The sequence below is a fragment of the Eublepharis macularius genome, chromosome 2 (genome assembly GCF_028583425.1).
Source record: "Eublepharis macularius isolate TG4126 chromosome 2, MPM_Emac_v1.0, whole genome shotgun sequence".
Taxonomy (NCBI): Eukaryota; Metazoa; Chordata; class Lepidosauria; order Squamata; family Eublepharidae; genus Eublepharis; species Eublepharis macularius.
Genome location: NC_072791.1, coordinates 79,210,170 through 79,277,992, shown reverse-complemented (window position 1 = coordinate 79,277,992; position 67,823 = coordinate 79,210,170). Strand labels below are relative to the sequence as shown.

At 44.0% G+C, this 67,823-nt stretch overlaps 1 protein-coding gene and 1 long non-coding RNA gene across 4 annotated transcripts; one reads left to right on the top strand and one right to left on the bottom strand.

Annotated features, from left to right (window-relative positions):
• Positions 1 to 7,400: 7,400 nt before the first annotated feature.
• On the bottom strand, positions 7,401 to 50,490 carry ARHGAP1 (Rho GTPase activating protein 1). Of its 3 annotated transcripts, none has more exons than XM_054970478.1 (13): positions 50,408 to 50,490; positions 39,546 to 39,704; positions 38,795 to 38,887; positions 20,413 to 20,500; positions 19,962 to 20,093; positions 19,684 to 19,770; positions 16,023 to 16,121; positions 15,079 to 15,186; positions 14,677 to 14,753; positions 14,172 to 14,249; positions 13,545 to 13,673; positions 13,224 to 13,327; positions 7,401 to 10,937 (listed from the first exon to the last, which is right to left on the bottom strand). In XM_054970478.1, exons 2-13 carry the CDS (start codon positions 39,676 to 39,678, stop codon positions 10,758 to 10,760), a joined length of 1,308 nt encoding a protein of 435 aa, XP_054826453.1. In that variant the 5' UTR covers positions 39,679 to 39,704; positions 50,408 to 50,490; the 3' UTR covers positions 7,401 to 10,757. The 3 variants fall into 3 exon arrangements, with proteins under 3 accessions (XP_054826453.1, XP_054826452.1, XP_054826454.1); XM_054970477.1 differs by having other exon boundaries at positions 50,306 to 50,454; XM_054970479.1 differs by lacking the exon at positions 50,408 to 50,490 and adding an exon at positions 50,255 to 50,280.
• Positions 50,463 to 56,233, top strand: LOC129323785 (uncharacterized). Its single transcript, XR_008596485.1, has 4 exons — positions 50,463 to 50,552; positions 50,697 to 50,872; positions 51,079 to 51,284; positions 55,152 to 56,233. It is a non-coding gene; the product is annotated as an uncharacterized LOC129323785 (long non-coding RNA).
• Positions 56,234 to 67,823: the final 11,590 nt, after the last annotated feature.

Genomic DNA, 67,823 nt, shown 5'->3' with positions numbered 1-67,823 from the left:
AGACACGGACAGATTAATCTCCCTGTCGGGCCCGTCATCACTCGAGTTCATCGATGAGGTTGCACCGGAACCGACATGCTGCGCAAGAGAGAGTCCCGTCGGAACCAAGGCAAGCTGTGTCGACTCAGCATCATCATGCCTGCTGTGCTTTGACTCCTCACTACCAATGGCGAGATGACTATATGGAGCCGAGAACCTTGGGTGCGGAGGATCTTAGGTGGCTTCCCCTTCCATTTCTGGAAGCATCTTCGGTGTCAGAAGAGGGAGAGATAGAGGTGGATCATTCCGATGTCAGTTCTGAGTCTCTGTTGGAGACTTCTCCCAACGAGAATGTAGGGACTGGAACTGGTTCTGCTTTCAAAGACCTTCGGCTGTATGCGGAGCAGATGACTCAAATGGCAAAGGCCTTAGACATCGATGTCATCAGCTACGCTGAGGATGAAAGATAAGCTACTGTGTCGTATATATGGTGATGCTCCTGCTGTTGTTGGCTTCCCTATGTTGGAAGGACTGGAGGAAATGTTACACAAGGTGTGGAAGGCTCCTGCTGAGTTACCTGCAACATCAAAGAGAGTAGAACAGATGTATAAGATTAAGCAGGATACGTGGCAAGCACTAATAAAGCATCCACCACCATCCTCCTTGGTTGCAGAGATCCCACACCGTAAAGCAGGTTCTCACTCAGTCCCACCTGATAAGGAGGGAAAGAAGTTAGACACTCTGGGGAGAAGGCACTACGTAGTGTCAGCCTTGAATATGTGGATTGCCAATTATCAGACAATAATGGCTGGGTACCAGCTTTAGCTATGGGAGAAGCTACCGTTATATATCGTTGACCTCCCAGAAGACAAGGCGCTGGTATTATTGATTCAGACAGAAGCAGTGCATCTTTCAAAACAACAAATGAACGCAGGCAGTCATGCTGTGGATACTTTGGCGAGAGGTATGGCAAGCGCAATCCTCCTATGGAGACATGCCTGGCTCCGCTCCATAGCCCTTCCTGTGGAGACAAGGGAAAAAATTAAAAGTTTACCATTTGAAGGCGACCAACTCTTCTCTTCTGTGACTGACGAGTCTCTTAAAAAGGAGAATAGGCAGACAGCCAGATCTTTGGGGTTGACTTCAACGGAAAAGACACCCTACAAGCAAAGGTATTTCCCCAGGCATACTTCATATTGGTATTATGGGAAGTCTTACCAGCGTCCATATTCCCAGTACCAACCACAGAGACAGTATACTATGTCTCAGCAGTTGAGGAGACATAGACCTTATAAGCCCCGTCCATCTCAAGGACCAGCGCATCAGAAAGATCCTCAAGGCGCTTCCAAGCAGTTCTGACTGGAACAAATGAACTCTAGTCCTACTTTTGGAGACTGCTTAGCACCCTTTTTGGCTGAGTGAGAGTCAATAACGACTGGTTTCTGGGTCTTGACCATTGTGAGAATGGGTTATGGGCTAGAGTTTACTGAGTTACCAAAGTGTGTTTGGCCAGCAATGGTAGTTAATAATACGTATCTGAGATGGAAGGTGAAATTCAAAATCTCTTGTCCAAGGGGGCAATTGAAGTAAAAGTTGATGATGCACAACCTGGTTTCTTCTCATGCTTCTTTTTGGTACCAAAGAAGGATAGGGGTTTGCGCCCTATCTTAGATTTAAGGGGCCTTAATGTTTTCCTCAGGGTGTCTAAGTTCAAGATGGTTACCCTGTCAGTTGTGCTATCATTACTAAAATATGGGGACTGGTTCGCGGTCCTTGACCTTAAGAACACGTATTTTCACATTGCTGTAAGAAAAGAGCATAGAAAATACCTTCATTTCCTGTACAATAACAGGATTTTTCAGTATAGGGTGCTCCCATTTGGTCTTTCTACAGCACCTAGGGTTTTCTCTAAATGTATGGCACCTGTGGTGGCCTTTTTGAGGGAACAAGGTTGTACTGTTTTTCCCTGTTTAGATGATTGGTTGGTAGTGTCCCCTACAAGGGATGGGTTGGTGCACGATGTCAGTAAAGTGGTGCACACGTGTAAGAGACTGGGTCTTCTAATAAATGTCGACAAGTCCAAGTTAGAACCTAGCCAACAGGTGTCATATCTTGAAGGGGTGTTGGACTCCTCTGTTTCAAGGGCGTTCTTGCCACAGGGGAGAGTTCAATCAATCAAGTCTCTGGTCTCATCACTAGGAATTGTTTTCAGCCGGTGCGAACCATACAGCACCTGTTAGGGTACATGGCATCTACTACATCAGTCGTGCCCTTTGTGAGATTGCATATGCCATCTTTGCAGAACTGGTTTGTAAGGAAGTACAACCCCTTTTTACATGCACCTTCAGTGAGGTTTTCAATACCAAGAGAGATAGTCTGTTCTCTGGACTGGTGGGTTGATGATCATAAACTTTTAAAGGGTATGGCCTTTGGGTACGCCCATCATGACCTGGTGGTGACAACGGATGCCTCACTGGCTGGCTGGGGTGCACACTGTAATGGGATGTTTGCCCAGGGGGGTTGGTCGAAAAGTGAGTTACGGTTACACATCAATCTGTTGGAGTTAAGAGCAATACAATTTGCACTTTTCGTTTGCAGGCTTCCTATGAAATCGGAATGTGTTGGTACAAACAGACAACACCACGGCGATGTACTATGTAAACCATCAAGGTGGTACTGCATCCCTAAGGCTCTGCAAGGAAGCTGTGACTCTGTGCAATAGCAAACAGTGTATTTATTCAGGCAATCCACATTGTGGATACAGACAATACAACAGCAGATGTACTCAGCAGAGTCATTGTATCAAATCATGAATGGGTTTTGAACGACAAATATCTTACCCCTGTATTCAACTGGTGGGGAATACCAGATACAGATGTGTTTGCAACAAAAAACAATGCAAAGGCCAGGGTATTTTGCTCCAGGGCAGGGAGCAATCCGTTGTCCATTGGGGATGCATTCCAGGTCACCTGGACAGGGAGATTCCATTACGTTTCCCCCAATCCCTCTCCTAGCAAGGGTACTGTGCAAGATAGAGAGGGACAGCACCGATTGTGTACTTATAGCACCATTTTGGCCAAGGCAAGTGTGGTTGCCAAAACTTCTACAGCTGTCCAGAGAGACGTATGTCAAATTACCTGTGCAGCCAGATTTGCTACATAGTGGAGCATTTTTTCACCACGACTGGGGCAGTTTGCACTTGATGGCGTGGCAAATTTGGCCACACAGTCAGAATGCTCTTCCCAAGTACAGGAGGTCCTTCTGAATGCAAGAAGGCCTGTGGCTAGAAGGTCTTATGCAGCCAAGGGGACTAGATTTCTGGCCTGGGTAGAAGCTAGAGGCGTTTTAACTATAGCATGTCCACTGAATCTCATATTTGAGTATCTGTGTCAGCTGAAGGCAGATGGGTTAGGTGTGTCCTCATTGAAAGTGCACTTGGCTGCTATTTCCTCAGTTCACTTACCGGTGGATGGATGAACAGTGTTTTCCCATTTAAGATCCTGCCAGTTTATGAAGGGAAAGTTTAACCTGTATCCACCTGTTTCATTACCAGTTCCCCAATGGTCATTGTCCCTGGTGTTGGCACACCTGATGTTGCCACCCTTTGAACCTCTGGTGACCTGTCCCTTGGATGTTTTATCTTACAAGGTGGCATTTTTAGTTGCAATTACCTCTGCTAGAAGGGTGAGCAAGTTGGTAGCACTTAGGGTGAACCCTCCATTTCTGAAGTTTCACCCTAATAAGGTGGTGTTAAAACCCTGTTTACAGTTCCTGCCTAAGGTAATAACTGCCTTCCATTTAGCACAAGAGATTTCTCTACTGTTGTTTCCCCCAAAACCAGTGTCAAAAGGAGAGAGAGCCTTACACACATTAGACTTAAAAAGAGCATTAGCTTTTTATTTGGACAGAACAAAGCCCTTTCGGGATACCATGAGGTTGTTTGTTTGCTTTGGTGGAATGAATAAGGGTAAGCAGGCGTCTTCTCAGACAGTCTCACGATGGACTGTCCTTGCCATTGAGAAGGCTTACAACATGGCTGGATTGCAATGTTCCTTGAGGGTAAATGCTCATTTGACAAGGTCGCAAACAGCGTCTTCTGCTCTTATCAAGGGTGTCCCTTTGGTGCAGATTTGTAAGGCAGCAACATGGGGTTCTGCTGATACATTTGTTAAACATTATGCAGTTGATGTAAATGCAAACCAGGATGTGGCAGTTGCAAGGTCCATTTTGCACTCTCTTTGCCTAAAAAAAAAAGGATTAATGAGTTGTTACTAAGGAACTTTGGGTTCTTTGGTTCCAAAGATGTGTTAACCTTGCTCTACATTTTCGTGTGTTATCCTGTTTTATGGTCACATTGTCTAATAAAATTGAGTTGGATTTCACACCCGCCTCCTTATGATGTATAGCTTGGTACTCTCCCATGTGGGGCTGCACAGAAGAACGAAGAAAACAGGGTTGCACTCACCTGTAACTTCTGTTTGAGTTCTGTGCAGACACACATGCCCTCCCTCCTACCCTGCTGTGAACTCCCTGGGTGCTCCCACTGGGAGTGGCGGTGGCTGTGGAGGAACTGAGGGAAGTGGCCATTGCTCGCTGTTGAGTCACATGATCGTTCGAGCGGGAACAGTTACTGTGTCACGTGAGCAATGGCCCCTTTGGAGCTCTAGAAAGCATTGAAGAATTCTCCATTGGCTGGCCTGCGCACGTGCAGTCCTGATGTGTGTGTGCACAGAAGAACTCGATGAACAGAAGTTACAGTTGAGTGCAACCCTGTTTTCTCCTAAAGACTTAATGTAGAGCTTGAATAACATAGAGGAGAGGATCGTTCCCCATGCTGGAGATAGCTGATCTCCAATGGCAACCCTTTGAGTCCATTCTTTGAGAAATGATTTAAACCAGTCCAAGGCACATCCTTCGATGTCCACTTCTGTCTCTAGATACCTCAACAGGATGGCATAGTCTACTGTGTCAAAGGCTACAGATAGATCCAGGAGGAGCAATAAGGAGGCATAGTCTTTGTCTATGTTCAGAAGAAGATCATCCAGTAATGCAACAAGTGCTGTCTCTGTCCCATGACCTAGTCTGAATCCAGATTGGGAAGGATCCAGAGCACTAGATTTATCCAAGAAGATCTGGAATTGGTCAGCTACTGATCTCTCAATCACTTTGACCAGAAAGGGCAGATTAGAGACTGGGTGATAATTGGTCATATCATTTTTGTCTTGGGATTTTTTTTTTAATTAGGTGGATAACAATTTATTTGAGTCGCCGGGGAAGGTGCCCTCAGTTAATGACTGATTTACAATAGACCTCAGTGGTTCACTTATGTGGTCCTTGATGTTAACAGCCAAGATGGGCAAGGATCCAGCGCACAAGTAGTGACTTTCATAGATGTTAGGATCCTGTTAAGATCTGTCATTGTAATTGGTGCGAGGCAGTCCAGATGTAAACCAGATGGTGTATTAAGTATTTCATCTCGTCTGCATTGTAGCTAGCATCTAGATCAGAGCATATCCATGCTATTTATTTAAAACTTCAAAGAAAAGAAAGAGGCTGCTCCTGTTCAAAACTGTATATAAAGAGAGAAAAGACTCACAGGAGCCACTATTCAAAACCCATTTGAATATATAATCACAATCAAATATATTAATGCATTTACTATTCAATGTTATTGATCACAGTCAAAAATATTAATGCATTTACTACTCAATATTATAAAGCATATATGAGCTATTCAATAAAGTTAGTCCAGGGTTTCCATCGTGTATATATGTGTGTTCTTTGGCCACGAGGAACAGCAGAATCTTCACAAAGTCTTCTTAAACGAAAAATTACCAGGTGGAACAGGTTCCAAAGCAAATTAGAAATTAGCCACGCCCAATCTGGGGCCGGCTAAACTCAGATTTCGTCCCCTTCTTCAGGGGCGTGGTTCATAACTGTTCCATTCACTATTATTCAATTTCAATTGGCAAAGACGCTTGTTTTTCCCCCAGCACCTGGACGGCAGCAGTTGTATCTTCTCCTGCGCCAGGAGAAGATACAACTGCTGCCGTCCAGGTGCTGGGGGAAAAACAAGCGTCTTTGCCAATTGAAATTGAATAATAGTGAATGGAACAGTTATGAACCACGCCCCTGAAGAAGGGGACGAAATCTGAGTTTAGCCGGCCCCAGATTGGGCGTGGCTAATTTCTAATTTGCTTTGGAACCTGTTCCACCTGGTAATTTTTCGTTTAAGAAGACTTTGTGAAGATTCTGCTGTTCCTCGTGGCCAAAGAACACACATATATACACGATGGAAACCCTGGACTAACTTTATTGAATAGCTCATATATGCTTTATAATATTGAGTAGTAAATGCATTAATATTTTTGACTGTGATCAATAACATTGAATAGTAAATGCATTAATATATTTGATTGTGATTATATATTCAAATGGGTTTTGAATAGTGGCTCCTGTGAGTCTTTTCTCTCTTTATATACATTTATTTAAAACTTAGCAAAGGCCTCACAGTAATTGTCTGTTCTTGGGACTGTAAAGGTTCAGATTTAGGGGTTAGAAAATGTCTGGATATCTTAAACAATTGGGATGGTCATGAACTAGTCAAAACAATGGTTGCCAAGAAATGTTTCTTTGCTGCTTTCATTTCTGCTTCATAGGCCCTCCAGCGGGTTCTGTAGCATGCTCTATCAGCTTCCATGCGAGTATTTCACCAACATCTTTCTAGATGTCTTCTAATCTTTTTTAGCTCAGCAAGCTCCATGGTGAACCATGGAGCTGGCTTCCATCCCAAGGGCTGGAGGGGTCAACAAAGAGGAATGGTGTCAATAGTTTCAAAGAGCTTTGCATTCCACACTCCTACAGCAGTTTCCATGGAGCATGTGAATTCTAAAATCCAACAAGGCATTTTGGAATCTTGAAGGGTTCATGAGCCTTTGTGGAAAATCATTTTAACTGGACACCCACCCCCCATTTTGCGAGGTGTTGGGGCCATATTCACTTTTGCCTTCAGCAGATGATGGTCTGACCACAGTTCAGGCCGAATATCTAACATTGAAACAAGACTTTTCTTCAAAGGTTCAGTGCAAAATAGTAAGTCCAAGGTGTGGCTATTGACACCATTACAGTCCCAAGAACAGACAATTAGCTGTGAGGCCTGTTATCTGGGACATAGGCATGGCAACTATAGTCTTCTACAGCACAGAAGGACACTGAAGGGGCATCTCATGTCACATTGAATTTCTCCCATCATGTGAGGAAGACAGTCTTTAGGTTAGAAAAGACCTTCCCCAGGCTCAACACCCCAAATAACTTGGTTTAACGTCCCCTTGAAGAGGATTAGCTTCAGAATCTCTTCCTGCTTGCAGTAACCAGTACCTTTGATTGGTTACAAAACAACACATTAGACAAATACACCAAGATCTAGTATTGACTTTGGGTTTTTATTGAAGTACAAAAAGTGCAAACTGTGAAATACAAGATTGGTACAATTTAGAAGGAAATAAACATGGTTGTGAATTAATGTCACAGTAAAAACCTCAGCTCGGCACCCAATAAACATCAGCGATGAGAATGAAGAATGCAGAGGATAACATCAACAAAAAGCAAAACTGTAAACTGCACATAGGGGCCCCAGTGCTGGAGCACGCATCCAGGGGGCATTTGGCCATTAATTCCTCTACTGAGTCAGCAAAGAGATTGTTACCATAAGGCATCCCATTGGCCTTGACTTCGGTTGTATCACTCAAAAACTGTTCCCAGTACAGACGCGGGAATGACTGGGAGAGCTGAGAGCACAGAATGTGTTCCTAGGGGAACCAACACACAAAGGCTTTAGCAGTCAAGCAAAAAACGAGAATGTTCCACCCACAGAAGCATTGTGGCCAATATCAAACATGGAAACCAAGCAGCAAAGGGATGCAAGGCAGATGTGCAGTCACAGAAGGACAGAGGATGCTGCACGTAGCCATGGCTACCTAATCAGCTACCAGACTTTTACTACAAAAGTAAGGGAAAGGAGCACGACTGGCCCCATGAGATGCTGATCCTCCAGCAATTCCTGTAGCCTGCTTGGATGCCTAACACCTTGATCCAAATAGCATACATAGAAACATTCAAAACAGTTTAGAGGCAAGGGTGCATCCAGGCTTAGCACACAGCACCGCAGCACTGTCACAGTGGAAACAGATTTGGAAGAGGCAGAAATGAGAAATGGATTAGGCAAAGACACCACTGCTACTATGTGTAGGTTTCCAGGCAACTTTAGTTCAGTACAGAAAGAAACGGAGCTATTTATACAGGCTTGCTTCCAGGGTTTTGTGAATGTACAGCATCCAATGATACAGAAATCTGCAATACGACGGTAGGAGAAAAATCATGCTTAGGAACTTGAAGTCTGCCAAAGTATCACCAGACTCCAGTGGCAATGCCTACCCAAAGCAGTCTGCATACCTCGTGCTTGAATTATGGTTGTTTTCAAGCTGCACCAGGTTTGGTATGCATCCCAGGAGTTAGGGGTAGAGAGCAGTGACTTGTACCTCGAACCCCTTAGCCTTCAAGTCCCTGAACTGCACATTTCCATGAGAACCAGCATCTTTTTCTTTCCACCTGGTAACTCTGTAGTAAGGCAAGCAACCCAGCAGCCCTGAATCTTGGAACAGGACCAGAAGTCCACTCCTAAACTCAACAATCAATGCCGCAGAAGGCAGATCAGCCAGCAACTGAGAGCAGGGCAGCCCAACAGACTGATAAGTAACTAAAAAGCAAAGCCACGAGCCTGGAGTTCATAGTTTCATCAAACAAGTCATTCTCTATTTAGCCATGCTCAACTGTATTCTTCATAAGAAATAATTCCTCTTGATAATCCTGTGTCATTTAGCATTCTTGGCAAAAGTGCCTCGACTTATTTAAACAGAAAATCAGCATTCCTACCAAGACTGGAATGCACTGTTCTAGGCTTGAAACTAAAGCATTACTCTTTTCTTTGCTCAGGTTGATTCTGTGTATTGTGCAGGATGAACCAGCACTACATGCTCATCAGCCCCTCATGAGTGTTTCAGACGTGTTAACTTGTTATTCCTGGTAAATTCATCATAGCTGAAATCTTTTAAAAACATTCTGCCAAAGCAACAGAAGCAGCCAGTGGCTAAGCTATGTGATGTTGCAATCTTAGTGCCCTCAACAGTGCTCACTGGTAAATTTGTCACAAAATATCTTCTTGCTCCCTTAACCATTCTGAGACAGGAGCACACTAGGTTTGTATGCAGTGAGGTTTAACATTTTTCCACAATCCTGTGAATTCCAAATCTGCTATTTTACAGAGTCAGTTTACTTGCTGGAGGCAGACAAAACAGCCATAACACAGTTGAAAGCAAGACACCATGAAAATGTACCTTTTCAGTCTTAGTAAAAAGCAGAGGTCTGAGTAGGAAATAGCTAGTTCATAAAAACAAAAATGGCTTAGAACATCTGTGGCTAGTCTAAACTTCCTGATCTAAAGAGAAGAGTTCTTATGAGCAAAGAACTGTCTAACTATACAGTGGGAATATATCACTTCTTGCAGGTTGGAGAAAGGCACAGTAATGCTTCTCCAAATACCAAAGAAACAAATGGTGCATCAGATCCACTCAGGCAATATTCGAGAATCAAGGCTGACAACTTTACTTGAATAGGAAAGCTCACCTCCCCCCAGCTTTGGCACAAGAGAACCTAGCATATAGGGCAAGAAGGTTCCGGCATGAGATTTGGCTACAATTATCAGCCTTTTGCTGGCCAACATTCTGATCCCAGTGGGGAGACTGTCAGTAAATAGGGTGCCTGTGCTTCACAGGAATGGCAATGTTTAATTTGGGCCATGGCAGTTTAGGGAGCCAATACCACCAGGGTACATATTCCCTGCATGATTCCTACTGGTTCACTGATCAGGAAAAAATAAATACTTCCCAATTAAAAAAAGAAAATGCTTGCTGGCAAAGTTTGGAAAGAAATTTTGGTGGCAGCAACAGCCTCTGCTGAACGGCACAGCAAAACAGAAAAAAGAACTCCACAATACTGGAAGGAAGCAACTGTATTGTGGCAGGGAAACTTTTTAATAGCACCTACAGTGAGTGCTAGTGTTCCGTGAACAGGGCAAACTGCTGAATGACTAGGTACTCCCAGCTCAATGCAATCTTCTCTAGCAAGATACCACAGCCAAAGTACACACTAGGACTAGGATTCAGTTCTGCCAAAGGATGATGCACACTGCTCAGCAGCCTTTCAAAATAAGAGGATGCTCAGAAATGCAAGACTGGCCTAATTTGGGTAACATGAAGAATCAACTCTGGTCCAAGAACAGGAACTGATATGAATTCTTCCCTTCCAGGCCCATTGCAGAAACACGAATTAGTTCCATCAACCATACAAGCACTGGGGAAAGGGTTCTGCTGGGGTCCACTGAAAGCTATTCGAGGAGAATAACTCATGAAAGGAAGGAAAGGAAGAGATAGAAAACAGCATTTAAGAGCATCCTCGTTGCTGATATCCCCGATACAACCATAGCAGGGCTCCTTTTCCACAGATGGGAAGACCAGCTTCCCACCCCACTTGATCACCTCTCTCACACATACGTATTTCCTTGGCTGTACCATCTCCACAGCCCTCTTACACACTGCTCATCATCTGGAGCTTCCACAGATTTGGCCACGGCTCCAAGACAAGGTAGAATAGAAAAGTCGGAGGGACAAAGAAGAAAGTGGTCACAGTGGACACATGGTGTGCTAGCACAGGTAAGTTCTGGGTCAAGCTTCCATGTTTTGGAAAAGCTCCGTCTGGTTATCCAGTAGAAATTTGGTGAAGGTGTTGATAGGGTTGATGGCTTTGAGAGTTATAGCAGCATCTTTGGCCCAGAGCAGGTTTGGACCAAAAACCACTGCCAGGTTAGCATTGGTCATCTTGTTGATGTCACTGTAAGCAGAGACCTGCAAGGATGGGAGGGAGGGAGGGAGGGAGGAAGGAAGGGAAGAAGAAACAAGAAAAAATACACTTTTGATTCTGTTGTTCCCAATTTGATTCCTCATGACTTCTACTAATAAGGAACTCATCACATCACATCTCAAAAGGATACCTTAAGCAAACTTCACATAAAAACCAGCCTTGTGGATGAGAAATTGGAATATGGCAACAAGAATTCTTGTATTTTCACAGGACAGAGAACTTGGTATACAAATTATCCTCTTCCTCTAATTAATGAAAATTAACTACCAATTGTTTATCTTGTATTTAGATTTAAAGCAATGCAGGTTATTGGCAGTCATGGTGTTCTGCATGTCATGCTCACTCTTCCTCAGCGCAGGAGGGCATCCAGAAGCACAATAAGTAAAAAAGAAGTCTCCAACCTCACAAAAAACGTCAAGCCCTGCCTTGAGAAAAGGAGGCAGTTCTTTCATTTTTTCCTCACTCATACTCATGCGAAGAGATAATGATCCTGTCTACTACCTTTATTCACTTCTATACTGTCTACTCCTGAATTTATCCTACTTTCATTTTTACTTTGCACATTAATGTAGTGAGGCTGTGTCTTTGAATTGGTGGGACTCCTGGATTCATTCATTTGAAATATTTATATCCTGCTCGAGGCAGTCTACAACAAAAAGAATCAATAAAACTGCAATAAAAACATCAAACAGTAAAACAAAAACCACCCCAAAACCACAACAGATTTTAAAATCCACTAACAGCTCATGCAAACAATGCTGCCTTACATTTCTTTCTGAACATTTGTAGAGTCACTGCCCCAGACAGTCCATGACACACAGTAATGCAACCAAAGAAAAAGCACAGGTTCTAGTGCAGGGCACAAAGCCATAGGTGAAGGGTCAGTAAGGAGTTTCTTCCTTAAGGAGCATATGTGGAGCATGTGGTTACATAGGAAGAGATTGTCTTTCACTCATGACTAGGGGTGTACGCTTCGGGTTCCCAGTTCGGAAAAAAAAAACGAACCGGGCCCAATTTGTAAAGATTCGGTATTTCTGAATCAGGGCCAGTATGATGGCCCCAATTCGGAAATACCAAATCAGAGCTTCCCAAAGCGATTCGGGTCGCTTCAGGAAGCTTTGGGGCCTTTTAAAAGGGCTCTCTCCTACCACCACCCCACTTACCAGGGACATTCTGGTGGCAGCAGAAGCAGCGGTGTGGGCGGTGGAGGCGCCAGCTGCGGCCTTCCCTGCTACCCTGTTGGCCGCAGCGGGAGTGGAGGCACCTGTTCCATCCTTCCGTGCTGCCCAGCTGGTCGCTGCAGAGGTGGAAGCCGCGGCTCAGGTAGCAGAGGCACCGGCTGCAGGTTTCCTCGTCACCCAGCAGGCTGCTGCAGAGGTGGAAGCACCGGCACCAGCGGCAGAAGCACCAGTTCCGGCCTTCCCTGCCGCCCGCTGCAGTGGCGGAGGTGCCTGTTCTGGCCTTCCCCGCCACCCAGCTTGCCGCTACAGAGGCAGAGGAAGTGGCACGTGCGGCGGAGGAGTGGGAAAGTTAAGTGGGGTTAGAGTTGGGGGAAGGGGGGCTCAGGGGGGAGGTGGGGGTCTCATTTCAGTAGGCTCCGAATCATCACAAAGCATACCGAAGCAATTCTAATAACCCGAATCTATTTTGGGTTATTCCAAATCTTTTTCCCACTTTGATAAACCCAAAGCAGGAAAACCGAATATTTCCCCGGTGCACACCCCTCCTCATGACCACAAAGGACTTTAAAGGCAAGAGCCAGCACCTTCAATTGAATGAGACTAACTAGCACTTTTGGTCACAAATCCAATCTAGTTCTCAAGACAGCTGAGTCCATAAGCACTCCTAGGATCTTTACCCAATTTTCCAAAGCCAGCTTCATACTGCTCAAAATAGACAAATCCCTATCCAATGTCCAGAATCGTCTCTCTCATTCTTTAAAAAGCGAGACTGGGAGGATACCTGGAAATGATAATGTGCAACTAACAGAATCTTTACATTGGCTGTTGTTCTACCTTCTAGGTTACTGTGATCAGTCAACCCAGGGGATATCATTTACCTGACACTTGAAAAGCCTACATAATATCCTTGCTTCTTCCTCCAAGGCATACTGCTGCTGAACATGGCATACTGCTGCCACTGACATACCTCACACATGAACTCATCTAGCCCTTTTTAAAGCTATCTAAGCTAATAGTCATATCTTGTGACAATTATATATATATCACGTCTTGTGCATGAATTATAAAGAGATGACTGAAAGAATTCACCTGCCCAAGGAAGGTCATCAGTGAACACAGGACTTGGTAGTTTTCCTCTGGGAGAGACTGCAGTGTTTTGCGAACAATATCCACACGCTTCTCTTCCTCCACATCTGAATGGGAAACAAACAGAGTATATATATGCACCAGCCAACAAGATTGACTTGGATAGAGAAAATGGCTTGCTGGAAAAAACCCTCCAAAAGGAGTACAACCCACCAGGCAGCAGGAACTCCACCACATAACATTGGGGGGAAAGTAGTAAACATGAATGGAGCAAAATTGAAAGAGATTCCTGCTGCAGAGTCAGGAGTCTCGGCAGCCACTCACTGTAGAAATTGACAACATCACTGTAGAGACCAAAGGTAAGGAGTGGTTCAGGCAAGTCCCGCAAGAACGTCTTGAGAATCACAGCTGGGAGGTGCACATCCTCATACTGTAAGAAGTCCACAGGCAGTCCTAAGAGAGCACAGACATGTTCAGGACTACCATCTGAGCACAAACCCACTGTGGAAGGGCTGGACTTCCTCTACCACATCAAGCAGGGACAGAACACACACAAGTTATGACAAAGGTAGCGAAGGTTCTGCCACCAGTCTCAAAATAGTGGCACTTCCACCATCTTTTAAACCAGTAATGATGACTTACATAAACAATGCTGGGAAATGGGGAAGTTTTCTAGCAAATGGAAAGGCAGATGCATGTTTTTACTATGCAAGCGTGTCCAAATTCCTGTGGCCTACGCCAGTTCCTTCACCCTGTGGTGATCTGTATGGGAACTGGTTCATGTCAAAAGGGAATAAACTGGTTAGATTTCTCCAGCCAAGTTTCAAAGACATATTCAAAGATGAGATAGTACGTGATATGCAGATATTTTATGTATAAAGGGGAGATTTAACAATCTGGATTGTAAAAAAAAGAAAGAGCAAGACAAAGAGGAAAAAAACAAGCACTCACCCATGTTGTATTTTTGCTGAACTTCTCTGACAGTCTGTGTGTTTGCTGATCGCCGGAAAATCCCCTCTGTGGTAAGTGCTGGAGACACAGAGAGAGCAGAACCATCATCACTGGAAAATAATCAGCCCCTTCCAAATACAGCAAAGCCCTTCAAGGAACAACATCTCGGGGCAGTGAAGGAGGAAGAATGGCAACTTTTACTACTAATCAAGAAAGCTACATGCAAAGATACTTATATGAACAGCTATGGCATTTTTGGGATGCAAGCATCATGCCTATGAACAGCTTGTCTCCCTGTTGTTAAACTGGCATTTTGTTTTAGCTTTTAAAGAATCCAATTCAATTTGGAATGGAGAGAGATTAAAATATCACAACAAAGAACAAGTTTAAGAAGGACAGAGCTATTATTTTTAAAGGAGGGTGAGCTCATGCAACATGAAAGGTTCCTTTATGGGCCTAGATGTAGAACAGGAGAGGTCAAAACAGGGATTTCCTACATACTCACCATGCTCCTGTAGATGCCCAATGGTCTCCCTTACCACCAGTGGGATGGGGTTTTGGTTTGAGCTCTTCTCCCTTAAACTTTTGGAAAAAGGAGGAACTTAGACCCTTCTGTTCTATCTTTCCAGCTCATTCAACTTAAATTGTGTACACAGAAGAGGCTCAGACAATGGGTAGCAGGGCTCTGAAAACTAAAAGAACTTTTGCATTTGAGAAACGAAAAAGAATACTAAAGGCATTGTTTTGAGCATTACAAGCATACCTATGAATTGAATCTTGGCAACTCAGACTGAAAGAAGAAAGTCAGTCACAATGACAAATTCAAGATATTCACACCATTCCCAGAACTACATATGTACAGGTGATGGACACACTGAGCCCACCAACCAGTGATAGGGATACTCACTGCTGGAGAGAGACTCCAAACTGCTGGTTTGGCAGGGGAGGGCGAGGCGGGGTTGTCTTCTGAGACACTTGGGAGGGCTTCTGCAGTGATCTCAGATACTCATCATATCTACAGTGGAAAAAGTCATAGATGCATATGGCATCAGCCTGCCAGACACCAAGTGTGCCAAGCTGGAGTCATGCAACTGTTCAGCTGCCATGGGAACAGAAGCCCTCAAACTCCTGACAAGTCCTTATACATTCCTCAAACTCCCCACAATAATTCATTGATATATCTACAGAGGAAACTAATCAGCATCTGTGGAGTGATAATGCAAGAAGGCATGTACGCTCTCTGATAACAGCAGAGACAGAATAACAATAACAACAAGATTCGATTTATATACCACCCTTCAGGACGACTTAACTCCTGCTCAGAGCGGTTTACAAAGTATGTCATTATTATCCCCACAACAGCAAACACCCTGTGAGGTGGGTGGGGCTGAGAGAGCTCCAAGAAGCTGTGACTGACCCAAGGTCACCCACCTGGCTTCAAGTGGAGGAGTGGGGAATCAAACCCAGTTCTCCAGATTACAGTCCCATGCTCTTAACCACTACACCAAACTGGCTTTCAGAAAGTAGGATAAGGAAGTAAGCAGTGTAAGTAAGCAAGACAAGTCAAATAGGATGACATTATAAATAGGGCCAGGCTATTCTAGAGAGCCTTTATTCCCTCATTCAACAACTTCAAAATTAATAAGAGAAAAGACACAGGCAGATAAAATATGCTAAAATGTTAGATGCTGGGAAGACAGCACCTAACATAAAGGCAATAAACAAGTGCAAAATATGAAGATCATAAGAGCAAATCAGACTCCTAGGGCCATTGCCTGTCCCCATCACCTCTCCCCCACTTAGCTCCCTTCTTTGATGAAGTCTCCTCTCAGGAAGCAGCAAGGCTCTCACTTTAGCACCTGGCTTGGGATCCCCAGCTGCTCCAGTTTCACATGCTCCTCCAGATCACTCAAGTAGTTTGCATAGAAAATCTTTCGCCCAAACTTAAAGCTGCAAGACAGAGATGACAAAATGGTACATGAGAATCAATATTGGAAAGGGCATCACTAAACACTGAGCTGATCTAGGGCTGCAACAGCCCATATGAAGCAAAGAGGCAACAATGGTGCTGAAAAGTGTAAGGAAGTGCACAGACAGTAGCAGCAATGCATGTCCTGCTGATGGTCACCTTAGGCATGGCAATCGGCTGAGGCACTTCTCCATAAACTTAGCACAGTAACTCTAACCATTCCTAATAGTTTTCTGATCTTTATTCCCTCCCCAAAATTTTCTGACAGGCAAGATCTGTAGCAAGGCTGGACTATCAGCCAACTAAAGATGGACATTTTTATTCCTTGATGAGCTATTCAATAGAAGACTGAGCAGAAACTGAGAAGTTGCAATTACTACTCCCCACAGTGGGAACAGTTGTTTAATATGAACCAAACCCCAACATTCAAACAGCCAAATTCTGTTGACTAGTGTAGAATAAATTAATACAGTGACCAATTATAGTAACTGATAGGCTAATGCCAGCACAAGTTACTACCTGGAGGAGGTCATAGATCCAGAGGAGTTAGCCGTGTTAGTCTGTAGTAGCAAAATCAAAAAGAGTCCAGTAGCACCTTTAAGACTAACCAATTTTATTGTAGCATAAGCTTTCGAGAATCAAGTTCTCTTCGTCAGATGCATGATCCGAACTGGTCAAATACAGAAGAGGAGGGGAGAGAGGGGAGAAAGAAGGGGACATATATCACAAGGGGACAGAATGCAATTAGCGTGGAGGCAATCAAAACATTCCTTTGCTTGGAAATGTAAAATCTCCTTTTGGTGTGCAGTCAGTTTGCCGTATTAGTTTGTAGCAGTGAAAGTATCCAATTCCTATGTAGTATAAGCCTTCGATAACCACAACTCTCCCTGCCAGCTGCATCTGACAAAGAGAACTGTGGTCCCCGAAAGCCCACACCAGGCGTCACTGGGCTCCCCCAGACCACGCCTCTGTAAAGGGAATCTGTTACCTGTGATAATGTGATAACCATTCATAGTCTCTATTCAGTCCTAGCTTGACAGAGTCAAATTTGCATATGAATTCCAATTCAGCAGCCTCCCGTTGGACTTTGTTTTTGAAAGGTTTCTGTTGAACCACAGCGACCTTTAAGTCTTTGGTGGAATGTCCTGGTAGATTGAAGTGTTCTCCCACTGGTTTTTGGACGTTTCCATTTCTAATGTCAGATTTGTGTCCATTTATTCTTTTGCGTAGAGGTTGGCTGGTTTGTCCAATGTACAGAGCAGAAGGACATTGTTGGCACATGAGGGCATATATCAGATTGGAGGATGAGCAGCTGTAAGAGCCAGAGACAGTGTAGTTGATGCCATTGGGTCCTGTAATTGTATTCCCTGGGTAGATATAGGGGCAGAGCTGGCATCTGGGTCTGTTGCAGGGCCTGGTACCTGTGCTGGTGACTTTGCTGGCCGATTCATGATTGTAAGTGAGAAGTCATTTCAGGTTGGGGGGCTGTCTGTAGACAAGGAGATGTCTTCTACCCAGGGCTTCCGAGAGAGAGGTATCATTTTCCAGGATGGGTTGTAGCTCACTGATGATACGTTGGATGGGTTTGAGCTGGGAGCTATAGGTGACAACCAGTCGTGTTCTGTTGTTAGTTCCTTTAGGTTTGTCCTGTAGCAGACTGTTTCTGGGTACTAGTCTGGCCCTGTTGATTTGTTTCTTCACTTCATTTGGTGGGTACTGTAGTCTCAAAAATGCTTGTTGTAAATCTCTTAAGTGTGAGTCTCGGTCTGTTGGTTTCCGGTATAAGGTGGTATTTATTCGTCCATTATGTAGTTGTACAGTGGTGTACACTTCCTGGTTATGATCAAGGAATCAAGGAAGCAGACAAAGGTGGAGCGGTGGTCATCATGGACAAACAGAATTATATACAGGAAGCGGAAAGACAACTCTCCAACACAACATTCTATAAAATACTACCTGCTGATCCTACGGAGCAATATAAAAGAGAACTCAATAAAATATTGAAGACTCTTCCCGTGGACATACAAGAATGCATCCATACGGACACACCCCAGGAACCACGGCCAGGAAAATTCTACCTACTACCCAAAATCCATAAGCCGGGTAACCCAGGACGCCCCATCGTCTCAGGAAGAGACACTATCACGGTAGGAGTCTCAGGATACATGGACTCTATTCTCAGGCCCTATGCCACCAGCACACCCAGCTATTTACGGGACACCACTTACTTCCTCAGGAAAATACAGTCCATTGACAACCTACCTGATGACACCATCCTAGCAACTATGGATGTGGAGGCTTTATACACCAATATCCCACATGCGGATGGACTGCAAGCCATACGGAATATTATTGTTGCCATTGTTGGACATGTGCCAACAATGTCCTTCTGCTCTGTACATTGGACAAACCAGCCAACCTCTACGCAAAAGAATAAATGGACACAAATCTGACATTAGAAATGGAAACGTCCAAAAACCAGTGGGAGAACACTTCAATCTACCAGGACATTCCACCAAAGACTTAAAGGTCGCTGTGGTTCAACAGAAACCTTTCAAAAACAAAATCCAACGGGAGGCTGCTGAATTGGAATTCATATGCAAATTTGACTCTGTCAAGCTGGGACTGAATAGAGACTATGAATGGTTATCACATTATCACAGGTAACAGATTCCCTTTACAGAGGCGTGGTCTGGGGGAGCCCAGTGACGCCTGGTGTGGGCTTTCGGGGACCACAGTTCTCTTTGTCAGATGCAGCTGGCAGGGAGAGCTGTGGTTATCGAAGGCTTATACTACATAGGAATTGGATACTTTCACTGCTACAAACTAATACGGCAAACTGACTGCACACCAAAAGGAGATTTTACATTTCCAAGCAAAGGAATGTTTTGATTGCCTCCACGCTAATTGCATTCTGTCCCCTTGTGATATATGTCCCCTTCTTTCTCCCCTCTCTCCCCTCCTCTTCTGTATTTGACCAGTTCGGATCATGCATCTGACGAAGAGAACTTGATTCTCGAAAGCTTATGCTACAATAAAATTGGTTAGTCTTAAAGGTGCTACTGGACTCTTTTTGATTTTACCTGGAGGAGGTAGATGCAAGAACATGGCACCCTCTTCCCTGGTGCTTCCAAAAACTCCATAAAGCTAGCCAAAGAACATGTCAAAAGCAAAAATTCTGAATGGACCATGGAGAGAATCTTGCAAACAATGACAGGGAATAAGGGACATCAGTGTGCAATACTGTATAAAAAGTGGACTCAAATGTATGAAGTGGGTCAGATATGCAGTCTTGCAGACAAAATCTCGCAATATTAGGTGCCTAGTTCTTGCTTCTAAAGTGTTCATAAACATTAATATTTTCTACAACCATAATTGCTAGAGGACTCCTTTTAACACAAAAGATAAAATTGTCATGATTCTGATAGCCACAACAAAGTTCACAACAAAAGTCAGTGATTTCTTGGCTCCTAAGAAAGTATGTCCTCCTCACACCCCAGCATGTGCTTCCTATGAGAGAGAGGTGCCTCCATCCCCTCTTACCTGATCAAGGGCTTGAAGAGAATCAGTAGTGTCTTGATGAACATAGTTGGATGTACAATGTACAATGCTTTAATGTTCTTTTTGTATCTATAAATGAAGGAAAGCAAGAAGAAATTTGGTATGCTGTAATGAAGATGAAAAGCAAACTTAAGACCTCACTGAAGAAGGCTACCACATTACGATGTCCTTTGCACATCCTGTGTTATATTGCTAGTTGCACATTATTTCTCTTCCTAAGCATCTTTGCCCTTTTGACATACTCATTCACATCCACTTACTTGCGGTCAAATTCTCGATAGGCATCCCTCAGCCAGCTCAATGATGGTTTGTTCTCACTGGTCAGACCATGATGCAGATACACTAAAGTATAGTCACTCTCCACATACTGGTCCAACGTGTACTTCAGGTAGCTGAAGGAAAATAGACATTCCTAAGCACTTGGTTTTCATGCAGCAGCACTACTCTCCTGCAGGTCTCAGTAAAAATAAGGAAAGTCTAGCTACTGCTGCCACAGAGATAGTGGATAAAATTCTGGAAGGGTACACAGAGATAGATGAGAGGCAATCCTGATCAATGAAAATGAGCTTAAGGGATTTTCACTTATGCACAGGTCTGGAGTTAATATGTGCCCAACTCTATGTTGTAAAACAAAAGTTGCTTCCTGTAGACTTGGATTCTTAGGTAAAACTTGCATCAATATAGGATTGCAGTACTACATGCAATACTCACCCCAGCAACTTCACATGATCCAACTGATGGCTGGGAGGCATCCGGCAGGCACTGAACACAATTACTTTCCGCCCATACTTGTCATCGCCTGAGGATAAGAATGCCTAGTGTCACAGCAATGTGGAGAACAAAGCACGCTTACCTCCATAGTAGGTAAGCAAAGGAGGAAATTTTGTGGAGAGCTTAAATGAGAGCAGTCTGGTGAATGGCCAGTTCAAAAGGCCTGGCTTGCCACAAAAGAATCAGCATTGCTATATTTATCTTCACTTGCACAGAGCCTCAGTGGAATAGTTTTGGGAAAGGCTGTGATTTGAGGGGACTCAAGGCTGGAAGAGAGTAAGGAATGGAGAGTGGGGGAAGATGGGGGATCAAGGTAGCTCTGGGCATGAAGGAATTCAAAATGGCTCTGAGGTAGTAAAAAATACATCCAGGGAATCTTTTAAAAACCAGAAGAATAGAACACTATACTGCTATGGCTAAGAGCATCACTGAGCTTTGCTATCTGAGGGCAGGAAAATGCTCTCCTCCCACCTCTTAGAGTTGAGGAGAAGTTGTCACTGATTCATTTTCAGTGCAGTGGTCTTGTCTATATAGCCTTCTTCCTACTATTCAATTCCATGCCATATCTCTCCCCCATGAAATTTGCAGGAGATCAAAAGTCCACACTAAAAAATCCTCTCTGCACAAAGGTGAATTGGCATCTAGTATTACAGACCAGAAGAAACTAGCTGGGAAAACTGACCATACTAAGCCACAAGTAACCTGCGCAGTCCCATTTGCACAATCATCCTCCACCCCTATGCTCTGCAAAATAATCTCCATTTCCTAGGCAGAAGCTAGGAGGGTGACCTAACAAGTATGCTGCATCACTACACAAACTTGGACTGTAACAAAACTGCACCTCTTGAAAATGAAGAGCCAAATAACTAGAGTAGAGCCTGCCCACAGGCTTTCTTCTAATTATTTCTTGGCCACAGGATTTCATCTGCTAAGACACTTATCAGACCTGGCCAGTGGCTACCAGCCAAAAAAAAAAAAAAAGGCTTGGCAGTAAAATCCTCCTACCCAGAACCTGAACCTGAACTTCTGCCTTCTTATTCAATTTATGGGAAGCTAAAATTTAAAAGTCAATGAGCAAGTAAAATAAAATGGTTAACAATGCACTCCTCACTGGAATTATTTCATTGTAAGGCAGTTTCATTTGAGAAAGTGAATTCTACTCCCAAAATAGTTATGTCACTATAAATTCAGATATTTGCCAGCCCCTCCCTTGTATTTTTCTCCTTGCACAATACAAGTATCCTTGCACATGCAAATCTGTGCACATGAGACAGGATTCTTACATCAATAATCTCTTCCCACATTTATACAGAGTGGGACATTTCATTATCTGTGGATCACGTATTTTATTAGTCTTAAGGTGTAATGTTTTCATTATCATGAAAGTATATTAACTTTAAGGGGGGGTACAACAAGTTCCCTGACACAAAAACAGTTCATAAACAGAGAACCTCCATTAGAACAACACTGTACCCCCTTGACAGCAAAAAAAACACCACCAGCCCTTCCCTTCAATTACTCTATGCTCAGAAAAGTTTGTTCTATTCTGAATGAGAATTTTAAGATTTTGTTATCCTCCATATTCTTACTCATGACTGATGAAGACAAGTTTAAGCAGAATGTAATGGAGGACAGTAACAATCTAGATGGCATAATGAAACTCTTCCACAAGTATTTTAGTAACTAAAAGCAGTGGATATATCTATTAATGTTTTACACGAGTATGCTTCCTAGAGTTATTCACAGGCAAAGGTCCTCAGGAACCCCAAATGCCCTCACAAGCATACACATTTTTATGTCCTCCAACAATCCATTAATTATTAGGCTCAGCATCAGAAAGAATTAAAAGTAAGATCATAGGAAAACAGGTGATCTCTAGGGGAGAAAAAAAGCTAAGTCCATAAAATTAAATCTCTTTTTTTCATATGGCTGATACAAAAAGCAGTTATATACCTACATAACAGTAGAGGAACTTCACATTACACATCACAAAATAGTCCATTAGGTCCCCAGTAAGCAGCTCTCTCCCTTCCAAAATCCAAACTGTGAGAACACATTTATCTCCTCTCTTCATATATATAAATAATATATTTATAGAATTAATCTACAAGGTAGTGCTTTTGCCAGAACAAATTAGCTGCAGTATAAAAGTCAAAGTCATGCTTAAGGTAGAAGGAGCAACACCAGAAAAAAATGCCATGGGTTTGCAAGGGTGATTTACCATTACACAAACACATCTGAAGCATGCGAAGATATAAGGTACTGCGGGACAACATGGCACCCACCAGAGACATACAATCAGGAGAGCAATGCAGAGGTCATCTAGAACCATTGTACACAACTACAGCCAGGGTACAAGACCAACATCCAGGGCTTTTTTTCAGGGGGAATGCGGGGGAATGGAGTTCCGGAACCTCTTGAAAATGGTCACATGGCTGGTGGCCCCGCCCCCTGATCTCCAGACAGAGGGGAGTTAAGATTGCCCTCCGCGCCACTCAGCGGCGCGGAGGGCAATCTAAACTCCCCTCTGTCTGCAGATCAGGGGGCGGGGCCACCAGCCATGTGACCATTTTCTCCAAGGGCGACCCACTGAGTTCCACCACCTCTTTTCCCAGAAAAAAAGCCCTGCCAACATCTAACAGTTTATCCCATGGTTGCCCAAAGACATAATAAATAAATGCCTAACAAAGACAACTTCCAGACAGTTTCCCTTAAATTCAATGGCCATATACAATGATATGCATATGCAGTGGAGTAGATTGCAGATGCCCTTAAGCACCAAGTTGGAAATGTCATAATCTTGTGGCAACATAATTAAGTTCCTGTGCAATCTTGGGCAGACTTGCAAACCTTTCTATAAAGGTAGAAATGTTACTCAGCTTCACAAGGTAGTACTAGAGTATATCTATTCCTTGAAGTTCTTCAAAATTGTAACCAAGAAGGCTCTTCTCAAAGAGTTGCCAGAAAAAACTACACATTCCTTCACATATTTGACCAACCACTGTATGGTAGCACATTGACTCTGAAAACCGTAGATGCCTATTAAGGGTATGAACACTGTCAGGAAATATTCCTGAGATGCAAAATGGGAAAATAAGCTTGATATGTCCATATTAATACCTCTGATGTATAGAATTACAGCACTCTTCTGCAAAGATACAACATTCTATAACAGTATATTCAACTGCATAATTTTTGAGAGATTTTCAAAATGTCATACAAATCATGCAAGATCAAACTGTGAACATGTGCTGTTAGAGCAGTACTTTCCAAATGGTGGATCAGGAAATATCAGGCTGATGGGTTCTTTTCAATGGATCATTTGCCGGTGGTGGGTATTAATAGGCAATGCAGCTCATATGACTATGGTATTCTTTTTAAAGTACTATGTTAGAAATGATAAATGGATGCCAAAGACAAAATTGTATTCATCAATCCTCTTGGCAGTGGCATAACTTGGGTATTCAGATAGCAATGTTTGTCAATTAATGGAATGATCGCTCTCTACTCGCCACCTATTCATCCAGCAGGATTCTCAGCTTCAGGGCAAACCCAAGCATTTAAAAAGATCTTGGCACAATTAATATGCCAATATAGGATTACAGCTGCCTGCACAATTTCCCCAGTTAGTCAAAGAATGCGTTCCGCACATCCTCTCCAATTCAGTGAAGTAGTCGTCCTTAACGTCTTTTGATTCCTATGAGTCCATCTATGGATTGTGCAATTTGATTTCCTAACACGAACATTATTTCTGTACTGCCCTGGTTTGGGGAATTTCAGCTATAGCTAAAATAGTATGACCCCCTCATTAAATTCAAAGAGCAGCCCTAAGATAAATTGACATTCCCGCATATAGATATAGATATAGATATATTCCCATTCAAGGACGGGGGACGACGATGACGGGGACATATGCTCTAACAGCAATGAAGGCAGCTACTTAAACTTGCAATAAAGCACTTCTAGCTGTACAACAATATAACTATTACCAATCCCACAGTGAATTAATAAAACAAGACTCTGTTGTCAAATGAAATGTCTGCATGTTCACCTTCAAATAAACTTTTCAGATGTTTATCTGGAAAATATCCAGGCAATCTGAATTTTGAGCAGTGACTAAAGTCTGCTGTATTATGAAATACTTGATAATATCTGGCAGACTTTGAAACAATTGGACAGGACTCCAATTTCTATGAAAATCTGAAGTGAAAACACCATTCTTCTACTACAGAACAGATGTTAGAAAATACAACATGAAGGGCTATTTTAAATGTTAGTTTTTCCCTACACTTCTCTTCATACATGAAAAAACATGCATATATCTCATCCTTTGAAGTGTAGAACAAGTCTTTATTCCCCTCTGAGATCAATCTGATTAAGAGGCACTCCCCACAACAGAGATTCTCAGTTTGGGGGGGGGGACCTAGCATTTGAAGTGAAAATAAGTAAGTAAAGGATGTATTATTATAATTATAATAATTATTATTTATTACATTTCTAACTCGCCCTTCCCACAAGCAGGCTCAGGGCAAGGTACAGCAGTTATAAAAATATAATACAAATATTAAAACAATTCATAAAACAACAGTTCATCATAAAATCAACAACAGAGACTAACTGTCCCAAGATGTAGGAGATTGTTTTAAAGCCAGATCTCAGAAAATAAGACTGCTTGATCAATAAGGAGGGCTGCACATTGGGAATTATGCAATGGGTCACCTCTCTGCATTAGATGGAGGAAGTTGTTTCTGCTCCTTTTAATGCACCATCAAGCTGATGAAGTAGCCCTAGAAGTGGGCAGTTCAATGCCTTGAGATGTAACAGTTCAGCAGACTGGGCACTGCAAGCAACAATAAGCAGCAAGAGGTATTATCATTAAGACATCATTGGGCTGCCTCTCTTCCTAGGCAGTTACAGTTTCTGAAGGTGGAAACAGCATAATTTGGTTGTGAATATAATCTAGACTTCACAAACAGGGCAAAGGACTTCAATTTCTGTGCAAATCTGATGCAAATTCATGATGACTGGCAGCTCAAGTACGCAGTCATGAAAGACTTTGTTCTCTCTATTACTGTCCAAATAACAAGAAGCATAAACTGAGGTGCCTGATGGGCTAAGTGATGATTTAGAATACATTTAAAAAATGGTCACACCAAAGTACTTGTAAGTTGTATTTAATTTACAAGTTGCATCTAAACAGTAAGGGCCAGGATATATACATGCACCACAAGTAAAGCAAATTAGTTACTATTCTCAAGAAAAGATGTCAAAGAAAGGAGACCTATTGAATAAATGGCTTTGAGGCAGATGGGGAAGACAAAGACAACCATCAGCATTTCACAGACTTCTGCACAAGCCTGAGGATAAAGAACTGCAAGTTCCCCAAAGACAGCTACGTCTTCTTAGATAAACTGAGCAACATCGTAATGGAAATAAAAGACAGATACACCTTGCTTAGTTTCAAATGAAGATTAAAAAGCATATTATCAATGTGTAATATAGTGCATGCACTTTTAACTGTACAACTGCACTGAAAAAAAAAGATTTTGGGGTACAAAACTTAACAGTAAGGACTGCATGGCAAACAATTCCCAATGGCTATTACAGTACAGGGAATTATTCCCAATGAGTATATGAAGTATAGCCCACATTAAGGGAACAGTGGAGGCAAGGAATATGGCCACAACATCCATCATTATCCAAGAAAAATAAGAGGAAGGCAAAGCCATCAAACCAGGGATATTCAAAGTGATGCCTGCAAGCTGAAATCTGCCAAGAACTGTGTCAAGGAACTTCAAACAATACATTCAATATGGAGAGGTTTGGAAGACAGTAGGTACAGTTCTCTGCACCATCAGTTTAAGGGGAGGAGAAGCATGGCTGCAATCTACTTTGCATAATGCACATCAAGTATGACCTTGAAGTACTGGTATGCATCCCTCAGCTTTGCAGAATTTGGGCTTCCTCGAGATAACCCAGCCACAGTCATGCCAAAGAATGCCATGATCTCAAGTGCCAATGATAAGAGTACCAGGTACTCCACCTACCTGGCTGAGCCCCATCAAGTGTACCCTGTCCTAGAGGAACAGAAAAAGTTATATTATACCATAACAACTGAAGCAAATACCTAGACAGGAACAGTCCTAAAGGCCAACTGAAGAAAATACAAGTACACACAAAGAAAAATACAACTGGATTACATTCACTCACTGCAGTCATTGGCCTCAATCCAGAAAACCACAAACAGAACTTTGCCTGCAGAACAGATATTTGCATCTTTCTTGCTGAAGCCTCATACATCACCTCAAAAGTTTTCCCTTGAGGATGAAGAATGTGGCATGGACAGGCTTCAGTGAGAAGAGGCAGAAATTGCTTCCCCCGCCCACTCAACACTTCCACAATCAAAAGTATTCTTCTGCGCACATACAGAGGACAAGTCCATGGATCCAACATTCTGTCTTCAAAAAAGTAACATTAGTTAGCAACTGGGGTGTGCAGACTACACTACAGACTAGATTCACTTCTCTTTTTTTTACTGCACGCCTGAGCAAAACAGCCTCTTTCTGCCAAACAGGTATAGTATGACTTTTTCACTCTAGTAGAAGCTTTTAAATAAAAAGATCCTACAGAAATCTGCCAGAGTTGCCTTTTTAATAATGCAACATCAGATTTAACTCACAAAGCAAAAGACAGAAATGAGAGTTTAGACTCTGGTGTTCCCATGCCTATTTCATGGTCTTTAGTATCCGCCAACACAGAGATGATAAGATGTTCTTTTAACTCAAAAGAATCCACCACCATGTTAATTATAATACATTTGAAAGCCTGAAATCACCAAAGTAAAACACCAGAGGATCCTATAGTCTCAGAAAGGTGTAACAGTGCTTAAGATTGGACTGTTAGTTTCCTTTTTCCTAAATCTATCACTAGAATGTAGCACTGTAATTATTCAGCAGCCAATGAAATACAAAAATCTAAATTGTTTGTACAGATGTCTAAGATTTTCACATTCCTTACATCAGCCCAGAGCCTCAGAGTTTGCCTGAGTGCTAGAAACTTGCCCAGTTCTGCTGAAAAAAACCTGTCCCTGGTACCCAATGTAGTAACAGTTTACTTTTTAAAACATGCATGTCAACAGCCCACCTGTAGTACCAAGTGGGTTTGTAGATGGCCAGTCAGTTCAGGAGACAGCAGGTATGAGCAGTGACATGCAAACTCAATATGGAAACATATGAAGCACCATAAAAAGGAACAATAAATGAATTTCATCATGAGTAATTGGAGTAGAAAATAAGAGTGCTAAGAATTAAAAAGTCATCATGAAAACCTGAAAAGAGAAGGAAAGTAATGACATCAAAGCTGACAGCACATTCCAGTACAACACAAGACTCTTATTCACTAGCACGCATCTGTAGGAAAGAATAATGTACTTCTGAGACTTCTGTAGCTGACATTTCAAAGGAAAAAAATATTAGCCAAAAGCTCACATTGTTGTTCTAATTTTATGATGTAACTTTGCTCTTAAATGCAAAAATGCAAGGAAATACTGTTACCACACTCCTGCAAACAGGGGGACATGCGTGTTCAGACTGGCAAGGGGAATTAGCTTGTTGATACAGGGAGTGGAACGAGGGATCTTACCGAAAGAGAAGGCTGTATGAGTGATTAAGCACAGGTTTGGGAGCCTTAACTCTGCTCTGTGATACAAGGTGGTAAAAGGAACAAGACTTTACAAAATGTAGTATCAAATCATATGAAATATGAAAATATAAGGTAGAGATACATAACTGAGTTATGACAACAGAATATTTTGCTAGGCAAATTTTGAAACAAAAAACCTATACTGATAAGACAAGATTGCAGTCAACTAATTAGGAGCCTTAAACTAAGTGTCCCTATCACCAATGACTTATTATAGAACTTCTGGTAGCAATTTATTACTGAAGACACAGCTACTACTATAGTCATGGAAGATATTTTATTCCTGACTATTTAGTGTTCAACAGTACAGTTCTATGCAGAGTTACTCCAGTATAAGCTCATTAAAACAAAAGGGCCAAGACTGAATTAACTCTACATAGGACTGTAGAAAATTGTCTTTTCCTTACTTCATATGTTGTGCCACTGCACAGAAAATACACCCAACTCTGAGTTCTAGTTCTTTTTCATGTATCTGCCATCACACTGGTGTAGTACAGAAACAATTTAATACAATTGTGCCCAAAGGGATTTGCAAACTATGGCAGCTCTGGAGGGGGGAGGCCCAAGGTCACCCAACAAGCTTCCAAGGCAGAGCAGGGATTCAAACCTGGTTCTCCCAGATTCGAGTCTAATACTCAAATAACTACACCACAGTGGCCCACTGAAAAAGCAACAGCCCTAGTGAAAAGGATCATACATACCTATGCCACAGGATTCTCTCTCATTTTTCAGAAGAGAATCACTGACAAGAAACCATGAAGAAGGCTCTGCTACACTTTCAACAACTGGGAGAATGTGCGACTGAAGCTCATCATGTGACAACCTATTTATCAATCATACTAAAAGCAATAAAAAAGGACAGCTCCTTTACCCTTTTGGTTAACACTAAAAACATCCTGCAGTCACAAGCAAGAAATACATCATTTCATGGTAAACAACTCTATGGCATTCTATTCTTCCATAAATTGTAAATCAGTTATGTTGATTATGCCAAAAACAAGACTTCAAGAGAATGCATGACCTTTACACAACTCAAACTGGAGACTTCCATCTTTGTCCTTTTCTTAACAGAAGCTTGAACAATAATGAATTCTGAACAACAGCTTGTTTTACATTCTGACTCCAAAATATGATCCTATTCAAACTAGATTGGCTCTATTTTGTCCTATTAGAACTTCAGAGACTTTTAAAAAAAGACTCTACCTAGCAAGATAATCAACCTTTCATTTCTTTTGTCCTGCTTCTAACTTCATGCCTTCAGGTCTAAATCCACTTGTTAACTCCACAAATTTGTCTCTAAAGGTGAAATTACTTTAAAAACTAAACAATGTAAAAACTCATCTGATGAAGAGAGCTTATGCTACAATAAAGTTGGTTAGTCTTAAAGGTGCTACTGGACTCTTTACTGTTTTGCTACTACAGACAAACACGGCTAACTCCTCTGGATTTAAAAACTAGAACAGCATCCAAAACATTTCTAGACAAATTTAATCCACAAAGAAATGGTGGCACTTAAAGATCTGACCAATTACTCCAACATCATGCTTAAGTAAGGAAGCATTGTTCTAAACAGTCAGGAACACTAACTTCATAGCTACAAATTTTATGTCCGTACATCTTTAATCCAGTTAGGTTTATCCAATATGGTTTTAGAGCTCTCTTAAAAGAGGAATTTATTAGTGTGCACCTAGTTTTGGACTACTATAATTGCCCAAATGTAATTACATATGGAATTTTGGAACACCATATGGGAAATCATATCTAGGACACTAAATTTTACTAAAGAGAGCCTAACATAATAAAAGCCAATCACATGTATCTTCCATACTACATAGTCCACAGGAACAATAACAATAATAACATTTGAGTTATATACCGCCCTTCAGGACAACTTAATGCCCACCTAGAGCAGTTTACAAAGTATGTTGTTATTATTTCCACAACAATCACCCTGTGGAAGAGCTATGACAGAACCAAGGTCACCCAGCTGGCTTCAAGTGGAGGAGTGGGGAATCAAACCCAGTTCTCCAGATTAGAGCCCCACACTATTAACCACTACACAAAACTGGCTACACCAAATATTTCAAAACCCATACTGAGAAAAAGAAACTTAGTGATAGGTTGTACTGAGTAAAGATATTTATTTCAGTTCATCAGGGAATTCTTCATTTCCTGCAGAATAAGCATGCAATGGTTTTAAATCCCATGTTTCAATAATGCTTATACATGTGCTCTGTTAGGTTCCTAGGATGTCAGCAATAAAGCTATTATACATTTGCACAAAAAGATACTACAGGATTTTCTTTGTTTGGAGTCATCTAGTTACTTAACATGGAAGCACTTGCTTTGATGAAATCCAGTTTAAAGTCCATTCATCCTAGAGATTGAAAAGACATCTCTGCCACTTTGGTAGGTGGTGGCAGAGAAACTTCTCATCATGGGGACTCTTCTGTTCATACTACAAATCAAAACCACATTAAAAAGCAGTTCAGAAGTAGAGTATGAATCATCCCCTGCAGTGTCCAGTATGGAGAGCATCTAAAAAATGCAATAGTTTTAAAGCCCAAATCAAATACTGATATTAAGGAGGAAAAAGTTGAACTCCAGTCGTAGGTAGGTAAAAGGTAAATACAAGATAACAGCACAGCAACTGTTGCTTCATCCAAATATGTATCATCTTCATTTCCTCTATTATCAATCACATACTTGTCAGAAATGCCCCAGCCTTCACTGATCACAGACAAGAGATCCAGAAGAGACAAGAAACAACATAGCCAAAATAAAGTTCATTGCTGCAATATCTGACATTAGCCAGTGGCAGGCAGTGTAGAATATTCTGAATACTTTGCTCCTCTCTGCTCTTGGTTTATTACTCCATGTGTTATGCTATTACTTTATTGTAAACGTTGTCTTTATAGTTGTCAAGTGTCTAGGAAACAGCTTTCAGAGAGCAATAGTGTGAGATACATACATATACAAGCGCAAACCACATTCCCATGATTCATTCACACCAACTACCTCGACACAGCACTCTCATAATTATTAACTTAGTAACTAGTGAGATTACAGATCACAAACAATTAAGGGGCAACAAAGGTGAAGAAACCAGGTGGGACAAGCCAGAAACGTCTGCTCTGGTGCCTAGTTACCAAGAGGCTTAACTCTGTCCTCATAAATCTGCATGCCTAGCATTTGCTGGCAAAATATGACTTCCTTACTTCAAAATGTCCTGCAGGAGACTACTTCTGAAGCCTGGGCAGTAGAGATGGGCACGGAACAGAAAAAAAAGAACAACTTGGTTAGTGTATTGTCGAAGGCTTTCACGGCTGGAGAATGATGGTTGTTGTGGATTTTCCGGGCTGTACAGCTGTGGTCTTGGCACTGTAGTTCCTGACGTTTCGCCAGCAGCTGTGACTGGCATCTTCAGAGGTGTAGCACCAAAAGACAGAGATCTCTCAGCTTGGTTAGCGGTTCGTTCATTTTCACGGAACACAAACCATGAACTTAACGAACTCAACCAATTTCTGAACCGGTTTGAGGTTCGGTGTTCATCTGAGCCAGGACGGCCCCCTTCATGCTCAGAGAGCCCAAACTCGCAGGGAGTTTTCAGCAGGCTCTCCTCCAGCCACCCTCCAAGTTTCGTGAAGATTGCAATATGGATCTCTGAGTTATAGAGCCCCAACGCTGGTGCCCCCAGGAAAGTCCCATTCAACAGAATTGGAACCATCAATGGCAATTGCCTTATGCCTCCATTTGAAGTGAGTGACCCCCAGACATGGGACATGTCGGTGGGCTCAGGGAGGTGTCCGGCCACCTCCCAACTAAGGGCAGGGGTCTGGCTGCCACCCAGCAGCACCCCCCGTGCCCGCCCGCACGGCCCTACGGGTGACCGCATGGCTGGCATGTGGGTCATGTTGGTGGCCGCCCCCTCCTCCCCGTGGTTGGGGAGGTGACAGTTGTCCAAGGTCTGAGTCCCAGCCCCCAGACTTGCCAGGAGGGAACAGTGGGAGGCAACCAGGAGGCAGTGGCCCTGCCACCCCAGCCAGCAACCAGGTCCAGAACCTGCCTATCCAGGGGGAAGGGGCGAAAGGCCAAAGCCTCAGAGGGTTGGAGGGAGCAGGGAGAGACCAGCTAGTCCCACCCTCCAGGGGGAGGAGAGGGGGCTAAGCAGGCCAGAGGAAAAGGGCCAAGGCAGGGGGAATAGGGACCCAGCAGCAGCCCAAACAGAGCCCTTACCAGCCAAGGAGGAGAAGCAGCCACTACAGCCCAGAGCCACACCCCGGCTAGAGGACAGTAGCCTGGCTCAGGAGTTGCTAGGAGCCAAGCCCCTCCAGGTGGAGCTGCCACAGGCATTCTGGGGGAGGAGATGGGTAGCCCTGCCCAGCATCAATAAGCAAGCAGCCCAGAAGCTGGCCAGGGCAATTCCTCGCAAGGCCAGGGAAGCTCAGCAGCACAGAAGCCGGCTGGGGCAGCTCCTCGCGAGTAAGGCCAGGCAAGCTCAGCAGCTCAAAGACCTACTGGGGCAGCTCCTCCTGAGCAAGACCAAGGAGACCTCAGCTGGGGATGGCTCGCATTCAACCCCACCCTGCCAGCAAGGCAAGGAAGCCTAGAAGGGGTTAGTGATAGGAGGGAAACACTTGAGGGAAGGCACAGCTGGGCCAAGTCAGGAGAGGGAACAAGCCTGGGTGGGGCAGAGAAAGGAAACCCTATAAAGGGTGGCTACAAAGAGCTCTGAGGTGGTGGGTGTGAGTAAGGAGTGATGGCATGGAGTGAGAGCAGAGCAGTGTGAGAGTGGAGGCTTGGAGGAGAGTTCTGGGAGGAGGAGATGATGGAGGAAGCAGGGGGTAAGCAGGCCAGGTTGAGCAGGCCAGCGAGTGGACTGAGAGGGAGTCTGGGTGATATATACCACCCCTCCTTCCACAGAACAGGGTCCTGCAGCATCCCTGGCACCCCTCTGACATCAGGGCCGGCCCAGCCGGCACCCTGCCCAGTGGCGGCAGCGACAAGCCCTGACAACAGTTACTTCCCCAAAAGGCGCCCAAGTCCTATGGATGGTGTGCAGGGCACCCTTCCTGGATGGGAAACAGATTGGTTGACACCCATCTCTCATGTCAAAAGCGGTGAGTGACTGGCCGCCGACAAAATTCACCTCCTGGACGTGGCATACTGACAGAGACTCCCCCCCCTATCCTTGAGATGAGGCTATTCTAAGTCCCGCTAGCAGGGTTTGGGGGGTCCTATTATTATCCCACAGCGTGAGGCCCCTCTTTCCAAGAAGATGTGGCTGCTGACTAAACCAACCCAAGTCTGCATCACACGTTCAAATAATTTGTTGAATATTTGCACATTATCACAGAATTTGATATCACATTGCTGCATATTCTCACCTAATTACACATTAGAACACTTTCTGAGTACGAGAATTAGATTCTAAGATACCTCTGAGACAAGGCGTCAGTTAGAATGCCTTGAGGCCATTCTAAGTCCCTGGGATAGGATGTGGCAGCTACAGACTTCACCCACCGGCCAGCCATGGTGGCAACAACGGGACCCCTTCCTCCCATCAAGGAGTGAGAGCAGACAGGACAGGTGCTCAAAACAATTTCCCCAGGCAAGGTCTGCCCAGGAGAGCAGCATGCAGCTAAACAATGGCATGGAGAAGTGGCGGGCTGTTGCCAGCATGATCCACCTGCCAGGTGTGGCGGGTCCCGGTCAGGGAGGGGGACACCTGGCCCTCCCCCAGGTGGCCCAAAATAAGTGGCTCAGAAACGGCCGGCCCAGGAACAACAGCGTATGGCGTCACACCAGCGTGGAAAAGTTGGGGAAGTCACCAGCATGACCCACCTGCTGGCTGTGGTAGCAAGTCCCTGACCCACCCGCCAGATGTAGCGGGTCACGGTCAGGGTGTGAGGAGACCATGTCCCACCCGCCGGCCATGGTGGAAAGTCCCTGACCCACCCGCCAGAAGTAGCAGGTCGTAGTCAGGGTGTGAGGAGACCATGTCCCACGGGCCAGCTGTGGTGGCAAGTCCCTGACCCACCTGCCAGATGTGGCGTGTCACGATCAGGGTGGGGAGACACCTGGCCCTCCCCCAGGTGGCACAAAATAAGTGGCTCAGAAATGGCTGACCCAGGAACAACAGCGTATGGCATCATGCCGGCGTGGAAGAGTTGGGGCAGTCACCTGCATGACCTACCCGCCGGCCATGGTGGCAAGTCCCTGACCTACCTGCCAGACGTGGCAGGTCACGGTCAGAGTGGGGGGAGACCTGGCCCTCCCCCCGCAGGAGAGCAGAGTGACACAGCAACACCGTGCGCTCCCCTCCCTTGCATGAAGGGGCTACAGGCGGTGGAACATGATGCAGAAAATAAGCGGCTCAGACATGGCTGGCTGAGGAAGGCGGCATGTGGCATACAGCCGGCGTGGAAAAGTGGAATTGTGGAATCGGTCGGTCACCGGCATGACCCACCTGCCGGCCAGCTGTGGAGAAATGGAGTGGAGAATGGCGGAGTCAAGAGGTGGAGGCTTGTTGGTCTTTAAAGTGCTACTGGATTCAAATTCTGCTGTTCTACTGCAAACCAACACAGCTACCTATCCGAAACAAACTAAGGAAGATACTTCTTAGTGGCACCAAAACACTGGAACTCCACCCCCAAGGAGATTCATCTGTCTTCCTCTATCATTATCTTCCACCAGCAGGTGAGGACTTCTTTGTCTAGTTTGATGTTCTTCCACTAACTCCTCACTTCTTATGTGTGTTTATGTTTTATGGATTTTTAATATTTTATATATACCTTTACTGTTTTAACGCCTCAAATGTTTTAATGTTCATGACCCTATTTGGGTGGGAAAGTGGCAAAGATATGTTTTTAAATAAATAATAAAACTGGTAAATGAGAAGTTTGGCAGCTGCACAGCCCCAACCTGGTGAGTGATTCTAAAAAAAATTCAGGAAGTGACTACAGCAGATATTCTATAAAGTAGAATTCAACACAACACAATTGGTTTGAACAACAAGATCAACAAATTATGGAAAAACTATGAATGGCATAATCAGAATGCACTACATTTACATGTGGTGCTATAGAAGAAAGCCTTCCTATATACACAGAATGAACACCAGTTAACTCTTACAGTGCAATTCTAAGCAGCAGGGTGGAAACTGCACAGGGAGAGAACTAAGCCTTGCACGGGCATAAATGGCACTTAGGTTAACGTAAACCCCTCTCCGCCGGTGCCCACCCAAGGTGAATTACCGCAAACGGGTTGCCGCCAGCAGGCATGCTTGGTGGCCAGGCGGAGGCGCAAGTCTGCCGCAAGTCCCCACGCCAGCGTGGGAGGGGGCAAGGGGCGAGTTAGTCCGCTTCCAAAGCCACTCCAGCCCTGGAAACACTCCCTGCAGCAGCGGAAAGTTACGCCAGCAAAGAAGGAACTGTAGCCCATAGGTGCCCATTGAATGGGAAAACTCGAGCCCCTCTCCTGGTGCCCAGCCCCATCCCCTCTGCCTGAAGGAGCATAGGATGGGAACTACCACGGGGGCCAATCTGCATGCACTTCTGGGGTGGGCGAGCCCCCCTCCCTGCACCCAATCACCTGCTCACACACCCTACAAAACATCCGGCTGCGCTGCGCATGACCTCAGGTAGGTGAACACACGGCCGAACACTCTGCCCGTCAGCCGTCTGCTGCACGGACATTGTGCACAAAGCGGGAGAGTGCACTGGAGGGAACTTAGCGAGAAAATTGGGAGAACTTTGCACTTGCTTAAGGGAAGAAGGGCAAAGTCCAAGAATGTCTGGCTAACTAACAATCACCACTCAAGTCTCCTTGCAGATTATCTGACTCTGAAGTTCCAGCTCAGTAAGGAGCGAGGGAGCACTTACAGGTAAGAAGGAGATGGGGTGATGGCTAACCCAGCTTGCTGATTTGTGCTGGCTGCCCTATCACCTGAACTCACCTGACCGCTAGCCTCTTCAGCTGAGGCTGGGGAGGGGAGCAGAGGGGACAGTTGGCGGCAGCCCTTACCTGCCCCAGAGGCAGTTGCCCAGAAAACTACTCTTGACCGGGTGTTTGTAACTACCTGTTGACTTTCTCCCTTAAATGTAAAATCACCCCAAGGCAGAGCACTTCCTCACCAGAGGGTCTTGTATCATCTGGTTGCTAGCTGCACCTGTGGGGCTGCCGCTGCTGCTCTCTACTATGTGCATCTTCCCAGATGTTGGAGTGTGGGCTTGGCCTCGGCCATGGACCGGGCTGGGTTACTTGCAGCACGTGTGTCTCTTTCCCTTGCAGGCACAACGTATGTCTCTTTCCCTTGCAGGCACGTCATGACTCGTCCAGATCACAGAGCATGTCTGCTTCAAACCCACCCACCCCCAGTAATCCTCCGCGAGTGCCATTCAGATCCAACCCAGGGAGCCCCAAGGCAGTCCGCATCTTAGCCTCGCCCCTGGGAACGCAGAACGAGGGCTGTGCAAACTGCCTTGGCTCTCTTTCCAGCCGAGGGAGATTGGCACTTTTTCCAGTTTAATAAACCGTGTTAAAAAACAAACTTGTTTATACATGCCTGCCTGACATAGCCGCCCCCTCAACTCCCTGTCGGAATGTCCTCTCACACATCCCCGCAAATGTTTCAAGTGGCGCCCCATCCAGCCTCCCTGCCCCCTTCCTCCCCTCAATGTAACTTTAGGCAGTGGGGTGGGAATTAAACTGTAGCCCATGAATGTCTGTGGGAGGTGGGGGGCACTGAGGACTTTCATTTTCTGATAGTCTGAGCTGCCAGCATCTGATAAGCCAGGAATATGATCACTTCATGTGGGAAGTTGCTGCCAGGGGGTGGGGGATGTGTTTGCGGAAGCAGAGATGGACTTGTGCAATCTGGCGTGGGGAGGGCCTGTCAGTCCACCCCAGGACTGGGGCATAGTTATCGAGGTCCAACCAGCATTCTCGCATCGTGGAGGTGCAGTGATGTGTTCAAGTGGCGCCACCACAAGTTTGTGCATGCTTTTCATTCCCCTCGCTTCCAAACGGCTTCCTGGCCTCCCACGTGGTTCCCAATGGGCATTCCTGTCACTCAATGAAGGACCCGCCTCTCCAGAACCTTGGGACTAATTAGGGTTGCCAGTCTCCAGGTGGTAGCTGGAGATTTCCCAGAATTACAACTGATCTCCAGGCAACAGAGATCAGTTCCCTACTCTCTGGCCCTACTTTTCAGGGAGGAGGAACCTGTTTCTTGTGGTGATGGCGGCGGCAGTGGGAATTTGCAGGCACACCAAATGCAGCCACCAGCCTGGCCCTCATCGACAATGGGGGCTGGATGGGTGAGAGGGTGTGGGTGTTCGATCTGGACTTTCACTGTCACCTCTGCCCCCCTTCCTAGCAGGGATGCCTGCTCTTTGATGGGGGGGCCTATTGGCGGCAGCGGGGCTCGCGGCCTCCCCACTGGCTGCGTCGCTGCTTGCCCCTCGCCTGCATGTCTGGGGAGGGGTGTGGCCATTGGCTGGTGTGAGCGGGGTTGTCAGGGGAACGGCAGGTGTGCGCTCCTGGCAGCGGCCGCACCTCGCCTTGTCACGCTCAGGCGCCGGCGGGACTCTCCTGCAAAAGTCCACAGGGAGCTGTGCAGCAGCACCCCATTTACGTCGATGCACGAGCAACGACGCTGTCTTGGGGGTTAGGACTGAGCTGCAAGTACGTGTCAATAGTCAGATCTATCCAGTCTTTACAAAACAAGTTCTCATTAATACACTGGCATAAGAGAAGAATGCCATATTAATTAATTTTGTTCACCGTGCTATGACCCAAGTTCAAATGAGAACAGACCACCATACAAAAAGTAATAAATAAATATTGGATGATCTATGACACTGCATACTCATTATTTGTGTCCCACCAAAATCATTTTATGAGATGCACTTGTCATAGCTCCATCTGCATAAACCACTACATTTTGTGATTTAAAAAGTAATTTGGGAATTTGACATGGCCTTCCTAAAAGACAAATTGTTTCCTGCTAAGTGCATAAGTTACTCTTATTTAGTACATTTAATACATTTGTATACAACTCTTTCCCCATATAATTTAGGGTGTTTATATAAAGCCTACACATGCATACTTTTGACATTTTATCTTCATAAAAGTTCTAAAAGTTTGTGCAAGGCTGCCCAATGCACTGAGTAGAGATTTGAACCCAGATTTTTCTGCTACTAAATTCAGTATTTATTGTTATGTACTTTTGTACAACTCAAAGGAGTCCGTTTGGTGTAGTGGTTAAGAGTGGCGGGACTCTAATCTGGAGAACTGGGTTTGATTCCCCACTCCTCCACTTGATGCCAGCTGGGTGACCTTGGGTCAATCACAGCTCTCTCAGCCCCACCCATCTCACAGGGTGATTATTGTAGGCATAATAATAACATACTTTATAAACCACTTTGAGTGGGGGTTAAGTTGTCCTGAAGGGCGGTATATAAATTGAATGTTATTATTATTATAATTCTACATCACTATTTTCTGAACAAAATCATCTCCAACAACAGTTATGAAAACCAAGTTAATGTGTGGCTGCTTTCAGGAGGCTCAGAATGGATTTAGTGGAAGACAGAGGAAGATGAAAAGAAACCATTACCTGCTACTTCCACAATCTGGTGCCTAGCGATGTCATAGTATGGGTCATCCCACCGCAGGTGAGTGGCAGTGTCAGGAGAGCTCTTGGTGTCATCTAAACAAAACAAAATGCAATTTTTAAAAAACCCTCAGTGTCAGAGAAGCTTAAAGTAGGCATAAAGCACAAACAGAAAACCAATGCATAATATTTGAGCAGATTTTATCAGATATCTCAGTAACAACAACAGCGCTTATATACTGCTCTTCTGGACAGATTAGTACCCTACTCAGAATGGTGAACAAAGTCAGTATACTATTATCCTCACAAATCAGCTGGGGAGCTGGGGCTGAGAAGAGTGGCTTACTGCTGCTCATGACAGCAGTAGGATTTGAACAGCAACATGGACAAGTGCATGCATTCACAGTCATTGTTTCAGCATATCGATCAATTCATTTGACTCAAGAATACCAGTAATGGAAAGTGATCAATTGAAATTCTCCATTACATAATTCTTAACTCAAAAATGTAAATAAACTACATCCTGCTCATTCTTCAACAGATACTTCTATGGCACATTTTGGTCTGTATTGGTTTAGTTACTCATCTTCCCATTATGTTTAGAAGCATCCAGACCTCACATTCAAATTAGATTGGGGGAAGCAAGTTTTCATGCATCACTTTAAAAGGTGTCAAAACAAAGATACTGCAGGCAACAGCTACCTTTCTGACTAGGTATATTTTTTCCTGCTTTGTCACCAATAAATGTACCCACCTGTTTTGGGAAAAACAGGCATTTCATCTGCTGGCCAGTTCTTATCATCTAGGGAAGCCAATTTGAGCTGATTAAGGGATTCATTGGTGTCCTCCAGACTCAGATCTTCCTGCAGATCTGGATACTGGTCCATGGTTCTTATACTTTTAACAGCAGGTCCTAGAAAGAATACAGCAGGTCAAGATCCACAGATCAACAAACACATCACTCTTTTCAATGATCTTCCCCAAAGCCTGTTTCATACAGCAAAAGATGTCCTGCTCAGCAAGTCTTTTCCTCATATTTGAGAAAAAACTAGAGACAAGAAGAATGGGAGCAATTGCTCTTCTTTCTGCACAGTCTGGTTACCTTCCATCAACAGCATTCAGTTGCTTGGGGAAGTGCACACTATACTTATATATTCAACCTTTGCCCCATCTTGGCTTACAACAGCTAGCCAAAGGGAACTGCATGAAATAAGCACAGCTCTGAAGCGGCGAACACTTCAATGAAGGATGGAGTCATTTTACCTACTGTGAAGGAACAGATAGCAAGACCTCTCCTTAAAACATCCTCCTTAGATCTGGCATATTCTAACTATTATCACCCAGAGGCAAATGTACCCTTTTAGGGCAAGCTGCTCCAGCATATATTGACCATACAACTCCAGGGTTTCTTGGAAGAAAATGATTATCTGGACACATTTCATTCAGCTTTCAAGTCTGGCTATAGGACAGCCTTCACCTGCAAAAAGACACAGCCTTCTTGATTTTCCTGGGTATTTCAGCTGTTTTGATCTGATTTACCCTGGCATCCTTCTAGACTATTTTATGGGGATGGGTAATGAGAATACTAAGCTGAGGTGGTTCCAGCCCTACCTGACCAATCGGTTCCAGAGGTTGAAGCTAAGGGACAAATGCTGTGGAGAGGCTGAAGCTAGCATGGAACACATCTCATCAATCTTAAAATTTTTACATTGACTGGCTTCTGAGCTCAATAAAAAGTACTAATCCTGACCGATAAAGTCTTATAGAACCTGAGACCAGGGTACCTGAAGGATCACTTTCTCTCACATGTATTCACTTTCAACTAAGGTAAATGGTGGGAGCCCTGGTCTGCATGCTCACATGTACTGAAGATGGGTATGCATGAGAGAGAAGATCCACTCAATTCTTTCCCAAAAGAGGTTCACCTAATTCTAAGTTTACAATCTTTTAGGTGCCAGGCAAAAGCATTTTTATCCTTTAGACTCTTTGTAATTTGTTTGTAAGCTATCCTATCCTCACCGCATATTACTACGCTGAGGTTTTAAGCTCATTTAAATGTTAGTCTTAAGATATTAACAATCTAACCCTTTTCATCCAATGTATTTATTTACTGACAGTTTTAGTTTTAGTGTTTTTATCACTGCTGATGGTGTTATTGTAGTTTTAAGGATTTTAATGGTTTTAATGGTTTTTGTTATACAGTGCTACAAGCTGCAGTTATACTGTGTGAAGAAGTGTGATGTAAATGTTTTAAATAAAAAAAATCACATCAAAATGGCAGGGGGGGCGCAATATACTGCCCAACACTGATTGCAATTGCTTTTATTTCCAGACACTGACTCCAGCACTAGCCTATCAGGCTGAAGGCAGAGTCTTCTAAGACCTAGGGAGAATTTTGAGGGGGCATATTCTCTAAGATTATCATTGCCCTGGGAAGTAGGCAGGATTTGGGGGAAGCAGGGAAAGAAGAATGAGGAGAAGAAAGTGAGAGGACAAGCTGATTTACTGTCGAAGGCTTTCACGGCCGGAGAACGATGGTTGTTGTGGGTTTTCCGGGCTGTATTGCCGTGGTCTTGGCATTGTAGTTCCTGACGTTTCGCCAGCAGCTGTGGCTGGCATCTTATACTGTTATACTGTGGCTGGCACTGTGACACTGAGAGATCTCTGTCTTTTGGTGCTACACCTCTGAAGATGCCAGCCACAGCTGCTGGCGAAACGTCAGGAACTACAATGCCAAGACCACGGCAATACAGCCCGGAAAACCCACAACAACCAAGCTGATTTACGTTTGCCCATGGAGATTTGTGGATCTTACTGGATACGAGAATGTTTTGTGGGATATCTCTGGGCCTGCCAGCAGTTTGCTCAATGGCCTCAACAAGTTCTGGAATAACTTGGTGTTATGACATCCAGCTTCAGCTGGACAAGAATGGATGCATGCTGCTGATTTTATTAGATCTGCCTTGCCTCACTGGAGGTCAGAGGTACCACCACACAGTGGTTTGCCTCCTTCCTCTAAAACCATTCATTGAGGATGACCATTGGGGATGAGGGTTCATCCCAATGAGAACTAAATTGTGGGATGCCACAGGGATCAATCCTGTTTCTGATGCTCTTTAATATACACACACACACCCTCTAGCTGATCTTGTTAGGAGATTGGGGTTAGATGCCATCATTATGCTGATGACACGCAGCTCTATCTTCTACTTGATAAGCAACCAGAAGCAAGTATCTCCTCCTTGGTCCAATGTCTAGATGCCATGGTGCGGGAGGTAACTGGCTGAAGCTATATCATTTGAAAAGAGGTTATATGGATGAGAAGAACTTTGATTGTGGGGAATTTGTCACTCTCACTACTGTGGACTTTGCAAAGAGTCTGGGGGTTTGGCTTGATTCTAAGCTTTCTATGGACAAATAGATGTCCATGATGGCTAGAATAGTGTTTTTCTATCTTCTCCAAGTCCAACAACTTTCCCCATATCTACCTCAGTCCAAACTTGCCACTCTGACTCATGTGATGGTCACCTCTTGTTTAGACTACTGCAACTCACTCTACATAGGGCTACCCTTGAAGACAGAGACTTCAGGTGGTACAGAATGGGGCTGCTAGGTTGCAAAGCAGCTGCCTTGGTTACCAATTAGTCTCTGAATCCAATTCAAGGTGTTAGTGCTCACTTTTAAAGCCCTTACTGGTCTGGGATGCCCATACCTTCAGGTTCACCTCTTCCATTCTGAAACCACACACATACACCGCCCCCTCCATTTATCTTTACAGGGCTTGCTGGTGGTTCCTGGCCCTAGGGAAGCATGACTTTCTTCCACCAAAAAGGGAGTCTTCACAACCGTAGAGCCCTCGCTCCGGAATGCACTATCGGAAGGCATTCATGCTCAGCAGGACTTGCTGATGTTTCAGAGGCTCTGTAAGGCTGAACTATTCCAACATGCTTTTGGCTCTTAATACTTGTATTGTGAGGCAGAGTTGAATTGCAAATATTGTACTTACCTGTAACATTTTTATCTGCAGGGCCTTATAGTCTGGGTTGCAATTAGAGTGTTTATGATGTATTGTCGAAGGCTTTCACGGCCGGAGAACGATGGTTGTTGTGGGTTTTCCGGGCTGTATTGCCGTGGTCTTGGCATTGTAGTTCCTGACGTTTCTCCAGCAGCTGTGGCTGGCATCTTCAGAGGTGTAGCACCAAAAGACAGAGATCTCTCAGTGCCACAGTGTGGAAAAGATGTTGGCAGGTCATTTATATCTACTCAGGAGGGGTGGGGTTGAGCTGAGTCATCCTGTAAGAGCTTCCCAGGGTGTGGAATGCTAATGGAAGGAGGCTTCACTGTATCCTGAGGAGGTTCTTTTGCATATGGGTTGGTGCTTGATGTGCTAATCTTCTCTGCAGGGCTATTGTCGGGTATAGAGTGTTTTGTTAGCCTGGTGTTTTTCAGAACTGGAAACCATGCTCTGTTCATTCTTAAGGTTTCTTCTTTCCTGTTGAAGTTTTGCTTATGCTTGTGAATTTCAATGGCTTCCCTGTGCAGTCTGACAAAGTAATTGTAAGTGTTGTCCAGTATTTTGGTGTCCTGGAATAAGATACTGTGCCCTGTTTGAGTTAGGCTATGTTCAGCCACTGCTGATTTTTCAGGTTGTCCAAGTCTGCAGTGTCTTTCATGTTCTTTTATTCTTGTCTGGATGCTACACTTTGTGGTCCCGATGTGGACAAGTTTACAATGGGAAAAACTACAATGCCAAGACTACAACTACAATGCCAAGACCACAGCAATACAGCCCGGAAAACCCACAACAACCATCAGAGTGTTTATGTATTTGTATCAAGTTGTTTGTTTTACTGCAATTTTATTGGATATATATATTGTTTTGATTTTAATTGCTGTAATTTGTTTATTGATTTAATTTGCTTCAAGCTTTTAATCAAAGAGAAGCAGTATAAAAATCAAATAAATAATTAAGTATAAAAAGCAGCCCAAGTGAAACTCTTAATCACAAGTCAACTAATAAGCCAGTACTCCTGGACCTTCCCCACAAAGGACAGTCAACATTCCCTTATGATTAACAGTTTCTAAGTATTGGATATTCATTGACACATGATACACTCATTATTGGAGTTAACCCCACAAAAGGCACATCACTGCTATCAATAAATAACGAAGTATGAGGACACTGGAGGGTTAGCTCTCTGAGGAGGCTAGACATGAGGAAAATTCTATAATGAAACTAATAGACAAAAGAAGAATCCTCCAGACAACAAGCACAAAACATCAGCTTTCTAAGTAGCCCGTGGTAGAAAGACAAAGTGGCAGGGGCCAAGGCTACAGCTAATAGTATAGATTAATATTAACCATAAAGACACTGACTAGAAAAATATACAGAATTTTGTTTGTGCTTAAATAAGAGAATGTGGCCGTTTTCCTGACCCTTTGGATTCTGGCCAAATGCTCCTGAAATCTTCAAGGATTCATGATTTGCACACAATTGCTTTACATCTCCTTCAAAACAAAAGTCTTTCATTGTCCTTATTCCACAGATGGCTGTAACATTATTGCACAGCAAGTCAAATTGCATTCCTGTAACTAGAGCAAACATGACTTATATGGGCAGAAAGTCATCAAGGCAGATCAGAAAGTATGCAGGGACTGGCAGATCTGCAAAATGAACTTCAGCTACTTTTTGCTCCTCTCCTACAGGCTGGAGATGATTGACTTCAGTAGAGACAAAAGAAGATGACATTGTGCTCCTCTGAATTATTAGCTAATACTGGAACCATACTTAATTTTAGCCAGCCACCTGCCCTTAGCTGGTTTCTAAGGAGTGACTCTCTCCCAATTCTGTATCCAGTAGCATATTTTCACAATTCCCTAAAATCGTTCAATTAAATATAAATCCTCAAATATACCTATACTAAATGGTTCTGAATACTCAATTCCTTGGCTGCAAATGAATCGCTGAGGTGCTTGGGGACTACTATTAGTCCAAATTTGTACTTGCAGAGCACTTAATGAAAAAGGTAGGGGTCTCAAGTCCATAAGGCTTCTTAGCAAGAGAATGAATTCCTTCAGCTTCCACAAAGTGAAAGCATCTTGTTTACTCATACTGATACCTGCACAGGAAAAGAGTCAACTATTCAACTATATCTGATTGAGAGATGTGAAGGCCTGGAGAAAAAAATGGAAAACTTTCAGCCAAAAAAGTCCCCTCCTCTGACTTTTTCTTCTTCTGATGGAAAAAACTGGAAACTTTGGGAAGTGCTGGAAGGTCTTACTCACTCACAATCTGTAACAGTAAAAGTCTAAGGACTTTCCCTAATTTTGTATTAGTAAAACTGAAAAAATAATAATATAGAAAACACTGAAAAAACTTTTATGAAACATTTTTGTCTTTAGAGATAAATGTAGCATGCTAAGATAACACTGGTGCACTAGTTTGCAGCTTTCTTTCACATTAATATTGAGCATATTTCAAGTTCGTTCCCTACAAAGGCATTTACACTTAAATTCCATAAATATGGATATTAATAAATTATATATGCAAAGTTATAAGAATAACTGTGCATATATACCACTCTTCTAGACAGATTAGTGCCTCACCTAGAGCAGTGAACAAATTAGTGTTATTATTATCCCCACAATATAGCTGGGGAGCTGGGGCTGAGAGGACTGGCTTACCCCAGGGCCACCTACTGAGCTCATGGCAGTAGTGGGATTCAAACCAGTAGGGTGCTGATTCGCACCACTTAACCACTGTGCTACAGCATAAAATACATAAATTATGTATTTTATGTTGCTTGCTTTATGTTTAAGTTTGAGAGGAAAGTTAGTATTCCATGTATTTCAATTTTTCTTTAAAAAAAGTTTTTCCTCTCTACAGTTTCAAAATTTCCAGAAATTTTACACCTCTAGTCTGAATATCTTTCCCCAAGAGTCATCACAATAAAGATCTGTAGAACCATTGCTCAATAATTACAATACTGAAAATTCAGACATAAACACAATCTAAGTTCCTCTTCTATTCAATGCATCTTACTTCCTTCTTCCACGACAAACATCAGAGGGTTATACTGCTCTAGTATTTCTAACTTCCTGCAAAAGTACTTGAATCAGCATATTTGTATACTTTAGCTGTGGTTATTGTGCCTTAACTGAATCTTTTTTAAGGTCTGATTTTATCCTGAGGATGGTTTTATAAATCTCATTTTAGGCTTGTGAGATTTTATGTTGTTTTTACGGCTTGATTTATTACTCACAATTTTATATTGGTTATTTTACTGTATTGTTTTAACAGTCTGTTAAAAAGGAGCATATCAATTTCTACATAAATATTTGCAAGTCATCTGAAGAATGTATTAATAACTTGGGCTATAAGTTTTAAACATAATAAAGCTATAATAAGTACAAAAAAAATCCCAACTTCAAATATATGCCAATAGAGTCTGAACTTGCTGAGACTGAGAAGGAAAGAGACCTTGGGATCATAGTAGACAGCTCAATGAAAATGTTTACCCAGTGCGTTGCAGCAGTGAAAAAGGCAAACTGCATGTTGGTGATTACTAGGAAAGGGGTTGAAAATAAAACAGCCAATATTATAATGCTCTTGTATAGATTTATGGTGCGGCCTCATTTGGAATACCCTGTGCAGTTCTGGTCACTGTATCTCAAAGAGGTCACTGCAGAACTGGGAAAAGTACAGAAGAGGGCAACCAAGATGATTAGGTGTCTGGATCATCTTTCCAATGAGGAAAGGTTGAAGAATCTGGGACATTTCAATTTAGGAAAGAGACAACTAAAGATGAATGTAATAGAGGTTTATAAAATTATGCATATGGTAGAGGAAGTAGGCAGACAGTACTTCTCCCTCTTCCAATATACTAGAACTCAAGGGCATCCAATGAAGCTGATGGGCAACAGATTCAAGACGGACAAAAGGAAATACTTCTTTGCACAAGAGATTAAAATGTGGAATTCGCTGCCAGAGGATGTAGTGATGGCCACAGCCAAAGACAGCTTTAAAAGGGGACCAGACAGATGCAAGGAGGATAGATGTTATCAGTGGCTGCTAGCCATGGTGGCTAAAGGGATGCTCCACATTCAGAGGCAGTAAATCTGTGAACACCTGCGCCAGGAGATAACCTCAGGGGAAGGCCTTGGCCTCTATGCCTTGTTGTCATCCCTCCAGAGACACTGGCTGGCCACCGTGCAAGACAGGATGCTGCACCAGATGGACCACCAGCCTGATCCAGTAGTGCTCTTCTTATGTTCTTGAGTAGTTATGTTTACATATAAATATAAAGCATAAAATCATAAAATGCCTTTTCAAACAAAGCAAGACCAATCATAAAGCTGCAAAAAGCAGGAACAAAAGTCTGATGAACAGTTAACTTTTGAAATTAATTTCTTAAAACTAAAAACAAGAATGAAGACTGGTGTGTTTCATAAAAGAGACATTTCATTATTTATTTATTTATTTTATTACACTTCTAGACGACCCTCCCCATCAGACAGGCTCAGGGCGGTGTAACAACATACGATTTTTACATAAAGATTAAAAGCAATAAAAACATTATAAAAACATTAAAAGACAGCATTTTATACGCAGGGCTTGGCTATTTCAGCACCATGATACGAAAGACCAAATTTCTTTAAAGGATAGCACCAGGAACAATCAAGGCGAGGAGGGGAAAGACGGATGAATAAGCTCCAGTTTTAATGGGGGTGAGAATTAGTCCAAATGTTTAAAAAAAGGCTACTTCTTTTTGAAATGCTCTAGTCTGAATTTCCTGCACAATGCAGGTAGTTGGACTAGATGACCTACAAGGCCATCTACATTAGTAAGTCTCTGTATCATGAATAATCTATTGACTCGCTATAGCAGTGTCTGCTACAGCTATTTGCTGTGGTAGTAATCAAATTCTTTCTGCATATAATACTAGACGCCACAGAAGAAGACAGCCATATGTTTACAATGAGCAAAGGAAGCAGAACAGCTAAACTCAAGTCCCTCCTTCAGTCTCTTACTCCAACATGAACTGCCAGTTTAAACCAAACAGGATCCTGTACACAGAACAATTTGCTGAACTCTAAAGACTGAATCAGGTGACAGACCTGAAGAACACCACACCTTCCCTGCCAGATATAAACTTGATTCCTTTGGTTTGCCCTTGCTGGCTCAACCTATTCTGTGAGCTCAGAGACATGGGAGCAAATTCAATGACCGGAAAGAAAATGCCCTTTCACATTTGTTAACACCAGGGCTTTTTTCTGGGAAAAGAGGTGGTGGAACTCAGTGGGTTGCCAGCACAGGGGGCAACTCTTGGCGGGAGGTGGTGCCCCTGGTACCACATGTGCACGCACAAAGTGCACGCATGCTCCCAGGGCCAATGGCATGGAGGGCAATCTAAACTCCCCTCTGTCTGGAGATCAGGGGGTGGGGCCACCAGCCATGTGACCATTTTCAAGAGGTTCCGGAACTCCGTTCCACCAAGTTCCAGCTGAAAAAAAGCCCTGGTTAACACTGTACCTGCTGCTGCTCCAATATTATTTCTCGGCTGGCCTCCTGTTTTCCCTAAACACCAATGGACACAAAAACAGCTGTATAAAGAAACTGCCAATCACATTATTTAAATCAAAGATTGGCATAGTCTTCCCAACAGAGCTTCAGCAGCATATATACTAACTTCTCTTGCTCATATTTCAACAAAGAAACTGTCATTAAATGTGCATTCCTATCATGTTTTCTATTTCACCATGTTCTTCAGAAGCTAAACAGGATGCTCCCTTAAAAGGCTTTATCTTGATTGCATTTGATGCTGTGCTTACAGGCATCAGTAAGTAGTAGATGCACATTTATTTTCCTTTGAACAAATTCTGCCATATTTGGTATATACTCCAGGAGTGGTTTTCTTACTGGGGCTCCATCCTACTGTACTTTCTCCCTCAGGGATTTATATAAAATTTTCTACCCCAGACATGAAAAACACATTGATAGTCTCATGAGAGGGGGACATATCTTTATATAGCAACTTCAAGCATTTGCAGGAATACATTTACCACAAAAGCATGACACAAGACTCTTGACAAAGCTGCATTAAAGCATCAATATGAGCGGGCAGCTGGCATTAAGACAATACAACTAAATTAAGACAAGTCAACTAAAGTGGCCAAATCCAGGTTTTCACAAGGGTCTTGTACCCGAAACAGTTGCCAGGGGGAGGGGAGGGAGTCTGCAGGGTGGATTTTATTTAAATCAAACTGATTTAAATCACGATTTAAATCACTAGTAATTAAGGCTTGATTTAAATCATAGTTTTCTACATAAAGACTATTTCTTGCTGGTATAACTTTAATATGCAAGTAGATGCCTGCCTTACCGATAGGTAAAGGAACTTCATTAAAGTATTCCCAAACTGGGTCTCTTTTACGGCCTGCTGCCATTATAGGTTTTTTCCTCCAAGGAAAGAATGTGATAAACCTCAGGTCATACACACAAAAGATCCAAAGACTTGTGCAGTGTTGTGCTCAAAAAGTTTCATTTCCATTTTGTACTGCTTGCCCCTCCCTCCTCACACTTAGTTTCTTCTTGTGCAGATCTATTCCACTCCAAACAATCAGAAAAATATTGTTTCTATTCACTGAACTTCTTGAAACTTCTTAGCACTGGAGGGGTTGATTCTGTCTTCATAGGTTTGTAGAACAATAGGATTAAGGTCTTTTTCTCAACTCTGTTCATGTTATAACATTTTTGCTGTGAAGAAGAGGCATGTGATCTCTGCTGAGCTGACACAAATTCAGTTTTGAGAACTGCAAAACCAAGCATCTGTGATAATATCTTAAAGGCAGAGAAACTGCCCAATAATCTCACAAAAACCTCTGGAAGAGCATGACATTGTGAATGGATTAATGGAATTTATTTACCAAAAAAATTAAACATATACAGCCTTATTCTACATAATTAAAAACTAATCTTTATTTCATGATGGAATAACCTTTGGATGGTAATATATTTTCCTCAAAAAGCATTTTATTTTTAAAAATCCGATTTAAATAAAAAAATCCGATTTTTTTGATTTTTTTAAAAAATTCATTGATTTTTATCCACCCTGGGAGTCTGCCAGATGCTCCTTCTCCTCTTACCTCGACAGATCCAACCTTATCTTGCACATTCTATCATATATTTTCCTTCGTGTACCTGCTTATGAACGACATTTTGTTCAACAAATCTTGTTTCCCAGTGCACCGAGGGCTCCTACTTGAGAAAGGCCCTACTTGGATTACAGAATTTGCGCTTGGCAACCTCCTCCTCCTCCGCCCCCCTCCCCCGTACAACATTTACATCCGACCAGGCAGCCTGCCCTAACTCGGCGCGAACCACCCCCCAGACAGGATCGACCGAGAAGAAGGCCCAGCCTAGCCTGGTCCCAGCGCATGCGCCCTGCCCCTTACCGACCCTACCCTCTCGTCCCAGACCGAACCAGGTGCCTCTCGACCTCAGAACCCGGTTACCTGAACGGGGCCGATACTTAGCGCATGAGGGAACAGCAAGCCCACCCCGGATGCTGACCACGCACAAGTCGGCTTTCCTCTGCGTTGCGCTCCTCGGCTTACCAGGCGCCGCTCCCGCCTGTCAACTCCTTTCGCAAACATCCGCCTCTCCCCCGGAAAGCCAATTAGTCGCCATGGAAATACCTTCCCACCTCCATTAACTGCTGTGGAAAAGGGAAAACAGTCCGGGTGGACTCAAGAAATATATGTGAGCCGTTCCACTTCCTTAGAGCCGACCGGGCGCCATTACGGAGTAGAGGCTGAGGAAATATCACACACACACACCCCTGGGCTGAGGAACTGGCGGCTCTTCTCGTGTTGCTCATTTCCCTTCTCTTTTTTCCTCTCGTAGGTCGCTCGCTGAACTCTGGCGGCGGCTGGCCCTGCTGCCCGGTGTGGAGCCTCCCGCGGGGCTTGGCCCTGGGCCCTTTGCTATCTGCCGATAAGGGGTTGGGCGTGTGGGGCATGAGGCGCGCTTTGCGGCCGGGGACGCTGCTACTGGGTCCGCGGGAAGAAGAGTTGGAGACGGTGAGCGAACGAGGGGCCTCAGCGGCTGACTCTTGCACGGACGCGCTGGTAGTGTCTCTGATTGGGCTCTGGTAGCCCGCTACAAATATTTATATTTATTTACTTATAAGTGTTTATTTACTTCATTTATGCTCTGCCTTTGTCCCCAATGGGGGCCCAAAGCAGTTTAAATCGTTCTTCATTTTATCTTCACAACAACTCTGTAGATTGTGATAGCCTGAGACTGTGTGCTGCCCATGGTTGCCTTGCCAACGAGTTTCCATGATAAGAGTGACGCTCCCAGATCCTTGTCCAATAGAACCTTGTCGAGCTTTAAAAATTGATATAGTCCGTGAGAAGATGTCATATCCGAGTAGAGATGAGTTAAGAAAAATAGCAGTTGCCAAAGTGCTCTTCTGTGTGGTGATTCAAGGTACTTGATTTTATCTGATTTCTTCCTTATGTTTCTTTGGTGCTCCCCTAAGGGACCCAGCTGCCATGATGACAGGAGTGCTCCAAAGATCAGGTTTACTGTGTATGTCACTCCATCATCCCTTGGCTGTGATCAGATTGATCACTTGTGGAGTCCAATATGTCTCACCTTACCAGTATTCAACGGAATATCGTGTTTTATCCTTATAACAACCTATGAGATACGTTACACTGAAGGACAGTGATCATATCTATCAATCTATTAAGTACATTTTATCCTACTTTATCTCCAAGGAGTTCAGGTTAGCATATGTGGTTCTTTTAAAATCTTTTAATTGTAGGTGCTGACGATTGGGATTCTGGGACCTTACATGTGCAAGGCATGTGCTCTACAAATACTCATGCAGTGATGCCAAAAATAATTCTCCATGTTATTTCAGTTCCTTTGCTGTGTCGGGCAGCCTCAAAATGGCATTTTGAGGCCACCCAGATACCCTGAACTGATGATAAATATAGGCATGATAAATATAGGTTGAATTGCAATAATTGTACAATTGTGTTGAGTGACCAGTGATAACATGAGCAGCATAGTTTCAGGTGAGTAGCCATGTTGGTCTGCAGTAGAATTTAATTTAATTTATTATATTTATATTCCGCCCTCCCCGCTTTCGCAGGCTCAGGGCGAATAACAAATACAAACATCATTAAAAACATTTAAAAACATTAAATAATACATTTAAAAACATTAAATATTACAATTCATGCTGCATAGTGGTTCATACATGCCTCTGTGTTCGCATAGGGGCGATGGTTTAACCCCCCCTTCACGGGGGGGCGGGCACTGCCCGGTGTCAGCCATATGCCTGGCGGAATAGCTCTGTCTTACAGGCCCGGCGAAATGCAAGCAAATCTTGCCGGGCCCTTGTCTCACAAGACAGAGCATTCCACCAGGTCGGGGCGAGGACCGAAAAGGCCCTGGCCCTGGTCAACGCCAGGTGGGCCTCCCTAGGGCCAGGGACACTTAAAAGATGTTTTCCACCAGAGCGGAGAGCCCTCCGGGGCTCATATGGTGAGAGACGGTCCCTCAGATACGTTGGTCCCAGTCCGCGTAGGGCTTTGTAGGTTAACACCAAAACCTTGAACCTGATTCTGTACTCCACTGGCAGCCAATGCAGCTGGCGTAGCACCGGTGTAATATGCTCCCACACCGGTGCTCCAGCAATGACCCGCGCTGCTGCATTCTGTACCAGCTGTAACCACCGGATCAGGCCCATGGGAAGCCCAGCGTAGAGCGCGTTACAGTAATCCAACCTAGAGGTGACCATTGCTTGGATCACTGTAGTCAAGTCACGGGGAGACAAATAAGGGGCAAGCTGCCTGGCCTGCTGAAGATAATAAAAGGAAGACCTGGCAACTGCAGTGATCTGGTCCTCCATCTTCAGGGAGGAATCCAGAATCACCCCCAGGCTCCTAACTCTCGTGGCCAGTATAAGTGCTGCCCCATCAAGTGCAGGAAGTCGGGGTCCCAAAGCCATCTCCCCACGACCCACATACAGGACCTCCGTCTTCATGGGATTCAATTTCAGCCGACTTTGTCTCAACCAACTAGCCACAGCCTCAAAAGCACGCTCCAGGGCATCAGGGGCCGATCCAGGCCGCCCGTCCAACAGCAGATAAAGCTGGGTGTCATCCGCATATTGGTGACACCCAAGCCTGAAACTCCGCACCAGCCGGGCGAGGGGGCGCATATAGATATTAAATTTTTTTTAAAAAAAAATTATTGGATGGGTTCACAAACAGACAAAAATCATTAACATTTTCTACCCCATAACATTTTCCCCATCCTTTCCCCCCCTCCTTTTCTGATGACTCCCAGCAGTTTTCCATACCCATCTTAATCTAAAAAGTATATCATATAAATTCTTAAAGTCTATAATGTATATCTATATTATACATACTAATCAAATCTCTTTACTTATCTTAACTATCTACACTTACTATATTACTTATCTTAATTAAAAATATAAAAATTATATAAGTATATAATAAGTTCATATACTAACTAAAATAAAAGATACATATATATGTGTAACATACTATTCCTTAAATACCTATTTTCTGTATTTTCCTATAACCTATTAAACCTTATTACTCAAATTTATACTCCCCTGTAAATATACTATCTCACTCTCAACTTTTAATACTATAATACTATAACTCCATACTAATCCAATAAAATACAATAAAATATACCTCTTTTTGACCTTAAGTAAGTTTCTATCTCCCCTTTAATTCTCCAAAGACCACAGTTTCCCCTTCATGTCCCACTTTTTCTCCAAATATTTCTTAAATTTTTCCCAGCTTAATGTATAGTGCAATTCTTCTTGTTCTTTCAATTTCCTTGTTAATTTGTCCCATTTCTGCCATATTCAAAACTTTCAGAATCCAATCTTCCATAGATGGTATCTCCTGAGTCTTCCACAACTGTGCATAACACATTCTGGCCACCGTGATCATATAAAACACCATAGCTCTGTCCATTTTATCAAAATCTTCTAGGTTCATACATAATAACAGCAATTCCGGGGTTTTATTTATATTCCTTTGTAAAATATCTGACATAGCTTTTACTATATCCCCCCAGAACTGCTTAGCCTTATCACAAGTCCACCACATATGATAGAATGAACCTTCATGCTGTTTACATTTCCAACATTTATCAGACATCTGGCTATTACCATTGGCCAACTTCTTCGGTGTTAAATACCATCTATACAACATTTTATATACATTTTCACGCACAGTGGTACATGCTGAAATTTTAACTACATTTTTCCACACCTTTTCCCAAGCTTCCATTGAAATTTCCCTATTACAATTTATTGCCCATTTGACCATCTGAACTTTTAACGACCTCCTCCTCTGTAAACCATTTCAGTAATACCTTATATATTTTAGAAATTATTTTCTTCCCCCCCTGAAGCAAACAGTTCTCAATCTCAGAGTTTTGTAATCTAAAACCATTTTTCCTTTTGTCTTTCTCATATAAGTCTTTTATCTGCACGCATATAGATATTAAATAATAATAGAGAGAGTATCGCTCCCTATGGCACACCACATGCCAGTGGCCTACGAGATGACACTCTCTCCCCAAGCGCCACCTTCTGTCCCCGATCATGGAGAAAGGAGACCAGCCACTGCAGTGCTGTCCCCTGAATCCCCACATCGGCAAGGCGGTGGGTCAAAAGCTCATGATCGACCATATCAAACGCTGCTGACAGATCCAGCAAAATCAGCAGTGCTGATCCGCCCTGATCCAGATGTCTGCGGAGATCGTCTGTGAGAGCGACCAGCAATGTCTCGACCCCATGTCCTGGGTGGAAACCAGACTGGATGGGGTCTAGGGCCGAGGTCTCCTTCAGGAAATTCTGCAGTTGCTTCTCTGCCGCCCGCTCAATCACCTTCCCCAAAAACGGAAGGTTGGAAACCTGTTGGTAATTGAGCAGGTCAGCAGGATCTAATGATGATTTCTTCAGAAGAGGCCGTACCACAGCTTCCTTCAGCACCTTGGGGAAAACCCCAGAGCTCAAGGACAGGTTTATAATCGCCTCCAAGGAATCCCAAGAAAAGCAAGATTCAAGTCCAGGTCACATCTTAAAGACCAACTAAATTTTTCTGGATATGAGCTTTTGAGAAAGAAGCGTTGCCTCTCAAAAGCTCATACCCTGGAAATCTAGGTCCTTAAGATTTGGGTCCAGTAGCACCTTGTTCTTCATTAGTAAGGTGAAAGAGAAGGCTAGCTCAGCGTTCCTTGGCTTATGATCTGCAGTAAGGTTCTAATCAAGATTTTTCTTGCTCTCTATTTCAGATATTTCCATCTCTTTGCAGGAAAGAGGCTTCTACTTATAATAAGGTATCCAGCTGGAAGAGGCTAAAAGAACAAACTTTTTTTTATTTTTAAAAATTATTTTATTAGTGCAAAACAGAAAAAATAAAAAGCAAACAGAAAAAAAGAAAACCTTGCAGGCTGCAAAAAAAAACCTATTAGGTTTCCAAATATCCAAAAATCCATACACAGTTGTTGTCTATATGCAATATGTTCAAATGTTGTTAAGTTTATAAGGTCTTCAGTCCACTGAATTATAGGAAGTGGGCCTTTGTTTTTCCAGTGCTGAAGTATAAGTCTTTTAGCAACTGTAAGGGCACAGAGGATCCAGTTCCGTTGACCTTCAGTTAGATTCCAAGAGACAGGCAAATAGTTCAACAGTACAGTAACATCCTCAAAAATAAATGAGTTTTCTAATACAAAATTAAAATGTCTAATAACATTCTCCCAAAAGGGCTGAATGACTTTCCAAAGCATATGCGTAAGAGAGATATCTTGTGAATTATACCATCAACAGTTAGACACTGTGCTTAAACCTTTAGTAAAAAGGTGCTGTGGTGTCCAACATACCCTAAACATAATTTTTGCTGAATAAGTCACAACTTAAGATACATAGCAACAACAGGTATATGGCTTAAAGCCTTATCCCATGGTTTTATTCCATTCAAGATTACGTGTATCATATTTATTAATTGACCTCAAATTTATGTACAAATATTGTAGGTTTTGTTTTTGTCAGATTGTATATATATTCTGCCTTTTACTAAAAAGAACAGAAACATGATGATAATGTACAATCTTCTTAACAGCATTCCCTGCAAGTTCCATAAATCACATTGAGAACCTTTCGCTTTGAAGCAATATGAAAATATGTTTAAACAAATACATATAATGAGCTAGATGGTTGGCTAAAATAGCTCAAATCATAATAACCCATTTGGGTGAATTCATGGATCCTGTTTTTAATAATAATAAGTTGGTTGTGTGAATTCATGTACCTCGTCTTCCCATAAACCATATTTGTAGCTGAGCTTAAAATTAAATTGTTGGAAATCAGATCTTAATATCTACCACATCTTAGCATTTTATGTTTCTGCTACAGTTACAGCTCAATCCTAAGCCATGAGACAGCACCGTCGCTCATGCATGGACGTAAATGCAGTACCACCTCACTCCTCCCTATGGATTTTTGCCAGAGAGTCTTGTCAGCAGCTGAGCTCAGCAAGGCGAGGCACAGCTGCAGCCAAGACCAAGACCACTCACTTGCTGTTCCCCAGACAACCCCGCCCACACCAGCTAATGGCTGCACCGCTCCCCTGATGTCATGGGCTGGGCCCGCCCAAGCTGGTAGCCCAGGTACTAACACGAAGCCAAGGAGTGTTCAAGAGTCACAAGCCGAGTCCAGTCTGTAGTCAGAGCCCAAGGTAGACACCAGGGGTGTGTCCAAGATCCAAAAAGCCAAGTCCAGTCTGTAGGTCAGAGCACAAGGGTATCAAGGCAAGGTGCAGGCAAGAGTGAGATGCAAGGTACCAGGAAGTGGTTGCAGGTAATTGACACATTGCTTCCACGCCCGGCAGTTCCTCCAAACTGGCTCTTATAGCCAGGCGTGGTTTTCAGCCAGCTGCTGGGGCTTCATCCTGACGTTACTCATCGTCACTCTCCAGCAGCTGGTGTTGGCTCGAGAGGCGAACACTGCGCCGTCTCTCCTGCAGTTCCAGTCTCTGGCGCTGCCTGCGGCGTTCCTTGGGCGTGGGTGAACCTGGGGGGGTGGGGGCTCTTGGCTGCGCTGCACCTGTAGAAGTCCCTGGCTGAGCTTCCCCTGTAGTATTGGAGCTAGAGGGTGCTGGTGTCTCAGCTGCTGGCTGCAAGCTCTGATCAGCCAGCAGCTGTTGCTCCTGATTGCTGGCTTCTGCTGAATCAGGGCTAGGGCTGGCTACACAGGGCTCCTCTTCTCCTGAGGAGTCCTGGCTGGCTACACGAGGCTCCTCTCCTCCAGAGGAGACCTCACTCTCAGACTGGGCCATGACACCTGATAGGCGGGCGAGGGGAAAGCAGAGGCACAGACAATAGGGAGGGCGCGATCCCCGCTGCTCACCAACACCCCCTCATCAGGGAGCAGACATCCCTGGGGAGAGGAGGCAACAGTAACAGTGAAGGTGCGGATTGGACACCCACCCTCTTGCCCATCCAGTCCCCATTTCTGATGAGGGCCTGGCCGGTGGCTGCAGCTCGGCGCGCCGGCAAATCCCCTCATCGGCACCACCACCACAAGAAACAGGTGCCTCCTCCCTGAAAAGTAGGGCCAGATAGTAGGGAACTGATCTCTGTTGCCTGGAGATCAGTTGTAATTCTGGGAGGTCTCCAGCTACCACCTGGAGACTAGCAACCCTAATTAGTCCCCAGGTTCTGGAGAGGCAGGTGAGGGGGGGAGGCGGGTCCTTCAATTAGTGACAGGAATGTCCATTGGAAACTACATGGGAGGCCAGAAGGCCAATTGGAAGCAAGGGGAATGAAAAGCACCCACAAACTTGTGGCAGCACCACTTGAACACATCACTGCACCTCTACGATGTGAGAACACAGGTTGGACCTCGATAGCCATGCCCCAGTCCTGGGGTGATGCCCCCCCCCCCAGTGTGGACTGACAGCCCCTGCCCACGCTAGATTTCCCAAGGCCATCCCTGCTTCCGCAAATGGCAACAAGGAGGGGGATGCCCTGTAACTACACACACCCCACCCCCTGGCAGCAACTTCCCACATGCAGCAACCATCTTCCTGGCTTATCAGATGCCAGCAGCTCAGACTATCAGAGAATGAAAGTCCTCAGTGCCCCCCCCCCCCACCGCAGACATTCATGGGCCTCACTTCAGTTCCCACCCCACTGCCTGAAGTTACATTGAGGGGAGGCAGGGACCAGTGGAAACATTTGCGGGGATGCAAAAACAAGTTTGTTTTTGAACACATTTTATTAAACTGGAAAAAGTGCCAATGTCCCTCGGCTGGAAAGAGAGCCAAGTCAGTTTGCACAGCTCTTGTTCTGTGCTTTCAGGGGAGAGGCTGTGATGCGGACTGCCTTGGGGCTCCCTGGGCTGAATCTGAATGGCATTCGCGGAGGATTCTGGTGGGGGGGGGCTGAAGCAGACATGGTCTGTCGTCTCCCGGATAAGTCACATTGTACCTACAAGGGAAAGAGACACACGTGCTGCAAGTAACCCAGCTCGGTCCATGGCCGAGGCCAAGCCCACACTCCAACATCTGGGAAGATGCACATAGTAGAGAGCAGCAGCAGCAGCCCCACAGGTGCAGCTAGTGACCAGATGATGCATGACCCACTGGCAAGGAAGCACTCTGCCTTGGGGTGATTTTACCTTTAAGGGAGAAAGTCAACAGGTAGTTACAAACACCCGGTCAAGAGTAGTTTTCTGGGCAACTGCCTCTGGGGCAGGTAGGGGCTGCCGCCAATTGTCCCCTCCCTCGCCGAGCCTCACCTGAAGAGACTAGTGGTCAGGCAAGTTCAGGTGATGGGCAGCCAGCACAAATCAGTGAGCCAGGTTAGCCACCACCCCATCTCCTTACCTGTAAGTGCTCTCTCGCTCCTTACTGAGCTGGAACTTCAGAGTCAGATAACCTGCAAGGAGACTTGAGTGGTGATTGTTAGTTAGCCCGACATTCTGGACTTTGCCTTTCTTCCCTTAAGCAAGTGCAAAGTTCTCCCGGTTTTCCCGCAAAGTCCCCTCTAGTGCACTCTCCCGCCTTGTGCACAAGTCCCCACAGCAGAAGGCAGACTGGCAGAGCCTTCGGCCATATGCTCACCTACCTGAGGTCATGAGCAGCGCAGCTGGATGTTTTGTAGGGTGTGTGAGCAGGTGATTGGGTGCAGGGAGGGGGGCTCGCCCACCCCAGAAGCGCACACAGATTGGCCCCCATGGTAGTTCCCATCCTATACTCCTTTGGTGGGTGTGGCTGGGCACCAGGAGAGGGGCTCGAGTTTTCCCTGTTCATTGGGCACCTATGGGCTACGCCTCCTTTTTTCGTGGCATAACTTTCCGCCACTGCAGGGGGCGTTCCTGGGCCTGGAGTGGCTTTGAAAGCGGATGAACTCGCGCGCCCCCCTTGGCCCCTTCCACGCCAGCGTGGGGACTTGCGCCATACTTGTGTCTCCAGCTGGCCGCCAGGCGTGCCCACCAGCAGCAACCCGTCTACGGTAATGCGCCTCAGGTGGGCGCCAGCAGAGTGCGGTTTACATCAACATAAGAGCCATTTATGCCCACACAAGCCTCAGTCTCTCCCTATGCACTCCCCCCCCCTTAGGATTGAGCTGCCTGTATAAGATCTATTTTATTAAAAATTATACTTGACCACATAAGCATTTGTTATTACAGATTCTGTGAAGTATTGATCTTCTGAGTATGTTTTTGTCAATTAGAATGGTTTTCAGTAAATAATAATGTGAATAGGTCTCTTTGCACGCGCGCACACACCAGAAAAATTAAACAGCAAAGCAATGAGGTGACTTGTACATGGCTGAAGGCGATTTTCAACAATGAAACTAAAATTATTTCCCTGGAATTTGTTTCTGATTGTTGTCACTCCTGTTAATCAATACATACGTCTCTCGCTATTTAAATGTTGCCCCATGCTTAATAAAGTTTTTAAAGCAATATGTGGGGTATCATAGAGAATGCATAGGTTTTTGTTTGGAGCCATTAGTGAATACCTGCTATGTGGTCAATCTCCATTTGGAAGTAACTAGGACACTATGCTTTCCTTCTGTTACACTAGGAGCTGATCAGTTCCTCCATTTCTTCTAATCTGGGCCTTTTTTAGCGCTGCTGAAAAAAATCAGCTGCAAGGCAAGTCAGCTTTAAGCAGACAGGCCAACAAGTAGAATAAGTTTGCTGTGGAGGGACTTTCTTACTCCCTCTGGTTATCTTACATAACAGAAGCTTTTGTGTAGCTCTTACCCTTCTTCCTGTAGGGTTTGAGACTAGAGATGGGCACGAACAGCAATACTAACTAAAAAAATCCACTAACAGCCCAGTCTGCTGTTCGCGAACAAGCTGTTCATGAGGCCCCATTCTAAACAAACAGGTGGTCATTGCAAGCCTCGTTCGTTGCTGTCCATTGCTGTTCATCAAGCCAGACAGTCTGGCAGCTGCAATCAATTCCCTTGGCAACTTAGGCAGAGATTGTCTGAACTCCTGCTGTTGCCCTGGAAACCCCAGTCTAAGCCCAATTTAGCTTGATAGGCAGGTCTTCCTTCCAAGTGTGGACTGGAGCTCCAAATTCGTTACAAGAGGAAAAGACCGTGGGGGAGGGGAGCTCCCAGCTCTGGCTTTCAGGAAGAGACAGCTGCTGTTAGAGAGACAGAGTGAGTGCATTGGAGCTTGAATTTTCTTTGTGTGTGGTGGGATAGGGATCTACCCCTTCAGGTTCCAGGGCTGCTGCCAGGCTCTGGGGCCAAGCTATTATTGCTCAGGCAGGGTTTCTGGGAGTGGTGCGGTAGGAATCAACCCCTTCAAGTTCCAGGGTTGCTGGCAGGCTCTGGGGCCAAGCTATTACTTATTATTGGTACATTTCCTGCTGCCTGCTCAGGTAGGGTTTCTGGGAGTGGTGCGGTAGGGATCTTGATGGCTGGAGGAAAGCCTGCTGGCCCCCACAAACAACGAACATGTTCTTGAACAGGATCATGTTCGTCGTTCATGGGTGGCAACGAACAATGAACACCATGTTCATTTTTTTTTTGTTCGTGCCCATTTCTGTTTGAGACTCTTCAGCCCACATGGTAAAAGTCTGTGGTGATAATTACCTGAAAACGTACTAAGTTTTTTTTGCCAGTAACTCAACTGTGGTATACTCAGTATTTAGACAATTCATTAGATTAATTGGTTTAAAATCTATTGTTTGATTAAAGAAGGACAATATTTACTCAAATGCAAGACTCGATTTTTTCCCCCAGGTATGCCATCAAAAGGAGGAGGTCATCTTAAATGTACATACAAATTACAGCTATGCACAAAATATTTTTTACATAACATTTGACCCTGAGCTAAACAGGATTGGCCATGGTTAGTAATTGGATGGGAGACCTCCAAGGAAGAGTAGGATCACTATGCAGAGGCAGGCATTGGCAAACCACCTCTGTTAGTCTCTTGCCTTGAAACCCCAGCACTGGTTGCCACAAGTCAGCATGACTTGATTGTACTTTCCACCACTGCCACCACCATTTGGGCGAGTCTTACATTTGGGGTCATCTCCCTTTTGACTAAGTAGGCTACTCTGATTAATTGGACAGCAGGCATTTTAAAGTAAATTTAAAGTATATTTTTTATTTTAAAAAGGATTCTGTCATAAATGCAGCATTTTCCTCTCTCACAGGTAAGAATTCTTCTCTTTCTCCATGCCCTGCATCACGTGAACACATCATCTAGAAACAAAAATAATAATAATAGTGCCCTCCATTTTTTACTTATATGGGGATTTAACCAATTAAAACTCATACAGTTACCTTATCAGGTGACAGCTCTAGTAGAAATTTTATTGACAGAACTGTTAAAAAGTTACAGACCGCATTTATTTTGCAGGTAGAAATAATTTAATCATGGGTATGGCACCCAAATTAGCCTCACAAGTATTTTCTGAGAATGGAGAAGAAAGAATGGCTTGTAGAACATTCTCAGAAACAGGAAACTGAGATGGGGTAAACAGCATGGTGCAGGTGCAGAGAACTAGGGAGAATGGAATACATAACTCTATCTGGTCATTGGTGGCAAGAACACATGTTGCTTCAAAGCCTTTAGCAGGTATTGCCTTATTTATTATTTACTTATTTAGGGCCTTTACCAATGTAAATATTTATTTGTAAAGAGAAGCCCAAAAGTTTGGTTCTTTTTTGTTGTTGTTGTTTAAATTGATGTTAAGGATTCTGAAGAGTAAAACCTAATCTTCTGTACAGCTCTGATTATCTATCTCCCATTTGTTCATTCATTGTCAGTTGCTCTTTAAGTCTCTCAGAGTCCTGGGGGCTGTATGTTTGTTTGAGGCCTCCCTTGTCACTACACTCTGTATCATTTTCTCTGTTGGAAAAAAGATACATGTGTATTCCCCCCCCCACCCCAAACTATCTATATTGGACATCAGAATTTAACACAGCACTACATTTTTGTCTCAAATTGAAAGACAAAAACCCCATCTCTTTTTTGTTGTTGTTCATCTCAAATGGTGTGTGCTCACAAAAGAGCCACCATCTTCTTACTATATAATTGAGTAAGCATATTTCAGACAACTCACTTTATACCCTGGTGCAGTACCAGAGGGCGCTGCCATGGAGGGAAGCCTAGGCAAGGCACCATGTCCCTCCAGAAAACGTGCCATGGTGGGAAGCCCAAGCTGGGAGCACAATGGGAGAAGGTGGCAATGCCCACTTCCCACCTTCAACCAGCTGATATTAGGAGTGGAGCAGGCGGCAATACCCACCCCACCTTAACCCAGTTGGTATTAGGAGGGGAGTAGGTGGCAATCCTGCTCCCCTTGAACAAGTTGGGATCAGGAGCGGATTAGTTGGCAATGCCTGCCCCCCGCCTTAACACACCTGGTATTAGGAGCAGAGCAAGTGGAAATGCCCACCCCCTGCCTTAACCCAGAAGGTAGTAGGAGCGGAGCAGATGGCAATGCTCCTCCCCCCCCCCATCTTAACACAACTGGTATTAGGGACGGAGCAAATGGCAATGCCCGCCCGCTGCCTTAACCCAGCTGGAATCAGGAGCAGAGCAGGTGGCAATGCCTGCCCCCTGCCTTAACCCAGCTGGGATCAGGAGCGGAGCAGGTGGCAATGCCTGCCCCCTGCCTTAACCCAGTTGGGATCAGGAGCGGAGAAGGTGGCAATGCCTGCCCCCTGCCTTAACCTAGCTGGTATTAGGAGTGGAAAAGGTGGCAATGCCCATCCCCCCACCTTAACCCAGCTGGGATTAGGAGTGGAGTAGGTGGCAATGCCCTCCCCCTGCCTTAATCCAGCTAATATTAGGAGCGGAACAGATGGCAATGCCCGCCCGCCCCTTAACCCAGCTGGTATTAGGAGCAGTGCAGGTGGCAATGCCCACTGCCTGCCTTAACCCAGCTGGAATTAGGAGTGGAGCAGGTGACTACCCCCCCCCTAACCCAGCCAATATTAGGTGTGAAGTAGGTGGCAATGCCCTCCCTCTGCCTGGATAAGGGGTACCTATTTGAGAAATGTCCAATTTGAGAAATGTCCATTTGAGTAAAGAACATTTGTGGAAAACGTGCATTTAAATTACAAACAACTTGGGCTTTTTAAAATCTATATATATTTGAAAGAAAAGGACCAGGAAATAGTGACAGAATACTGCATCAGTATGTACAGAGAAAGGTGGAATTAGCATCTTCACTCTGTGATACCAGAACAATCTTATAGCTAGGGTTAGAGAACCAGTAACTCAGAATATTGCAAAACTAGCCACAGTTATATCTATTTTATTTACTTATATTATTTATAGTCCATTTTTCTCACTGAGACTCAAGACAAGATTACAAAGTGTCAGTTAGTATAGTTATTTCCAAAGATATTTCAAGAAACAGTGTAATAGGGTCTATAAATGCAAATTTGCAAAGATTTAACACCAACAGAAATCTAATACAGAGTTGAAGAAATGCAGAAACAGAACATAAGCAACTCTAAGACTGATACATTAAACAACATAGAATTACCTCGTGGGATCATAGAGATAGCACATAGTAACACATAATAGTAAAGTCTATGGTCCTCATCCTTCTACAAATGCATCCCTCTGAGATCACTTCTTTACAGTACAGCCCTCCTATCTGAGTAAAAAAGCTCTCTTGAATAATGCAGTTTTGCATCGTTTGCAGAAAGCTAGGAGAGTGGGAGCTTTTCTGACCTCTTCAAGTAAGCTGTTCCATTAGGTGGGGGGGGCACCACAAAGAATGCATGTGTACAGGCAGCTGTTGATTTTGCCAATGTCCAAGGTGGCAACCAAAAACAGAAGGGAATGAACTCCCAGCAGGGTTACAATCACAATAAGATGATAAATAGACAGTCATTGTAAATAGTCGTTCACAATAAATATCATAAATCTATATACATATTTAATATATTGGTTTTTTTAAAAAAATCTATATAAAGTGCTAAAATGCTCAAGGTGGCAAGTAAATTTGCAAGTATAAGTTGGTAAAATTCCACCATAAATCTATCAAAATCCAATTTTTATAAGAAATTCATCGCATTATCAACATCAGATCACTGGCCAACCATTCCTCTCAGTCAATAATTGTTTATTGCTCCATATTCTCTTGTAACTATAGTCAATCCAATGAAGTGAGAAAAATCTTTGCAAGACTGTATAGTAGAAAAGTATATCCACAATTGATAGTGCACAAAGTTGTAAACGTATACTGTTTAATTTTTCCAGGCACAACAGAGAAGTGTCAAGCAAATTTAATTATCACCCTGAGCACTTTAGCACTTTATAGTTGTTTTTTTAAAAAAAATAATATTAAATATTTATATAGATTTATGATATTTATTGTGAATGACTATCATCTTATTGTGATGGTTACCCTGCTGGGAGTTCATTCCCTTCTGTTTTTGGTTGTTTCTTGTATAGGGTTGCCTCTTTGTTCAGATGTTGAAGGTGGCACCTGCAGAAAGCCTTGTTCAGATGAACGAAGCTGCCATGGTAAAACATAAGGAGAGGGACAGTTCCCTAGATATGTCAAAACAAGGCCAGGAAGAGTTTTGTATGTGCTAGCTTATACCTTGAATTGGGCCTGGTAATTCATGGGTAGCCAGTGGAGTGACTGCAGACTGGAGTAATATTCGTATTTTTCTTAGCTCCCAGTAATAACAAACCTGCAGCATTCTGCACCAACTGCAATCTCTGAATTAGTTTAGAGGGGAGACCTATGTAGAATACATTACAGTAGTAATGTCTTGATGTTACCATGGCATGGATCCAGGTGGCCAGATCAGTCATGTCAAAGTAGAGGGCCATCTTCCAGGCTAGACTGAGGCTGCAAAAAGCATTTTTTGTAGCTGCCTCAATTTGCTTTTCTAACAGTAGCGCTGGATTCAGTATAACCTCTAGACACTGCTGGCGCCAGGGTTTCTGGCGCCTGGGGTGACTGTCTGATGCACGCGCAGCGCGCACGCACCACAGACTGCGTGATGACGTCATCGCGCGATGACGTCATCACACAGCGCAAACCGGGGGCATTGGCCAGCAGATGGCTGGGGTGGCGGGCGGAGGCTGCTCCGTGCTCTGCATGCCGCCCCGGCAGCAGCTCGTGGCTGCTGCGCCCAGCTGGGGGCGTGTGGTGGCAGTGGCATGGGGCTGGCTGGCTGCAGCAGCTGCGGCCTAGCCACTGCAGCTCTGCAGCGTGCGCCTCTGCCCCCAACACCCCCTCAGGCGCCCCTCCAATGCTCTTGCGCCCTGAGGCCACTGCCTACCTGGCCTCAATGGGCGCACAGGCCCTGCCTCTAGGCTCTTAACTGGATCTGCAAAGGTCAGACAAACCCCATTGAAAGTGGGGAGTACAATTTCCTTCACAGTCTCTGCCTTCTCAACAAGCACAACTTCTATCTTGTCTGAGTTCAATTATTGCAATACTTTTTAGCACCTACTTAAAAGTTGAGAACATTTCCCATGTAGTAATCTGTATTTACCCTCTGGGTTTCCTTGGAGCAGAATTTGGATTTATTCAGAAAAGAGTGAGCCCCTCCCACCAAATAATGGCCTTCCTTCAGAAGATTTGTGTATGATAGCACATAGGTATAGCTTCCAGGCAGGCATGTAGTTCTTACTCCCAGCATGTTAAGAGGTTGTATTGTCGAAGGCTTTCACGGCTGGAGAACGATGGTTGTTGTGGGTTTTCCGGGCTGTATTGCCGTGGTCTTGGCATTGTAGTTCCTGACGTTTCGCCAGCAGCTGTGGCTGGCATCTTCAGAGGTGTAGCACCAAAAGACAGAGATCTCTCAGTGTCACAGTGTGGAAAAGATGTTGGCAGGTCATTTGTATCTACTCAGGAGGGGTGGGGTTGAGCTGAGTCATCCTGTAAGAGTTTCCCAGGGTGTGGAATGCTAATGGCGGGAGGCTTCACTGTATCCTGAGGAGGTTCTTTTGCATATGGATTGGGGCTTGATGTGCTAATCTTCTCTGCAGGGCTATTGTTGAGTATAGAGTGTTTTGTTAGCCTGGTGTTTTTCAGAACTGGAAACCATGCTCTGTTCATTCTTAAGGTTTCTTCTTTCCTGTTGAAATTTTGCTTATGCTTGTGAATTTCAATGGCTTCCCTGTGCAGTCCGACAAAGTAGTTGGAAGTGTTGTCCAGTATTTTGGTGTCCTGGAATAAGATACTGTGCCCTGTTTGAGTTAGGCTATGTTCAGCTGCTGGCGAAACGTCAGGAACTACAATGCCAAGACCACGGCAATACAGCCCGGAAAACCCACAACAACCAATGTTAAGAGGTTATTGAAAGGAAAGGTTTTTAGGTGCCTCAGGCTCCATTGTTAAAATAGTACTGTATTAACTGTGAAATCCTAAGCAGTTTCAATGGGCTTAGACTGCAGTAACTCTGCTTGGGATTTCACTATAAGCCACCTAATAGCTGCTTCTGTCAACGAAGGGACTTTTTATTAGATTTTTTTTTTTAGATGATCAAAGTTGTCCCTTTGTGTGACTGTCGGTGGAGAACAAAGGTTGCATCCGATGGGGAGCAACAGTCTGGGAGAGTTGGAAACGGGTGCACTAGCAACTAAAACATCCCGTTTTTGGTACCAATACCAAGAACTTACTACCAACGCATGGAATGAAATTATATTGATTGGAGACGTTCTCTGAATGTGGCTTGTGAAGAAGCAGTGCGAAACAGGATGTTTTAGTTGCTAGCGCACCCATTGCCAATTCTCCTGGAGCGTTGCTCCCCGTCAGATGCAGCCTTTGTTCTCCACCAACGGTCTTCTGCCCACATAAAGGAACAAAGAAAGAAATTAACATAAAATAAAAAGGACTTTGGTGGTATGTATTAGGATTTTGGGGCACCTATTGGAGAAATGTATATGTTCTGAATTGTTAATTGCACTTGCACCTTGCAATTTATAAATTAAAAAAATTACATATACAAAATTGTATTATAGTGTATTTGATAAGTCTCCTAGGACCGTGGTCCTTCATTATGGTATGTTTTGCAGTCTGGTGAAGCAAAGCCGGAATGCAGATGAGGCAAATGTGACATTAGAGTGGATCAATGGAGAGCTCCACATCCAGATTTGCTGTCCTGTTGCAGTTGGCAGTGAATTGCTGTACTGGTTAACCAAGCCCCAGGCTGATCCAGCCTATCTGGAAGAGAACTCACCAGCTAGTATATCAGATGGGGTGGTTGTTGCAGAGAAGGCAGGATTACAGAAACTGTGGGTAGTGTCCACAGTTACTGGAAGAGGTGCTTTGGTGAAACAAGGTGGTACCCCTCTAGATAGAAATGCAGAAGATCACTTCAAAGAAACAAAATCAAAAGGTATCTCACAGGCCAATTAGGCTGTTGCAGAAATGAGAAATCAGCTTTTAAAAAAAATCTAGATTGCTGACAATAGAAAATGCATGCGTTCCCTAAGCTTTGCATTCC

Bases quoted from the DNA above. Each gene is read 5' to 3' on its own strand.
- ARHGAP1 (XM_054970478.1), bottom strand. From the start codon at position 39,678: ATGGACCAGTATCCAGATCTGCAGGAAGATCTGAGTCTGGAGGACACC. The intron at 20,501-38,794 runs GTAATGGTTTCT...TCTTATCCTCAG, and splicing joins CCAGATTGTGGAAGTAGCAG to GCGATGACAAGTATGGGCGG. The intron at 14,754-15,078 runs GTGAGTATCCCT...TTTTTCCAAAAG, and splicing joins TTTGGAGTCTCTCTCCAGCA to TTTAAGGGAGAAGAGCTCAA.